The 71,894-nt window shown below is 39.6% G+C and overlaps 5 protein-coding genes across 11 annotated transcripts in view; 1 reads left to right on the forward strand and 4 right to left on the reverse strand.

Moving 5' to 3' along the window:
- Positions 1-8,252: 8,252 nt before the first annotated feature.
- On the reverse strand, positions 8,253-22,323 carry LOC139976816 (cilia- and flagella-associated protein HOATZ-like). Its single transcript, XM_071985622.1, has 6 exons — positions 21,962-22,323; positions 20,553-20,591; positions 14,094-14,164; positions 12,816-12,875; positions 10,582-10,631; positions 8,253-8,672 (listed from the first exon to the last, which is right to left on the reverse strand). Exons 1-6 carry the CDS (start codon positions 22,125-22,127, stop codon positions 8,570-8,572), a joined length of 489 nt encoding a protein of 162 aa, XP_071841723.1. The 5' UTR covers positions 22,128-22,323; the 3' UTR covers positions 8,253-8,569.
- On the reverse strand, positions 15,687-19,405 carry LOC139976810 (zinc finger protein 862-like). 2 transcript variants are annotated; one of them, XM_071985607.1, is made up of 6 exons: positions 18,621-19,405; positions 17,463-17,976; positions 17,088-17,311; positions 16,750-16,964; positions 16,506-16,629; positions 15,687-16,337 (listed from the first exon to the last, which is right to left on the reverse strand). In XM_071985607.1, exons 1-4 carry the CDS (start codon positions 19,295-19,297, stop codon positions 16,895-16,897), a joined length of 1,485 nt encoding a protein of 494 aa, XP_071841708.1. In that variant the 5' UTR covers positions 19,298-19,405; the 3' UTR covers positions 15,687-16,337; positions 16,506-16,629; positions 16,750-16,894. The 2 variants fall into 2 exon arrangements, with proteins under 2 accessions (XP_071841708.1, XP_071841707.1); XM_071985606.1 differs by having other exon boundaries at positions 15,687-16,629.
- A 3,732-nt stretch (positions 22,324-26,055) lies between the features above and the next one.
- LOC139976814 (uncharacterized) lies at positions 26,056-35,847 on the reverse strand. 3 transcript variants are annotated; one of them, XM_071985617.1, is made up of 7 exons: positions 35,608-35,847; positions 32,597-32,743; positions 31,901-32,062; positions 29,554-29,703; positions 28,777-28,914; positions 27,721-27,870; positions 26,056-27,113 (listed from the first exon to the last, which is right to left on the reverse strand). In XM_071985617.1, the coding sequence occupies exons 1-7, from the start codon at positions 35,657-35,659 to the stop codon at positions 26,830-26,832; spliced, it is 1,083 nt and encodes a 360-aa protein (XP_071841718.1). In that variant the 5' UTR covers positions 35,660-35,847; the 3' UTR covers positions 26,056-26,829. The 3 variants fall into 3 exon arrangements, with proteins under 3 accessions (XP_071841718.1, XP_071841720.1, XP_071841721.1); XM_071985619.1 differs by having other exon boundaries at positions 31,901-32,059; positions 35,608-35,843; XM_071985620.1 differs by lacking the exon at positions 35,608-35,847 and adding an exon at positions 35,226-35,260.
- Positions 35,848-41,366: 5,519 nt separating this feature from the next.
- On the forward strand, positions 41,367-57,223 carry LOC139976808 (NXPE family member 3-like). The gene is made up of 4 exons (XM_071985604.1): positions 41,367-42,038; positions 43,331-43,861; positions 54,898-55,070; positions 55,844-57,223. Exons 1-4 carry the CDS (start codon positions 41,868-41,870, stop codon positions 56,667-56,669), a joined length of 1,701 nt encoding a protein of 566 aa, XP_071841705.1. The 5' UTR covers positions 41,367-41,867; the 3' UTR covers positions 56,670-57,223.
- Positions 57,224-63,928: 6,705 nt separating this feature from the next.
- LOC139976807 (uncharacterized) overlaps positions 63,929-71,894 on the reverse strand; it is a 25,206-nt gene continuing 17,240 nt past the window's right edge. For all 4 annotated transcript variants that reach the window (XM_071985602.1, XM_071985601.1, XM_071985599.1 and 1 more), the window contains exons 4-5: positions 67,912-69,637; positions 63,929-67,036 (exon numbers count right to left, since the gene is read on the reverse strand). In XM_071985602.1, the coding sequence (XP_071841703.1) occupies positions 66,944-67,036; positions 67,912-69,637 (1,819 nt within the window). In that variant the 3' untranslated portion in view covers positions 63,929-66,943. The remainder of the gene's footprint in view (positions 67,037-67,911; positions 69,638-71,894) is intronic.

Consider the following 71,894-nt stretch of genomic DNA (forward strand, 5'->3'; position numbering starts at 1 on the left):
GAGAAAAAGACTAATTGACATCCCTGGGGAATGTGATTAACTTTAAATTTCCTGCAATTCTGAGCAATTTCTCAAACTTTTTGACCGATACCGATGTTTGTTACGATCCAAATTAAACATTAACAGCCTAATATTATAGTGAGAGTATGATTTTGTTGGACTTATGCAAATAAATAATTTGTTTTAAGAGGGAAGTCCTGCTAATGTAGAATAAATATACCATAAATTAATTAAAGCTACATTTTGCAATGGATTTCAACTCTGTTCCAAATCTTATCAGTCTGTGTACCAGTTGACAGGGAGGGTGAGGGGGGAGGGTGATAGAGGATTGAATCAGCTGGGGAGGGGGGGGAAGGACTTTGAGGGGCATGACTTTGATTTAAGGGGACAAAATCACCACAACATAATCTCTTAAAGGGTGTAAAGACTTGCGCAAATAGAAACGTCTAATGCCGGTAATCTGACCTAGTTTCGAACGAGGTGTAACAGAAGTGTTAGACACCACCATCGATCCCAGAAAATGCACACACAGCTTGCTACCGTCAGTAATGAGACACTAGTGTACAGTCAGTACATACAGCTGCGGTCAATACACACAGCAGAGTATACAAACGATATAGCGATGGACATCTCAGGTTCAGCTAAAGATAACAAGGTACCACGTTTCATTACTGTCCGCATTTTGTGGCGACACAAACAAAACGTCACTTGCAAGCAACAGAAAGTTAGCTTTTTCAGATGGCCGCACATGGTTTGGGGCGATTCTTCAATGCCTTTAACTAATTCCCAGTTGGCAGAATGAATCTTTTGCTTTATGAGAGCTGTGGATACGGAAGCTTCTTGAACTGATTTGAATGTCTTTCAATAAACTTGGGGCACTTTTGAAATGCAAAATATTGGTTTAATATCCTAACAAAACGGAACGCTTGTTATAAGTAGCGAAATTACCAAAGCACAATCAAAGGGGATTTCTAGTTAACCAATATAAGATATGGGTACTGTTATTCATTAAAACACAGATTGGCACACTTCTAGTTTATGAAATGGGACGTTTTCTTTAAGGATTTAAAAAAAGTGCTGGGCACATACATGCCCTCCAATAATTGTGCCCCCATGTCTACTGTACCTGATGTAAATTACACCCGAGCAGTAGTAGAGTTGTGAAAGAAGGTTTGCAGTCACGTGATTTGGAGGTGGCCATTTTGTATCCTGAATACAAGTGCTTAGTTACCGACATGTGAATGTAGCAGTAAAACTCGGTATAGGCCCGCCTATGATTGGTTGCCACTGTCGTTAAAGATGGCACCTGTTTTGCAAAGGCCGGGTGCATAAATCTCACTGAAAATGAGTCGTGCAGGTACCGCGATTGGCGTCCCTCTGGCAATCATGAAAGAATGAATTCTGATGAGAGCAAAGAAGGGACATAGGGGCGCAGTGGGGGAGCGTCCATACCGTCAGGGGGGCGGATGGCCCCCCCCTGATGGACTCAAATGGACTGCTGGCGCCCTTTTCAGCTTTTCATTTATTCACGCTTATTGACTTTTTTATTGCGCTCTCATCTACCTAATGACATTTGTCACATTTTGTTGGCGATGACACCTATTTATTCTTCGTTTATCTGCAAATTAGCAAGGCCTGGAAAGGGTCATTTCCGGCGATCTAGGGAGTATCTTTACTCAAAACATTTCTGAACGCTCCACGCCAACCTGTGGCGGCACTCCGCTTAGATAGTGTCGAAAGTGCCCCTACTGACCATTTTCGCCCCCCCTGACCAATACCCCTAGCTCCGCCACTGTAGGGGCGGGCTTGGGGTTACAAACTGAGAAACATGCCACGTCCGGTCATCTCCCACCAAGTGACCAATTTATCCTCCTTTGAATACTTTGGCACCCATTTATGACAGTTAAGACACTGCATTACCAATCAATCAACCAGCATGTGTGAGATCTATACCACAACCATCATAATAATACACAAAATCTCACATTGACACTGGATACAAAATGGCAGCCATTTGTGAGCACTGAGTTGTGGAGACATTTTACTCTCTCTCTCTACCTATGGCTCTGAATTATGTACAAGTAGATAAATTAGCAATCAATATTTTATGTAAAATCCCCACAGTATAATGAATATATAATCATCCTATGGGGTTGCATCATAAGGCCTGCTCTGTGGTGTTTTGTAATTGTTATTGACAATTTTATCCCTTGGATATACAGAAAATTCAGTATATATGCTACTAGTACTCCCACACATTGAATATAGTGTGTTATTATACTATTTTTCTACATTATACTTTCAAAGTTATAATCAATGGCTTATTTGATCATTTGTACCAATTTTGACTGAATAACAAAATTTAATACAAAGTCATTGCCATCTTTCCTCTAAACCGTCAAATGTTGCAAAATGCATAAGTTTAATTAATGCATTATCATCATACCTAGGTTAAAAATTATTGCATACTATATATATACATAAATAGATAGCACACATAGTACTGTAGTAAGCCTACACATGCCACACAGTGTAACAGTTACATGTTAACCACTCAATAGGCAGCAGCATCATACAGTACAGTACTAGTACACGACACACTACAGCTCACATAACTGTATATATATATGTACATATATATACACCACTAACACGTACAGTCAGCATGTACAGTGGGCGGACGGCGGGTACTGGGTACACGGCACAGCGCTACAAGGAAGTAATAGCCGAGCAGAAAGTGAAATGGGAATAACAGGACTTGAAGACGACAGTGATTGGTACAGAACGACACAGAGGCGACCATAGATACAGTGTGACCTCAAACATTGGGTATAGTGCTGATCTGAAGGCAAAGAAGATCATGGTGTAGGCTGCTATACAGTGCTGTTAATGGCTGATAATTAAAAGAGGTCTAGATATATGATTGTTCTACTTAGTATATTATTTAATGAATATTATTTGCTAAAGCTGGGGTTGGCATCAAATGGAATGAAGATTATTTTAAACATTTAAGAGTGATGTGTTTTACAGTAGTTCCCCCTTCCTAGCTGCCCCCAAATATAATATTATATAAATATATTATATTGATATATATTTCCAACTCATTATGATTTCAACTATTTAACTTATCTAATGTGAGCATGCATCTGGATGCATACACAAAGTTAAGAAAAAAAAACATTTCCAGAATGTTAGGTAGACTGAAAATGTTGTCATTAATTTATAATGGTAATAGCTGTTCTCATGTAGCTAATCCAAGTTTAGCACAGAAAGAAATTAAAAAAAGCAATAGTATTCTGATATTACAAGGCGATATTCAAATTTTGTTGACATCAAAGTAGGTTTCTCTTATTGTCCCAGAGGCTGGGGGGGGGGGTTCCATCAACTTTAGATCCCCCACCCCATCCAGCTATTGTTTTCCTTTCTTCATATAAAACATGGTAACCCAAACATAATGTCATAGAAACTTTTTAAGTAGTCATATTAATATCCGTGACATTGTGACCCATGCTTGCCGTGAACCTAAACTTTATATCGAGAGTGCAGACTTAGTTACCTTGTGAACCTAATCCTAGGCCTAATACATACACCATGAAACAAAATGGTGGAAGCTGTGATTGTTTTTGTTACTTCTTCATATCAGCCAGCCATTATTGTGGAGGAAACCTTGTCAGCCATTAATACGAAAGGCCAATATAAAGTTGGCTATTCCTCTTTCAGCAGTGTGGGCTAAACTTTGACAGGAAAGCTAAATAGCTAAACACAAGATTGTTTTTGCCCGTTTTACTTTCTAGTCAGATCTGATTTCAAGAGAGGAAAGTTTAAAGTTGCCAGCAATCCTGTATAGTATATCAACCAAGTCATGGTAAAAGATACTTGCTATCTATGATATATATACCACTTATGCATATTCATGAGGCTGGCTATTGTCTTTCATTGTGCTGGGAAACATACCTGGTTCTTAGATTTTTTTTATGACCTTCTGGCCGTTCCTTGTTATTATGTTCTTCTACCATGATCTATCACCAACTGATATTTGAAATGTATATCATTTTAAATGCATATTCATGAGGCAGGCAATATCACCTTTCTTTGAAGGAAACCTACTATGTACAGCCTGTTAGTTTTTCATAGTCTTTTACACTGTTTGACTGTGTGTTCCCTGTATTGTTAACAGCTGTTGAATGAGATACAGAGGTCATGTATATTACAGTGGAGGCATGCTCTGTAATATGAGAGTTAACTTGAAAATGTGTTTTATAACTATCCAAATGTTCAAGGTGTTTAATAATTAGATTTTGTGTAATTGTTTAACCATTTCATGGGTAAACATTTACATAATTAAATGTATAACTGCTTGAAAGTTTACACGTTAAACTGCCAAGCTTAATGAACAACTTTTAGGGTGGAATTTCATCCCCCAAAAAATTCCTTCAACATGAACTCAAACATTCTGCTATGAAGATTAATTATATACTGGTGACCCCTCTTGAGGTTTTATATTAGTGTTTTTCTATTACAAGACATTTCATTTAAAGAATAAAAAAAAATTAAAAAGATAAAAAAAATTAAAAAACAGTTTCCATTCCATTTCACTCTCTTCAATTCTATTCAGTTTGATTAATGGTTGACCATGTACTCAAATTCCATTTCATAACTAAGACACATTTCGAAATTTATCATTAGCTAATTTTTTTTGTATGTGGTTAACAATAAAAGCACCGAGATGGCTTGGCAATGATCTTTGCTAGCACAAGCTAAGTTTTTTTGTTCATACAGTTAAATCCGAACTGCTGTACGAAATGTTTCCTGAAAGAAATGAGGGCAGTATTGAAGAACTTGGCATGCATGGATTATCCGGTTGTGTGAGCTGATTAATTTTACTTTGGCATCGGCTTTGAGTACAACGTTTCTGTATACTGCCGAGTCGGACGAATCCAACCGTAATAGTAATTACCGACTTTGCGATCTGCTTTACACTCATTGCCGTCTTTGTAATCGGCCATCCCTCTCACGGTTTGAAAGGTCGCTAAGCGTGACTCCATAGTTTTTCCCTTTTCATAAAAAGACTTAAGAAGGATTTCTCAGTTTTATCGATTTCAATCCAATTTTCAGTAATACTCGTGATAAGATGTGTAAGGCTCTAAGAGTAGCCATTATGAAATGGTCAAAATCTGCCATAAAAAGTTCCAGCTGTCGTACGGCTTAGCAATCTGAAGGTTCCAGGGTCCGATCCCTGGCCGGATCACAAGTAAGGTGGGGTGTCATCCAAGAGCGATCTACAGTTTTCGTAAAAAATACCTGCCCCATTATTAATATTATTGTTATTATCTTTAAAAGGATATTCTGATAACTCAAGTTGATCACTTAGTAAAATTGCTGAATTTTTTTTTTTTTATCCGTCTGCGAAAATCACATGCTCATAGCATATTGCACTGCGAAGAAACGAATGTTTAAAATTTGGTAATATTTCGTAAATTTATCTGGCAATTTAGTAGCAGAATGGATGATGTCATCAGGACAATTTAGTTGAGAATGTCTTTGTTTTTTCTATGTTGCATTCAATGAACCATATCTTGCGTTAGGGGCAAGATATTGAGACTGGGGTTCATAATTCAACTAGCAGTCTGGAATAATTTTTATATGTCATATTGGAAAAATTTTTATACTTTTGTTTGTCACCAGAATATATCCTTTTTAACTTACAATTTGTGAACATGGGTCGTATCCAATTTCATTCAGGTATGACTTGATATACGAGATTGGTATGGATGAATATTATGCATAGTAAAAGTAAGATCTATGTGTACAGAGAAATCAGAATGAAACAGTAATAAGAACGATCAGAATTTTCAGTAAATTATAAATATTATTACACTATACAGTATAAATACATTATCAAAATATGTACATGTTTCTCTCTTAAATTATTATTACTATTAATTTTTGTGAAATATATTCATATTTTTTAACTGAATGGGGCTGCAATATGTACATTTGGCCCACTTAAATTTTTTATTATTAATTTTTTTATTATTTGTTATATTTTTAATGAAGGGGGCTCACTGTGTACAAGATGCCCTAACCTGCTGCAGAAAAAAAATATTTACTTCATACTCTATAAGGAGTATACACTTTTAAGTTCATGTAATGCCTTTCATTACAAAAAAATACCATAACCACCCAGGGTTGCTCCTGATGATAGCAAATACCATCTTCCTGAAGAAGGCGGCCAACTGTGTACAAAATGAAAATCCATTTGCCTATGTGAGGCAAAACTTCAGGATCAACCATGAATAAAATCCCCCATTGTGCAAATCCCACAGCCTGAATCATTCTGTACAGTACAACTGATAGGAAGTGTACTGTCACAAGGATATCTACAATCAGGCCCTTTCTTCCAATAGTTTGGTGTCATCTATCAATTCAAATTTCCATATTCAAATGTCCCAGGGGTTTGAAAACATAGTTAAGCCACTTATTCTGAGCCGGACTTGTACAGCAAGGTGGGAAATTTTTGTTTATTGCCCCCTTCATCAAGTCCTACTGGTAGCATACGCCCATTAAAAGCCCCATTGACTTACACACTAAATCACAAAAGTAATGTGGTCTCTAAGTCTAGATAGAAGTTTTCACTAGCTTAACGCTACCCATCACCAGATAGCTGACAAGTTGGCCTTTCATGGCACATCAATTTTCCGTACCATGACCGTGAAAATTTTTTGCTATCCGAGCCGGAAGTTTTCGTCACTTGTAAACAAACCTCTTCACTCAGTGGTAAACAAATTTCCTACGCTGCTCCTGGGAAGCCGAAAGGGGTCTAAAATTGCCTCAACTGACCCAATTTTTTCACCACATGTACTTCCATTCATGATCTTCAACATGAAAGCCACAAAAAACTAGATTATGATTGATAACAGGTCACAAAAGATGTTCTCCTGCTGCTTTTTGGCACTTTTCCTGAAGGAGAACAATCGAGCGGATTGATATAGACTCTAATAGGAGTATGCCACCTACTAACTATGAAAATCACTTTTAGAAACAGCCGTTTATAAAACTAAGCATAAGTGAGGGCGCTATTCACTTTCATTTTAACACGTTCTATTTTCCAGCCAATAACAATAAATGCTAACATGGGATGATGATGATGCATTTATTGTAGCTAGGGTAGAAGAGTGGAGGGAAGAGGGGCAAGGGGGGGGTGGGAATTTGGTAAGAAATATTTGTCTCCTTTTTCTTTATAAATTCAATAATGTGATCATCTTCACATTCAAAAGTAATTTTTTTATGTATTAAATCACTGCCGTTACTTAATTTATGTTTCTCTTCTGTTGTAAAGCCCGTCTTATATAATCGCTTGAAACATATTTTCATATGATTGTTTTTATCTCATCGCAGAGCTGCAATTGCAAATTTTACTATCGGTCATCACTGCTGTTTAAATGCTAGTTTTCGACAGTAGTATTGTAATCATCATTTTATAAATGGAACTGAGAGGAAGAATTTGGTGGAAGTATAAATTTGTGAGCATCTTGACTATTTGCACTATGCACAAAACACAGAGGTCAACATTTTACCTGCCATCTTGGAACCGCTGGCCAAGGCCTTTTCAATCTCTTTTGCTGCCAACCCACCCAGACCCTTTCCCCCTACCCCTTCCACCCCGTCATACACTCCTAAATTCCCAGCATTATCACAGCAACAATTAAACACTGCCATCAACATTTTCGTAGTCTTTTCCCCCAATGGTACCAACTGGTGAAGAGAAAGGGGGTCATTAAAATATCACCAATTAAAAACTATTTTTAAATCGATATGGATCCTATTCCCCTTTCGATATCCACAAAGACGTATGAAAAGCAATACTTCTTTCTCTGAGCCGTTACCTAAAAGTACTCCACATTGCAACAATACTAAACAGACCCTTTTGATAGAGAAAGCACTTTACAGTGTATTCTGTTTTTGCCCAACCATCTGTTTGAGTTAATCGGTGATCCAAATATCTCCGTTTCCGAGAAATCCGTCAGTGATTTCGATTTCTGTTTTAACTTGAGACGTATTTTCCTCTTTTGCTGAGTCAGACGATCACATTGTTTCGCGTCAGTTAATTAATAAATGAAAAATGCGAGATCAGCTAGTTTTTGCTTATATAGATAGGAGTAAAAAAGAAACCAAAAAAACAAAACAAAAAAAAATGCTCCAAAAATCAACAATGGATATCTGACTAAGCTCATGCGCATAAATCAAATGAATGAATATTCAATGGCTGTGTTTATTCAGATTAGTATCAAGTACTTACAAACTTTTTGCCATTTTTTGAAAGTTTGATATTAGTAAGGAAAAGAAATTGACATGGTCCAACGACTGAGCTACATTGTCACCAGATTTTATTATCCGATTTCATCAAGAAACTAAAAAAAACCCCCAAAAAATGGCTCTAAAAAAGTTTCTTCAAACGCTATCATATTCCCCCGATCAAAGTTGAATACTATGAAAGACTCACATTCATGGTAATTTGCTCATGAATATTCATAGGGGATGTAAATATGTTTTCTCGTTAGTCCACCATTCAGTCCATATCTATTTCTCCCTTTTCTGCGAGTTTCTCGTCAAACTTGTCCATCTCCAGCATCGCGGCCGCAATCTCCGACTCCTCTTCGCCGTTGTCGTAGCTGAAGGAGAAGCAAATGATCAAGACAGGTCTTTATCATTCCTCAAAATTGAACTCTGTGTGAAATGGATTTTTGGTTTTTTTATGTACTGTAATTTCATGGCTTACTTCCAAGGACTTGTACTGACAGTATGAAAAGTGTGGATTTCTTGTTTCTAGTTAAAGAGGTTACGAACTGTTCATACTGTCAGTACGAGTGCTTTGAAGCATGATAGGATAGGACCAGTGGCGTAGGAAGGTACTTTTGAGTGGGGGGGCTGAAGACTGATGGCCGGCCTGGGGAGGGGTCTAAGGGGAGGGGGTGTCCCATTTCCAGGTAGCCTCAGATGCAATTTGGTGCAATATAGCACACTTCAACACCCACTCCATTTTGTAAACTTAATTTTGTATTTTCACCAGGCCTTAGATGCAATTTGGTGCTCCAAATGAGATTTTTTTTCTCATTTGGAAATGAAAAAGGGGTTTTCTGACTTGCGAAGCGGTGGGGCGGAATGATACTTCCGCCCCTCCACATTTTTCACTGGGGGGGCTGGCGCCCCCCCAGCCCCCCCAGTTCCTACGCCCTTGGATAGGACAGTATAGAGTGGTATTAGCATTAGAATCAGATAAAAAGTTAGTAACTGTTCATACTGTCAGTAGCAGTGCTTTGAAGCATGATACGATAGGACAGTATAGAGTGGTATTAGCATTAGAATCAGATAAAAAGTTAGTAACTGTTCATACTGTCAGTACCAGTGCTTTGAAGCATGATATGAGAGGGTTGCATACAGTGGTACTCACAGGTAGAGGAAGAGGGTTCAGTCTTGACTTGGGGTTCAGGGTTGGGGGGCGGGGGGGGGTGAGGTGGGGAGTCTCTGCAGGAGGCTTTGATTTGTGGAGACAGACCATGACGTTACCTCAAGACTCTCCCTCAGAATGAATCTCTGTGCATTCCATGGCCATAATTCCCAGTATTCAAATGTTGTGGGAACTCTGCAGGGCATCGTTTTATTACAATTGATTAATTTTCATGTAATATTCGCAACAAAACGGCGATGTCGAAGAACAAAAGGACATTGCTTTTTCATTACAACAAGAACCCAATGGACACAATGGGTAGCTTGCTTTAGTGGAATATTAAAGTGTTGTATGTCATCACCCGATATCATAATATTAATGCCCACATGTACTGCATTCCAACTGCATTCCAAGTTTGGATATTATCTGATTTATGGTTGTGGAGTTGTTGCAATTTTAACATTTTTGTACCTCCCAAAGAAATTGGGCCTGAAGAATGTTGCTTGTTTAAGGTCCCAAAATAAGCTGAAAGTAATTCCATTGTAAGCCAGTGCAGTTAATGTTTACGCACACTGTTTTAAGGGGTCATACCATTTATTATTGAGGGGGTCCAACGTTGTAACATCCTCCTTATACTCTGTACACACCAGAACAATCACTTTTGAACATTTACCATTTACCCGGCTATAGTGAAGGTACCTGCTTTTTATTATCGCCCTTTACTCTTCTTTTTCACTTTTCATTCAATGGGTCTTCAAAGAAACCAGCACTTTCCGACTTATTCACAGCGCAACGTAACAAGAGACACCGCCATTTCTCGGACCCAGTGCTGGATAAACACACCCTGGGGCCCTCGGGCTCCATTTTGCCTTCCCCCCCCCAATTCCCCTATTAAATTTTGCAGGCACACAACCCAACCATAGAAAGCTTTGTGTGGCTTTGTATGCTTGCACATGTTCTCTGAGGCCCCTTCACCTTGGTGGGTCCTAGACACAGGTCTCATCTGGGTTATCTGACAATCCGGGATGGGTGGGACCATACGTTTAACGAAATATACCAGTCAAACCCTTTATTCATTGATATTAATTAAACTGGACACAGGCTGATGTTTTATATGTGTTAAGTATATCTACCTATCCTCTTCTGGTACTGGTCTTCTCACGCTCTGAGAAATCGCTTCTTTCTGTTTGAAAACCAAGAAAATACAAAGAAAGTAGGATGCGGTTCGTGTGAATGGAACTATAAAGGTGTTTTTGGTATGATATAATATAATCAGTGAAAATAAAAAAATCTGGAATTGTTGGACAAGTCCAGAACCACCCAGCCAGGAACGGACTGGATGGTAGGCTGTCCAGTTGTGGGAAAAAGGGTGTGAATGGAACAATATAGGACTTTATCAAAAGTGTATGATATAATATGTTCAGTGAAAATAAACAAGTCTGGAATAGTTGGACAAGTCCAGAACAACCAGCTAGGACAGGACTGGATTGGGGGCCGTCCAGATGTAGGAAAAAAGGTATGACTGGAACAATATTGGACTTTTTCAAAAGTGTATCATATAATATGTTCAGTGAAAGTAAACAAATCTGGAATTGTTGGACAAGTCCAGAACCACCCAGCCAGGAACGGACTGGATGGGAGGCAGTCCAGATGTGGGAAAAAAAGTGTGTGACTGGAACAATATAGGACTTTTTCAAAGTGTATGATATAATATGTTCAGTGAAAGTAAACAAATCTGGAATTGTTGGACAAGTCCAGAACCACCCAGCCAGAAACGGACTGGATGGGAGGCAGTCCAGATGTGGGAAAAAAAGGTGTGACTGGAACAATATAGGACTTTTTCAAAGTGTATGATATAATATGTTCAGTGAAAGTAAACAAATCTGGAATTGTTGGACAAGTCCAGAACCACCCAGCCAGGAACGGACTGGATGGTAGGCTGTCCAGTTGTGGGGAAAAGGGTGTGACTGGAACAATATAGGACTTTTTCAAAGTGTATGATTATGATATAATATGTTCAGTGAAAGTAAACAAATCTGGAATTGTTGGACAAGTCCAGAACCACCCAGCCAGGAACGGACTGGATGGGAGGCTGTCCAGTTGTGGGAAAAAGGGTGTGACTGGAACAATATAGGACTTTTTCAAAGTGTATGATATAATATGTTCAGTGAAAGTAAACAAATCTGGAATTGTTGGACAAGTCCAGAACCACCCAGCCAGGAATGGACTGGATGGTAGGCTGTCCAGTTGTGGGAAAAAGGGTGTGACTGGAACAATATAGGACTTTTTCAAAGTGTATGATAAATATGTTCAGTGAAAATAAACAAATCTGGAAAAGCTGTGCAAGGCAAGGCCGCCAGCCTTGATGGGACTGGAAGCCATCCAGATATGCAAAGAAAGGCTGTACAAACCAGTTTACTACACAATAGTGAAGTTGAATGTACTTGTTTGTAGAAAATATTAAATACTGTAGTTAGACTCTAAAATATTGAACTGTGAAAACACTGAACCATACAGTAATATTGTACTGTGAGAACACTGAACAGTACAGTAATATTGTACTGTGAAAACACTTAACAGAAAGTAATATTGTACTGTGAAAGCACTGAACAGTAAAGTAATATTGTACTGCGAAACACTGAACAGTACAGTAATATTGTACTGCAAGGACACTGAACAGTACAGTAATACTGTACTGCAGAAACACTGAACAGTACAGTAATATTGTACCGTGAAAACACTGAACAATACAGTAATATTGTACCGTGAAAGCATTGAACAGTACAGTAATATTGTACTGTGAAAACACTGAACAGTACAGTAATATTGTACCGTGAAAGCATTGAACAGTACAGTAATATTGTACTGTGAAAACACTGAACTGGGTAATACTGTACTGGGAATACTGTAATGGGAAATCCGTAACTAAATCGGTACTAATGGGTAACTAAATCGGTAACTAAATCGTTAACTAAAACGGTAACTAAATCGGAAATCGGTAATACTGCACTGGGAAAGCACTGAACAGTATAGTAATATAGTACTGTGAAAACACTGAACAGTACAGTAATATTGTAGTGTGAAAACACTGAACAGTACAGAAATATTGTAGTGTGAAAACACTGAACAGTACAGTAATATTGTACCGTAAAAACACTGAACAGTACAGAAATATTGAACTGCAAAGACACTGAACAGTACAGTAATATTGTACTGTGAAAACACTGAATAGTACAGTAATACTCATCTGTGTTTGAACAGTGCACTAAAATCATCTTGGAGGAAAGGGGGGAGGGTTTTGGTAGGAGATTGGATTGGGAAAGGGGCTGGATGAGGGACGGGATAGGTGGGGGGGGCCTGATCTTACCTTCTTCCTTTCCTCTTTCTGTTGTTTGAAGGTATAAAGAGTCTCTTGTCTCTGAATTGCCTGCAGCAGGAAAGTACAATAAAAGAAAAATAACAATGTACCATTGTGAGTTTCAAGTCCATAATAAAGACAGTTTGAATACAAATAGGATTTCTGAATGTGACAATTTTGATTTGCTAGCTGAGTATGCTTTCCTTCTAATAGAGCTCTTGAAAAACTAGGCGGTAAAGTGGTGTGCGGTAATAACAGGAACACACTCATATCTCCCACTTTCGCCGGTTCTGCTGAGTACTTCAAGTGCACCAAACCGTGAAATTTGCATATCAATTCCTGAGATGGGAACTTGAGGTGAATTACAAACAAATCTATCATCAGATCATACTGTAGAACAAATTCAGTAACCTAAATACTGGATTAATACCCTCAAATTGGCACCAAATTTATTTTAGCAGATGTTTAATGTTTAAGTTGACGAACCAAACTGCATGGAAAGTGTGGTCGAAAATATCGTGTTAATGAAGAGATGGTGTTATTTTTGGCCTCCATTGTATTAAAAGGGATTGGGGACAATTTGTTCACTAAATTAATATCTATTAATACCCCCAATAACAATGAGAATTAAACCTAGCTATTAAGGCCTGTTTTAGTTCCCTCGTGCTGTGAAATTTTATGACACACTGAAGCATATGCTGCAGCTTATAGACCCCTTTAATAATAACGGCATTTTCTCCGAGCTATGAAATTTTCACTGAATGTAAACAAATATTTTACATCCTTCATAGGTAGCCAATCCGACGAAATGCGGTCTGTTACACTGAAAGAACATTAACGAAACATGGCACCAGTGGTATGAATAAAATTTACGCACACTGATTTGAATTATTCGATGGAAATGGTGAATTGTACTAAAACCACCTGGCGGTCTAAAACTCCCCAGCTTACCATTATCGAGCCGTGGTTTTCCGTTCTGTAGCTAACGGTTGCTTTATATTTTCTTGCTTCCTGATAAGGCTTGTGGTTTTTTAACTCCTTTGATTCGCCCTGTATCGTAAGGTACATTTGCTTTTTCCCATTTCTTTTTTGTAGGGGGGAGAGGGGGGGAGAGGAGGGGGACTACCTTTAAAAGCACAAGCTTTCCCAGGCCACCTCCAATTACTATACTGGTACATATCTACATACAGTACCGTAAAGATAAATGTTAGAGTGAAAATACTAATTAAAATACTGAAAGGCTAAATTAAACCCTGTTTCTGTTCCAATCCCTCGACGTACAATTACCTTTTGTGTGAGCTTAATGCTCTCCTCATACATCATCTCACCGTGGGCTCTCGAGAGGAACTGATCCAGCTCTGTAAACGAGAGAGAAAATATGGATGCGGAACGTTTAACACCGCAACATCAACGATGGAGAAAAGAAAATGTCGTCTCGAAAGTCTGAGGTACCCTGATAAATGCTTCTATACACATTATGACAAAGAGCTGAGGCATTCATATTAAACTGGTTCTTGTGAGGTAACTGGTTTCAATTCCATTCGGGCCAAAGATCACAATGTTTTTTTTGTCAGACTCGCATAAATTTTAGAACTGTTAGTCAGCAGTTACACATGCTTGTAAGTACTGTCAGGCTCAGCCTGTCAGTATCAAATCAGGGCGTGGAGACGTTTGGTGTAAGGGATTGTGGGTAAAATGGTACATGAAACATTTAGAAAGAGCCGTGCAGTATTGTACATTGTGGAAAGGAATGACTACATAAATAATATTCACATGCATTTAAACTTTTTCTGATGGATTATTAGTGCCATGAAGGGTTTTGGTGCAGCTTGTGTGTTGTAATTTAGTTTATGATGTGTATATTAAATGGGTTGGTTAAAATTCTGAGGAACCAAGGGCAATTCCCATACATAGAAGTGATCTATGTAGATCATGGCGACATTTTGATATGTATTATGACATATACATGAGCACATTTATGGCCAAAAGAATAAGACATATTGTATAGAGAGACTTCAGGTGCAGCTTGTGGGTTGTAATATACTGCACTTTATAATATGTATTTTAAATGGATTTGTGAAAAAAATAAAAAGGGCACTTCCCATGTAGTAGAAGTATTCTATGTATATGATGGCGACATTTAGTTATATTTTACAAAGAGACTTCAGGTGCAGTATTGGGTTGTAATATACTGCACTTTATAATATGTATTTTAATTGGGTTTGTAAAAAAAACCATGAACTTCCCATGTAGTAGAAGTAATCTATGTATATGATGGCGACATTTAGTTATATTTTACAAAGAGACTTCAGGTGCAGTTGGTTGTAATTGTAATTGTGGGTTGTAATATACTGCACTTTATAGTATGTATTTTGATTGGGTTTTGTAAAATTCAGAGGAAACAGGGCAATTCCCAGACATAGAAGTGATCTATGTACATTATGGCGACATTTTGTTATATATATTGCATACAAACACACATATCATACAGAGAGACTGCAGGTGCAGCTTGTGGGTTGTAATATACTGCACTTTTATAATATGTATTTGAATGAAACTTGTAAACAAGGCACTTCCCATGACATAGTAGAAGTAATTTACATGATGGCGACATTTTGATATGTACTGTGGCATTTCTGTAGGAAAAAAACCCACACATTCAGTACTGTACAGAGAGACTAATTCCAACTTGTGCTACTGCTAACTTCCTGTTCTGTTGCTAAGGTCAAAGATCATGAAAATCTTGTCAAGTGTACAAAACTTTGTTGTGAAAAATTGGTCCCAAAGGGGAACTGGATGAGTCTCAGCATATTCTTCATATTTAGTTTCATGGTTAATATCAGTTAGCATCGAATATTTAAGTGCAAAATTGAAGCAATCTTACACATGTATACATATACATCATATATCAGTGAATAATTTTAAGCAATTTCAAGAGGTAGTCCGAAGGACAACCAAACAAAGAAAGGTTGGTAGTCCTGCGCAAAACCAGGTAGTCCTTCCAAATTTCGGAGTAGATTTGACAATGACTCGAATAAAGGACTAGACAAGATGTGGGACTAGTCAGTGATGTATTGATTTTCTACAAAACTACAGGTACAGGATCGTCGCCATCATCATCACCACTCTGCACTGTAACCACAGGATTTTCATCATCATCATTCACCATCATCACTCTCTACTATCTCCTTTTCAGCTTCCACAGCGGGGGTCCTCTTCCCATATGGGGGCTGGAAGGGGCGTCTCACACGTTTGGCAACTGAGTTCCAGAAGATAATCGCCGGTAACGGGTCGAACTCTTTAATGCTCGGCCCTTCCATCAGTATCCTCAGGGTACTAGTTAGTGTGGTACTTGTCAGCTGGTTTCTCCAGTCGGTTTTCACGCGTTTCATCTGACTAAATCCCCGCTCACATTCCACAGAGTGAGCAGGGATTGTCAGGATGAGATCCACCAGTGAAAATAGATTTTCAGCATCGACTCTATACTTGACTCCAAGCTGCTCCCATGATGCATTGTACACTGGTTTGTAGCTGTGGAGAAAAATGGAATAAGTTCAAGTTAGCTGACTGAGTTGGTGCTGTTATACTACATCACTAGGAATAGTTCTAAAGAGCTTGGTTTGCATAGATAGGGGGACAGGGTGATATAATTATTATATAAAACAAACAAAACATTTGATTTGTTAATTGAGAACTCACTCTGTGTAAGCACTTTCTTTGACACTTGACCATTCCATCTCGATTGAATTTGTGTTCGTGCCAGCTTTTTCAAGGACTGGGCTGAAGTAATCCACCAGTTCTGCAATCTCAGCATCACCAAAGTCTGAAAGAAAAGAAAAACAAACCTACTGGAGATCTGGAATACTGAACTACATTTGATCAAATGTCAAATTTGTTCATCATACCATGTTACATGATTCAATCATGCACACGAAAAACCCACCTCTTTCTGCCTCAATGGGCCAGGACTTGAAATTGATGACTTTGGCTGCTGCAAGTTGTATGGCATCAATGTCAAATCTAATGTTGATAGCCTCTGTGATGCTGGTGACTGCAAGATCACACTCGGCTTTGTTGATTGGCTCTCCCTAGATCTTGTGGCCATGGAACGTACCGTCAGTGGCTGCCCTCTGGAACTGTCTCAATGCAGGTCCTTGTCTTTAACAGAAAGAAAAGTGAAACTTCAGTAATTTGAGCGTATACATTCAAAATCAAAACCAAACAAGTTCTGATAACTAAGGATAAGAAAGTAGTGGAGGTAATTGTCAGTCACTTAGTTACTGTGATTTCAACTTGTCAAGAGAGGTCACCGTGTCTTTCACAAGTTTGGGCATTTCAGGTAAATTCATGTCCATTCTCTGGAAAGTACGAGAGAGTCGTCCCAGGATGTTGGTTACATCTACCATGAAGTGGAGAAACCCAAGGAATGGCCTGGATAGCAATAACTTGAGGAAGCCAGCACTCTTTCCTTTGGAATCATTGCTTGTCTGGTTGTGTTCTTTGATCTGAGAGTGTTAAATAAATAATTGCATGAAAATACAATAGGCCTAAGTTTGTTGAAGTTATGATAATGATGTTAATATAATAATAATATAATGATAATAATGTGATGTTGTTGGTGACAAGCTTAAGCATTAAGTACAAAGCAATGATTACCTCCAGGAGATGTTGCACTATCGCAGGATAACCAGACAACAAGTTGGTCAGTGCATTCTGTGTGTGACCAATCCATCTTGTTCCACCTGTTCTGGTTGGTATGAACCTGGTAACTCCTAACGCTTCTGCTGTGCGTCTTAGCAGACCTCTATTCAGAGTACTGTTATGGTAGAATAAGAAGATGTTGATCAGGAACTGGTCCATCTTGCACACCATCGGGACATTCTTGGATGCCTGCTTTATTGCTAGCTCAAGACGATGAGCAATGCAGTGTACTGTCTGAAGCTTTGGTTGATGTTCCTTCATGCGTGCTCCCACACCACTCCTCCTTCCAGTCATGACCGATGCCCCATCACTCCCAAATCCGACCAGTTTGCTCCAAAGTTCTGGCTCCTGGATACCACAATACTCGTGAAGTGCAGCTATGATCTCTCCATAACAGTTAGCAGCAGTGGCCCTCTCCAACTTCTGAATGCTGAGGAATCTGGTTGTTACCTTTCCATAGTTTGAATACCTGAAATAACAAATATAACAGAAACATGAGCTACACATCAGTATAATGCTTAGTTTCTTTGGGATCGTGAATGGATAAAATGAAAAACAAACCATCATTTTGAAACCTAACAATAAATTGCAAGAATAAAATTTGATTTGATTTGTTTATGAAAAAATACTGGTATAGGCTCGAAATATGCATAAACTACAGTGTGTTAGGCTATTTAGAATAACCCCGAGATGTATAACCAGTTTAATTAAAAAATTTCGGTATAGGCTCGAAATTCGCATATACTACAGTGTGGTAGGCTATTCTGAGCCCCCCGATCCTGGCATGTAAAATCAGTTTCATGAAAATAACATTCATCTGTAAAAAATTATCGGTATTGGCCCGGAATTTGCAAATTTTACAGAATCTCACACAGCATGTAAACTTATTTAAATTGCAAATCATTAATCTGTTTAAAAAAATTCAGTAGGCCTATACTATAGGCTCCAAATTTAGGACAGGTTGACTTATTCACATTGATATTAGCACTGAAAATGAATTGGGCCTATAGCCTACTGTATGGTTATTGATTAGAACGCAGGTCTGCCAAACATCCAACCACCCCCCCCCCAACACACCACGTCTTTCAGTCACCGCACATGAGAGATGCTTACCGTACAAATAAAATGATCTGCTCCACTACAGCCGCATCCGTGGCTTCATCACACATCACAGAGAAGAATTTGGAGTCTGAAATTTCTTTCTCGAGGTTTTGCCGCTGTATCTCCGAGATCGCGTCAGTGAATTCCCTGCATTTTGGTTCGGTTCTGTAGGTCTGACCAACATCTACCCCCTTTGCCTCATCCAGGTCACACTGCTCCACAAAATCCGCGAATGGGCGTGCCTTTTTAGCCAAGAAATGGCATGTACGAAACATGACTTCCAGTCGGTTGATTACCGTTTGATTCATCTGCCGGAGCAGCTTGTCGGCCGTTGACGTACCGGGAGGGGCCTCGGCAGCGCCTTTCGCGGCCACCGCTCCGGTGTGGGTTTCGCTCTTTGCATGTTTGTGGAGGCTTTCGATTCTCAGTGATGAACACCCTTTCACAAACTCGGTTTTGCCCATGGCTTGGCCTGTTGATGTAGCCCATTGCTCACAGATGTTGCAGAACATCAGCGCTGTTTCCTTATCGTAGCGTAGCCATAACTTGAAATTAGGGTGAGCGAGCCAGGAGTTCTGAAATGAACTCTGACGCTTCGACTGGTCATATTCTTTACCTGCCGCTCTCTTTTCCTCTGCCGATTTGCTCTTCTTCTTTGGCGGCTCTACATTATTCAAAAATCGCCACATTTTCCAATACAGTTATTCACAAATATTTACTTCATACGACGGTGCTTTATTCAACTAGGTGTGTCAATTGTAATAGTAATAACGAACTCCCTAATCCAACAAAAACAAGGCATAAGCTATTCGCAACTTGTGTATTACGAACGCTGGAAAAAAATCCCGCGATTTAAACTTATTCGCGGTTTTTTTTATTTTTTTTAATTTATTATGGATGAATCATGACATTTCTCTCTAGATAGGCTGTATAAGTAGCCTACAACCATACTGTGATGATGTGATCGACCGCAACACGTGCGATCAAATTAAAATTAATAAAAAAAAACTTTCCATTCATAAAAAAGTTTTACTACCAGATTGACAATTACTCCTGTTTCTAAAGTGGTATATGCTAAATGTCATGTTATGTCATTAGTTTGTTAAAGTAACTTTGTGAATTGGATCCCACTACTTTGCATCAACAGGGCAATCTGGATCGCACATAATTAAATCGACTTTAGGCAAGTCGATGGCCTGCTTCACGGCGACCAAGTCAATGGAGATTTAGTGTGTGATTTCTCTCACATACAGTTAAGTCAATACGAGAGTTCCATTGACTCACTGTGTAAAAATAAAAGATCGATCATTCGCCGCGGGCAGCGCGAAGCGAAGAGGATGATAAACTATTACTGATTCAAGGTATAAAACATTTGCTGAAATTAAATAAAACAGTCCCTAAATAATTATGATGAATTAGCAACTGGTGGGGGAAGCAACGAAGGTAAACAAAAAGGCATTAACTTTAAGACAACTGCTTGAATTTTACTGAGCTGCTGTCGGCACCGAAACGTTGCAATGTCTATATACTTGTGTGTGTTAGGCTTGTCGATGCCGATGTACAAAACTTTTTGGTGGAGGGGCCGATGTACGAAACTTTTTGGTGGAGGGGGAGGCATATGGCCTGGGGGTGTGATCGCGGTAGAATATAAAATATTTGAATGCATTCGGCAGTAACTTGGGACATTTTTTTCTTTATTTCAACAGCAGTTGAGTCTGTTGTTGTTTAAATTATGAGGTAGTCCTGCCGGACTACCTGCCTTATTATTTTTAAAAAGTTTGGTAGCCCGACGATGTTTCTGGTCGTCTCGGACGCCCGGACGACCGTTAAAATTATTCACTGTATATACACATGTATACATATACATACATATGCACACATATACATAAATACATTATACCTATATACATACATATATTAAACCAGGGAATATGAAATACTCACTAGGGTCATCATCAGTTTTAGTGTGTGCATAGTTGGGTACTGTAGGGAAGAACAACAGAAACATGGTGAAAATATGTCGAAGGAAAAACCTTTCTAAATGCACATCCATATATAGAGAGTCTATATCAATCTGCCAGAGCAGTAAAAGTGACGAAAATACCGAAGAACATCTTTTTTGATAGATATGCTAATTTGTTTATAAGTTTCTTTCTATTAACTGTTGCTATATAAACTCAATGATGAATATAACTATAACTTTGGATGGTTAAAATACACGAACATAAATGCTGATTATAAATATATATTATGGAGCCCTCTGTTATACGTCTGTAGGCTTCTGGAGACAAACTTCAACTCCCTTATACGTCTTTAGGAGACAAACTTAAACCCCTGATTCTACGATAACAAATTACGACGCCAAGCACAGGGCACGCGCTCTGCCTTTGGACCTGGTTGGTCCAAACTAGCTCTGACCTCTCACCCAACTCTTAACTGGTGAGTGACAACCAAATATATTCAAATGACCACATGCAAATGAGCACTCAAACCAGTTTGGCTGTCTTCCAGCCCCCCAACCGAATCATTTAAAACAAAACATCTGTACAAGCTTCTAATAGCGCATGATACAGAACCTGCCACACCACAGAGCAAACTACCAAACGCGAGCAATGTGTGACTTTATAATAACAAGTAAACAATATGTCAACACAAACTAGAGTACGCTTCACAGACGCATCTTATGTGGATTGTACACACATGTACATAGGCCTATAAACAAATGTATGCATAGGCTACACAAAGAGCAGATGTCAGGATCTGGGTTCCTTAGCAACACAAGTCTTCTTGCTGTTTCTGCATGTAAACAAGCACATACTGGATATCAATTATGACAGTAGATGTTCAGATAGTAGCCAGGGTCCATGTTTAACAAGATTTTCATTAGACAGAAAGTAAATCTAAACAGCGTTAGCATCCAAACCAAAGTAATTAGCCTATTCTCAAACTAACCGGAAAATCCTGTTACTTAGTTATAGCCTTGTGGCTCATCATTTCAAAACTGACAAATGACAAATGGTCAAATTACATGTTTGTAGCAACTGGGAGCACATCACATAACCTTGCATGGTTGGTATGTTTTCTTACTGTGGAGTGAGCATGCTGGGTCATTTTAAATATCGATGCTGAGACTAGCCTAGAGCTGCAAACAAACCTAACTTTAAGCCTAGGCATAGGGCCTAACTGAAAATGGTGTTGAGGACCAATTGTGCGAAAATCGGCTCCGCAGCTTATGCTACTTTTGCCTGGTCTTTGCAAGTGTGACATTACTTACGCTACGCTTTGATGGTACGTGCATAGTATGTGAGGTATACAGTATAGCCTAACTTTAGGCTTAAGTTAGATCATCTTACGTTGTTTTCCTGGACCAGCCTTTGGTAGCCGTTGATGTACGTCCCCAGACACAAGCCTTGACTCTATGGGCGGATGGAGGGTGAGCGATTGCCAAAATAACTTTGCACATGCTTGATCTTCTTTACTAGAACCTGAAAACTCTGTTCTTGGTTCTACTGTTGTCATATTGTAATTTCGAACGGAGGAGGCCTAACGCAAAGCTACCCTTTAGAAATCCATCAAAAGTTTTTTTAAGTAAATAACTTTGGCCTAGTTAGTATGCCGGTTAAATTCATTAGTGACATAGCAACCAAAGAACGCTGTCATCTATGGAACGCCATTGGAGTTTAGTCTCAGTATGGTATTACGCCAATATATTTTTCTACACGGAGTTCTCACGTGTATATACCCATCATAAAAAACAATCTTTTCCTTCATGTATTTTGGATTCATACCTTCCAAATTAGCCTACTTATGAATTCCTTTTATTTGACAGAAAAATTCTGAAATGTAGTAATATTTATACTGTGAGATCGATTACTTTTGAGTTCATCGGCGTATACATTTATTTTAGGCTCGTAAATGTCGTAAATTTCAGTCTCCAGTGACCGTGGCCTTGTCGAGGATTTGCAGAATCTTGAGCTGTATTTTGTACGGGGAGGGGGGTCTTAGAGAGAAGCTCCTGCCCTTTGAGGAAGATTGCTAAACAGATGGTGCATAGTTGCAATTAGTGCTATACTTTGCAACAAAGAAATATTGAAGGATGTTCAACCGTTTAGGTTGTGATGAACATACATGATGTAGATTTATATCATGTAGACAAGGTTTACTTTTGTAATATTCTGTCTGTCAGAGGTTGGGGGAGGGGGAAGGCTGATCCCACTTGATTATATTTTGGGGTCAGAACCCCACCCAGCCGTTCCGAAACCACAGTTGCAACCTGTCAAATCTTACATTCAAAACGAACTGCATGGGTAACGATGTAATGGGACGTTCACATGATCAAGTATGGGTCGTTTCTGATTTCAAAATTAAAATAAAATAGGAATAAAATTACACGGACAAAGACCCGTTCCTTACTTTATATCATCTTATTAATTCGACAAAATTTTCACACCGAATTAACGACACCTTCCATATACCCCGGTATTCAACGTGTGTGTGCTCCCACTCTCTGTTCAGCCAAACATAAATATATTAAATATTCATATATTTGGAAGATTTTTTTCATGCGCTAAAAGCGGAAAGGTGAGAATCGCACGTTCATCTCTGTGACATGTAGATGATAAATACGATCTGAATCCACGAAGCGGCAGGACTAATCTTGATTCTGCTTAGAGTTGACGACGAAGACACGTGATCACAACCGAGTGACCCGTATGTATAAAATCAAAGATTTCAGGTAGCTGTTTTTAAGATCACGTATTTACTGTAATTTGAAAATTCAAGTGAAAACCAGAGTAATCCAGCTTTTGAATTGTTTGTAGACGGAAAGGTCAATAGTTTACAGGGCCGTAGCATGCGGAGGGGTGGGGTGGGGTGGGGGGGGGGGGTTGGAACATCAGGATTTAACCTGTGTGAACAGTGTAGCAGTCTAATGTGAAACTATGGTTCATAAATACATTCATTACTTCTATGAGTTTTATGTAGGCCCATCTGTTTTATTATTAGTCCCTATATCAGTGTCCTATGTATTTTTACTAAGAATATTCAGGCACTGGGAACATATGTATATACCAGGGCCTTTATTAACATTCTAACTAGGAGAGGGTGGCTTCCCAGTCCCCTACACCGCCCACCCAATCAGATCTTTTCTTAAAAAATGGCCCTGGTATATTCGCACATCAAAGCATCAATATTTAATATTTGGACGATCCTTAATGTTTCTCGATGTTCTTCAACTGCATCCTAGAGACTTAACCCACCCAGGCTACGGGCCTGGTTTGTTACTACCCTCGTAGTTGCATAGCAAACCACTGTTCTTCGTCTTCGTCTTCGATACGGTGACACATCCGCAAAAAGGGACAATATCTCACCACACACACGTCAAGAGAATCACTAGTTAAATCTGACCCGAGTACTGATATAAGTGACAGGATTCACAGAACCACTGGAACTACTAATGAGGTCTGAAGGCAGACTATTCCAATCCCTAATTGTATTTGGAAAAAAACTATACTTATAGCAATTGGTACTGGCATACAGTTGGCAGAAATGCATATCATGCATGTTCCGACTCCTACGCAGAGGCTTTCTTAGGCAGTCAATAGGGATCTGAGCCTGACCATAGATGCCCTTAGCAAATAAGATGATTCTACTTTGTCTGCGCCTCTCTGCCAAGGGCACCAGGTTTAGGTCCCGTAACAGAGATGAGACAGAGCCAGGCTCTCTTGAATAATCTGAAGCGATGAAACGGGCTGCACGCCTCTGAATGTTTTCGAGGTTGTGCTGCAAGAAAGCTTGGTGGGGATCCCAGACAGAACTGGCATATTCCAATACTGGCAGGAGGAGACCTTTATATGCAGCCAATTTTGCATCCTTCGAACAGGGGGATAAGTTTCTACGAAGAACTCCCAATATCCTATTTCCTTTGTTACACACATTTTGAATATGCTTTCCCCAGTTGAGATCTGAAGTGATATGAATACCCAGATATTTAACACAATCAACCTTAACCAAGTGAACCCCATTGAGCATGTAATTGAAATTTACAGGTTTCCTCTTTCTAGTAATGGTCATAATGTTACATTTCACCGGCTGGAAACTCATGCCCCAATCTTTAGCCCATTGCCCTAGTATATTAATATCTTCCTGAAGTTGATGACCATCACTGACATCATCGATAACCCGATAACAGACACAGTCATCAGCGAACAGTCGGACACCAGAAGAAACAGCATTACCAATATCATTTATGTAGGCCAGGAAGAGAATGGGTCCCAAAACTGACCCTTGCGGAACACCGGAAGTAACCTTAGAAGGATTAGACCTAGACCCATTGACAACAACCGACTGCTCTCTATCACTCAGAAAAGCATCCACCCAGCAGAGAACCTGATGTGTTGCACAAATGATCTTATCTCAACGCCCTGCTTCAGATATTCCTGCGTTAAAATCTCATACCCCATGCATCGAATCTGTTACCGTGCGATCAAGAAAAGAACATATGTTAGATATGATCTTAGCCAAAACTGAGCCATATCTCACACATTCTTGTATCAACTTGGAGAGAAGGGTTGCACCAGCCTTTCATAAGATGAATTTCGAAATAGCGCTCTCTATTAAGTGCACGTTGGCAAGTTGCAATTATTTTGCGTGCAGACGAAAGTAACATACCACAATGACGAAGTTGGAAAAGATGGAGAGGGACAGGGGAGGGCAAGGTGGAGGGAGAGGGGAGGGAGAATGGGGGAGGGAGAATGGGGGAGGGAGAATGGGGGAGGGAAGAGAGAGTAGAGGGGTGACTTGGGGAAAGTGAGAACGGAGGGACATGAATGGGGAAGTACGTGTATCTCTTCGCTTTGAGGGAACATCCAGTTAAACATTATTATAATTTAGTGTACTTTCATTTCTCGTTTCAAAGTAATTGTAGCGACAGTAAGAGAAGTATGAATTTCCGTTTGATATTAGACGAAATATTAGAAATTAGTCGGAAATGTCCAAATTTCGAGATGGATTGTTTATTTATTTCCGATATATTGTTTTGTAATATCGTGGTTGGGAGCTTGCAAATAAAACATAAACATTCTCACGGTATGGGCTCTTCTTCCAACCCCGCCCCCACCCCTCCGCACAGACTGCTCGGCACACCAACTCCATAGAAGCTTTCTATGCTGGTGATTTAGTGATTCACAGGGAAAGTTAGTTCTTCGTCTTCAAACATTTTGATAGTAGTAACATATACATGCGCAAAGACGGGTCGGGAGGTGGTGGGGAGGGCTGGTTGGTTGGGGGATATCAGGTGTCCACAGTCAATCGTTGAAGAACAATTATACCACTGCAACGGGTATACATCTTTTTAACAACCTCACGTAAAAATTAAATCAAGAGTATTTATTTATTTATAATATGGTCTAAATGTGCATCGTTTGAGGTCTATTTTTTTTTGGGAGGGGGGGGGGAGGGGGGTAAAGTGGACCTTTAGTCTGCCTTAAATGGGAGTCTGCTTCAACAACCACAAAACTTCACCACCTCCGTCATAAAATCGTTAAATCGCCAATGGCTCTGCCGTATTATTATTCAGCCCCTCTCTAAATCTTTCAGGGGAATTTTAAAATCTCCCCCTATCCAACCTTTTGACGCCATATTGTTTTCATATGACCTACGTACTATAAGATACTACTCATCCTATTATCATACAAAACATGAGGGTAGTTTACTATAAAGCATAGGCGAACCTTTGACTAGCCCACTTCAAAATATAAGAACCGGCGGGGCGAACTTTGAGATTACTGTTGTCATAAATTGACGTCATCAATGACTGAATGCACTATTTGGAAAAACAATGAGACGCACATCATACGTAACCTACAAACGAAAAAAAAACGGATTTTGTTTTTTTGCACTCATTTTTACCGCTCTGTAGCGCATGGTTAGTATACCTATGGGACATCATTCTGTGCCTGAGTATCAAGTTAATAGTTGAATTGTACCTTTAATAGCACTGCACTGCAGCTTTGAGATGTCCCTCACCTCACTTCCATTCCACCCCACTCGAACCCATGCCACCTCACCAACCAACCCTGTCTATCCCTTTCCCTCCCTACCTCCCTCCCTCTCCCCCGCCCACTCAATCACACCCCAGCGTTAACTGAAAAAGAAGTGAGTTGATCATGTAATTCAACACGAAAATATAATCTACTAGCAAATAGCAAATAGCAAGTAGTATCTATCGTATTATGGTCACCAAGATGTACAGCACGGTACCGATGAAAGCGCCAGTGGTTAAGCTACTTCGAGCGCTCCCAGAGGTTGAATATATCCGCTCTTGGTTATTGCACTCATCACCGCTGCTACAGAAACAAGCTTTCGCGTTTGTCAGGCCGCTTGCGTCACCAAAGACAGAAAGAGCGTTCAACTGAATTAAACTGTTGGGTAGCGTGACACACCGCTCTTTCAAAATACTCAATTTATCACCGCATCCTCGGATAGTTGCGTACTTGCTTGTACCATCTGAAGAGTAAGATAAAAAACATCAGTATCATCATCATCGTCACCACCATCACAATCACCATGACCCCCACCAGCACCTACACCACCATAACCTTCCATCGCCAACACCACCATCACTATCATCATGACCAGCACCACCACCATGATATGATGTTAATGGTGTAACTGAACAGTGATTTTCCAATGCAAGGGCAGTATTACGTAATGTTATAACTCACATTATCTCAGGCCATAGCCGCCATACTAACAGTCTTATGTTTTTTCTATTGCGTTTTGTGTTGCTAAGGAACATGGCTATATTTGTCTGTGTATTAGACTAAGTAATTCAGCCGCTTTAATCGATAAGCCTTCAAAAGTTTGAGATGTTATGTCTCAAAACTTTTAGTTGGAGTAACAATGCAATCTGGATTGATAGCAGTGTTGTTTAACGTGTTTACAACTTATCAAACTTAAGTTTGTAATTAAAAGTCATCTTTTTTCGAGAAGCCGAAAAGTAATATATGGGTAGGCCATACCGTACGGACATTTTATGACATTGGTTAGGCTATGTGTAGCCTATATTTCTATAATAACGATAATAATATTACTATAATACATAGGTTATTACCTAAGCTCGGTCCCGTGGCATTGATTGTAACGCAGGACGAGTCACACTTCTCTGTGGCGGAGATACCGTCTGCTACGGCACAATTATCTCCTTCACCGAGGATACTTCCAGATCCAAAATGGCGGCATTTCACGCAGGAAAATGGTTCACCTGTATTGTAAGACATTTAGAAAAACATATAGTTAGATAAAGATCAGCGAACTTGTTTCCATACACTCCTTTTATTAACATATGCAAGCCGAAGGACGTGTAATCCACCATTCGGCGATAAATCCCCAGATCTATGAATATGCATTTTTGAATAATTGTTTACCTTTCTTCGATACGGCTTTTGAAGACAATTTCATAGCAATAGAAACATTTTCAGAATAGGTATTACGTTATGAAAAAAGAATGCGGGTGGTTAAGTGTAAATCTCAATTCTCTGCACGGTCAGCACGGAGAAGTCCTCAAATATATGAATATGCAAATTAATCAACTTCACCTTTCTTCTAAAGGGCTTTCGACGTTTGCCGATCAATTTATAGCTAAAGATATAGGTTTCAATAGGCAACTTACATAATGATATAAGAATATCATTATTTTTTTTGACACATCAGAGCTCTGAAAAAGTGTAAATCTCAACTTCTTCTCTAATGAATATGCAGCGAACACAATTCAGAAATTCCCAAATATATGAATATGCATTTTGCATATTTTATTCTTTTGAATCGAAAGAGAGCTTTAAACCTTTGAAAGAACAGCTAAGTTAATTACCACGTTTAACGATGTGTAAGATATATTATGAAACTGGAATGGAAGTATAAAGAGATTTACTTTGGATTTACCAATTCTAATGAAAGAAAATATTGTGTAAAAGTAAGTTGGCCTGACGTTCCGATCCAACAGGATCTTCTTCGAAGGCTAAATGACAAGTAACAGTGACAGAAGGGACAAAAACACGCACAGAATACAGACAGGTTAATGAGCATGGTGAACACAAAGAGATAGATGTAAGGGGATTAGTAGACAAGGGCAGGAGAGAAGAAAGAAAGGGAAAAAAAGGAAAATATATACCTTCCAAGAGACCCAGGGTGATGACAAGATCTCGAAAATATGAGAAATCCTGGAGAGCTGCCCTACAGGTAAATTTGGTACTATTCAGTTTCTTTGCGGCAATTATTCTCAACGTACCATCATTTACTTCGAAATCTCCTGTTGAAAATATGTCGTTTCCAGAAATTTTCAGTTAATTGGAAAGTAACTTTGATTGAAAAAATCTCGATATTTCTTAGTTCTATTGGTTGTTGTTTACTTCGTTTCTTTACAATGGTTAAGACTAGATAACAGAAGCATATTGAATTTCGAATTGACGTCTTCTATTTATCAAATCCCTTCAAACTTCCGCCCTTTGAGCTATAAAGGCTTATTTCAAAATCATCATTTAGCCATATACTGTACGTTTGTGTTTCGATACAACTGTAACAGCCTGCTCCTTAAGGATTTGAATACGCTCTTTTTTATTGGCTATCATGATTTATTATAATATTGTTATTAATGTATTTTTTTGTATTTCGAAAATTATATTTAAAATCGCATTGATTCCATTTCGTTTGGAAATAACAAATTTATCAAATTGAGAATTTTCTATAATTGAATAATCCAGAATTTATGAAAAAGACACTTTCAAAAACAGATATATTTATTAACTTAATCAACAAAAAATATAGAAAGAGAAACCAACAAATTATAATAATTTGGATGGCCTATATTTTATATTTGAACTTGGATATTTGTAAAAATTTATTTAATTAAATTAAAGTAATTTAAAGATTAATTGATGAATTAACTCACTCTCGCTATCTGCAGTTATTTTCCTGTCCCCAACATACCACTCGTATGTGATTTTTGAGGCACTCTTGGCGGTGCATTCCAGTACACCAGATTGTCCCTGTCTTAGGTATTGAACCTTTTCGTCGTTTTCATTCGGAAACTTGATTTCATCTACAGAAAAATGATATGAAAGGATGTCAAATTTGAATTTTGTAATCCAACACTGCTTTGAGTCTATTTTTTTATATTTTATATGCTACTTTTATTTTCTGAGGAACGACCCTCTAAACATATGAGGCTTATTAAAAGTGGCTGGACTACTAAGCCTAACACACACATAGGCGTAGGAGCCCAATTTGATTTCGGGTGTGTCAGTACCAGAATATTCGCCTAGAAATGATAAATAACTAATATTATAGTTTGTAGTCATTTTTGGTGCATCTGAATGCAACTTTTAAGCAGTCCTTGTTTCACAAAAAACATCTCCCCTCCCCCTTCGCCCCCTCGCCCTCCAACACCCACACATGCACACACCCTTCACCTTACCGGTCAAGCCGAAACCAGTGCCTCTTTTAAGAATTCATAATAAAAACACGAACAAGTAATTTGGCAAATGTAGTGGAAAATTTGAAATGAAATATCCAACATTTCCAGATAAAATAGTCGAAATTTCGGTAAAAGGCGAAATTTCGAGAAAATAGTCGAAAGCAGGAAATATGTCGCAAGTTTGACATAAAAATAAAAAAAATCAAGAAGAAACTTGAAATATATTAATAAAACTTCGATACAACAAGTCAATTTTTTCCTAAAATAGTGTATGAAAATTGCTTAATTTTTAAAGTCTATAATTTCAAGAACAACGAGAAATTCGAGATAACACTAGATATTTCTAACGTCTCAACTGGGCCACCGTAACTTCGTGAAGCCCCAAAAGTCCTCAAGAGAGCATTGTCAAATCCCTCCGATTTGCTGCCCTTCACTTGTTGATAGCTTCACATGCCAGTGGCGAATCCAAATTTTAGAAAAGGAGGAGTTTGGCCATGGGAACGTTAAAGGTGATTCAAATGTAGGGTTGTCTCGGAGGATAAACCCTCCCTCCCACCCCGCCCTCCCCCCCAAAAAAAAGGAAAATAATTGAAGAAAAAAGAAGTGAAATTTCAGACGTCAAATAGTGCATTGTTTGCTTTATATATATTTAGACTATGCAATAGGACTATCATTAGGTCTTAACCCAGAGTTGTTCCAATAACTAGCTAATTGTTATTTGTTGTTTAAGCTTGACGTGGTGATGAACCGAGGGGGGGGGGGGGGAGGGGCAGGGTTGGAGGGGGGCTGCCGTCGACTTAAAGATGACTGATATTTCGTTGAATTCTTAAATATATCCCAAAACTGTAATAATTCATATCGTTCTTTTAACCGAGGTCAACATATTCTAAAACACTGTCAAAATCTAAACCCCTGAAAGCAAAACTGAAAATGACGTGACGTTATTAACGTCAGAGATCAAGGTACTTTTCGACTCACCCTTTCGTCTGAACCAACTTGACCTCTTAACTACTTGTTCATTAGTTTCGTTACTTTTGTTTGAATGAAACTTGTCAAATTTTGATTGACAGCAATTATGATATGAAAAAAAATATCATAAAATATCGACCAATATCGACCAGAATGGTGCAATTGTTCTTTTTTTTTTATTGCGAACGTAAAATAATATGACAAGGAGTAAGTGAAAATGTTTATGCTAAAAAGGGCTTCGGCTTTTGTAGTGAAGTCCAGCGTACAATGAGATGACGTAGTCATTATAAGCCTAATAGACTTTATTTATCCGTGTTTGTTCTTACTCCGAATAAAACACATTATTTTTAGATTTGATAACAGAAAGGAGATATGGTAGCGCAAAAAATGAATGGAAGCACCTGGGGAAGGGGTAGGGGGAGGGGTTCGGAACTGCGGGCATCATGGTACATGGTCTTTCGATCTTCAAAGAGCAGCCTAGGAAATATTGTCTATCGGTGAGAAAAGAGGCTTCTTTACACGTGATCAAAGCTTGCAGCTCTCACATCTCAATATAAATATCGATATATCTACATGGTCATGATACGGATAATTGTAATCGCCATGAATGAGCCAACGTTTCAGCAATGCATTAAGTGGTAGCTTTTACCTATTGTAAACTTTCTGCAGAGGACTTAGAAACAATTTCTTTTGTAATTTTTGTTTGTAATTTTTGTTTGTAAGTCAATTAAATGTAGACTGCTTTTTTAAATTCTTCAAAAATAAAAAGTGGGTCGGGTGGAGGGGGGGGGGTGGGTAGCATTTCATCCTTAGTTACAGTATTACATAGTGATGGAAATATACTCTTATTTACCATATACGGCTAATGTAAATCGGCCACATTCTAGCATTTCCTGGCCTGCAGGTTTCTCACATGTGTATTCTCCTGCGTCTGACAAAATTACGTTGAAAATTCGAAGAACCCTTTCCCTAGCAGCCACGCTGCCCTCTGTCGATAACCTGTCCTCTGTCCCTGTTGATGAAATTGAGTTAAGTTGTTGACGATATTGAGTTAAGTTCAATTGTGCTTTTGTATCGTTGTATCGTTATGCCAATGTATCTTACTCATGGAACCGACACACAATCGGAATTTCATCTAAATTAGATTATATTTACGATTTATTTATATATATATATATATATATATATATATATATATATATATATATATATATCTATATATATATATATGTTTATGTTAATGTATATTGTTACTATTTCGTTACTCAATTATCTATGATAACTATTTTTTGTTTTAAGCATTGCAGTGTGGAGATTCGAGACCAGTGTTTAACATATCGCAATACTATATTAAAATCCCACTAAGAAAATAACTTGGTGCGGACATACTGTAATTAAAATCTGGTTTGACATAATTTTAACCGTCATACCTGGAGTATCATTTCTGGAAGTGCCATTTAAGGAATATTAATCATGAATATTACTCATGAATATTAATCATGAATTTTAATTATGAATATTAATTATGAATATTAATCATGAATATTACCTCTGATTGAGGTGCCATCCTTCTTAAACGCTACCGTAGATCCCTCACTGGTGGAGCAATAAACTGAAACCGTTTCTCCAACTTTCATAAACAATTTGTTGACATCCGGTTTCATCGTGCACTGCGCAGTCGCATACAGAGGGGCTTCTGACAGTACAAACAGACGAAAAAGAAAAGAAGAATAGAAAAAATAGTGACTTCATTGATATTTTCTTTATTTTAAGAAAGTAAAGTCTTGAAGAAGACAAAAAAAAAATGTTATATTGTTATCTAATGCTGTTTTCATTTTTGTTTTCATAAAACCTTCAAAATTAAAATTAATTTATAGGCATTTAAATTAAGGGATTTTTTTTTTGTCTGAAAAGTTTACCTAAAGTATCAAGAATCTCTCAAATATGACTGCCACTTATGAGAGATACTTTAGATATTCTCCAAGACTTTTATTGACAAGAATTTAAAAGTTAACGAGCGAGTGACTTTAGCTTCCATTCTCAAAAGTTTCCTAACATATATACTTTTTTAACAAGTCTTCATCACCTGTAAAACGCAAATTGGAAAATTACAAAAGATAATTTCATTTACTCAAATGTTTGATGCACACCTTTGCCGGCCAAACTATCAGTAAATTACATCGTTATGTGTGGGACTCAGTTTGAGGATTAAATTATCCATACGTAAAGTATATGTTCTCTCTAACAAAACTCAATAGCCCTTCATTCACATGCCTCCCTAAGATAGCAAACTTGTTTCGTCAAATAGAACTCAAGGCATATAGGCTTTCATTATAGGAGACAGATGAAGTACACGTAGATGTAAGAATTACAAACTGTAAGCACACAAGAATGATTCCGAACTTTCTTTTTTCACCGTTACCCATGGCGCCCTCCCTCCCTCCCTCCACTACCCCCCCCCCCCCCTCCTCTGGTGTCAATAAATTATCCCCCAGTTTTTCCTCTCTTTGCAAAACGGTTATTATAGACTGTTTGCAAACGTTCCCTTTTTATTTCCTCGTTTCGTAATGTACTATAGCTGTTAGTTAGAAAACCTTTCACACAATATAGTACATCCTATCATGTTATGTGTGTAGTACAAAATGAATCTACCAACAATTTCTGCAAAAGAAAATCTTTCTTGTCGTCGGCAATGACTCCCCCTACCCCTACCTTCCTCCACCCCTACCTTGCCCAGCCACTACCCTCCCCCGACCCCCTTCCTCTACTTTTCGAGAATGAGATCGTTAACCTCTTTATAAATACACGTTCATGTATCATTTCTTATATGTGCTTGTGAGAATATCAGTTTCACCTTACCCGGAACTACGTCACGTACATGCGCAGTTGTGATTATGCAAATATCCTCATGCACACGTCCCCTCTTAACCACTTACACAGCGTGACAGTTACAATACCGCCACTCCCATCTCATTATGTTAGCAATTGAATCGACGCCCATGTTCGTTAGGACTGCTAACATTTTCACATTGACAATGTTACGCCCATGCAACATTAAAAAAAACACCGTACAAATAATATACTCACTGTAACGTAACATGACCATAAATAAATGTCACAATGTATTGGCTTTGTTACAATAATCTAACATACAGTATCTAGTGAGTATATATAGGCTATATCCATTCACTGTCTTTAAAGGTCAACAGTGAAGCTCCCTTCCCCTCCCAATCCCCACCCGATCCACCCCACCCCACCCACCCAAACTATGGAAAGTCAAATAACAGTCAACCCTGATCCAAAATAAACAAGAATTTTTCTCTTACCTACCTAGCATTTTTGCTCTTCTAGCTCACAGGAATACTGAATTGTCTAACTGATAAAAACCCCAAAACCCTCCTCCTTACCTTAGAATAACTTGAAAGGTTACAGTTCCTCCCAGAGATTACTCTTTTGAACCTTTTTCGCAATTTCTAGGGTGCTTAAAGTAGGAGTCCCATAACCTAAATGTTATCATGCTTATCATGTATAACCTTAGTCTGGATATGCTATGATCCGAGACAAGAAATAATGAGGATATGCGGACTGAAGCTAGTCTGGTTTCGCAAGATATTTGTCCTTTAACATATCGCTATAAATCTCTGAAATACTCCTTTAATTTAAGGCTTAATTATATGATGACTTCAGTTCCTCTGTGCAGAGGTAATCTATTGTTGATGTTTTCCCATCGTTTTGACAATTTTTTTCATAACTCAACTCCCCCCCCCCCCCCGCCGTTCCTTTAAAAATATTGTCTTCAAATTAATATGGACAACAGAGCATCCTTGGATGCATTTCAAATACCAATCGTCATTCATCTTGTAGACCGCTAAAAATCACTGCTATACCCTGCAAGCCAGGTTGCATTTTCTGTACAATTTCTAATATTTCAGGAATGTCTTTTTCAAACGTCGGAGGGTTATCGCTAAAAGTGACTGGACTATATTGTCTAGCACACATAAAACAAAATTAGGCCATTTCCTTGAAGCAAAACAAAACTCAATAGGGACACACCATACTTTTATGGCATCAAATAACATATTTTCAATGCATTATACAAGTTTTCCAACCACCCATCCCACAAGAAACAAGAAAACATTGAAATAATGATTTATGATAGTAATGTGATTAATTCTTACGAGTGATGCCGAGGAAAAGGAAAGGTCATTCCCTTATAGAAGCAACACAAAACCCAATAGGGAAACACCATACTTTTATGGCATCTAATCACATGTTATCAAGGCATTATACAATTTTGCCAACCACCGCACCAAGAAAACATTAAAATAATAATGATTTATTATTTTAATGAGATTAATTCTTATGAGTGGTGCCGAGGAAAAAGAAAGATCATTCCCTTATAGGAGCAAAATAAAACTCAATAGGGACACACCATACTTTTATGGCATCAAATAACATGTTTTCAATGCATTGTGCAGTTTAATGTCAACCACCCCCCCCCCCCCACCAGAAAACTTTGAAATAATATTAATTTATGATTTTAATGAGATTAATACTTACGAGTGATGCCGAGGAAAAGGAGAGCAAAAAGTCCGAGAGACGACATTTTCATCTCCAGTTTATGAGAGTATATAGAATGTATGTTTGCTTGCCCAGTAGTATCTGATCACAATGACGTGTCGGTATACTGGTACAGTATAGAGAACACCCGATAGACTTTTCTGAAGGTCAATTGTCTATGTAAAATTTTAACTAGGCGTATCGCCGAAGAAGTACTTTAACACTAATATGCTCTAGACATGAAACTAGTTCAATGTCCATACAGATAATATAGATAAGATCAATAATTGACTAAACCATTATTTCATTTGAAAGAGTTATGAAACTAATAAGAAAACGCCAAAAACAAAATGAAGAGTTGAACTGTAGCCGAAGAAAGGTTAAATGAAAGCTATTTAAAATCATTCAAAGTCTTTCCAAGCAACTTCCGTGAAAGCCCCCCCCCCACTTTCTCCTCCCCCACCACGCCAACCCCCCAAAAATATTAATTATATAGTTAGTTAAATATTTTACAGACAAGTTTCACAAGTTCAAAAAGAGCACAGGAAAAAATGAAATATCATCACACTCAGAAGTTTAATGACTGACGCAAATGGGTTGTATTGTTTTTTCGTACAATGACTTAGTATATCACATTAGTAAACAGTGTGACGTAATAGGTACAACGTCAGAGTCGATAGGTTGTGAACCATTAAAACATCGCTATATGAGCAGTGCAGGTTGTAATTCTTATACCACTTTTATTCCTTTGAGAAGTGATCCGCTCTTTCAAGCATACGAGGCTCATCAAATTAAAAACAAAACAAAAAACGTCTGGACTACTAAGTCTAGGCGTGGACATACAAGGTCTATCACATATAAAACCTATTAGGTCAATCCCTCAGATGCAACATAAAACTTAGCTTTTAGGGGAAATTATATATTATGGCCTCAAATAAACTTTCTACAAATACATTACTAATTTATTAAAGACAAATATTATCGAAATTCATCCTATATATGGTGTTTTGTTGTTCGTATGAAATTGAAACTCAATTTTTGAATTGCTTTATTAGAACTGATAGAATAAAGGATTGATATTTTACATTAAGACCACTACTGAGGAACTGACGTCATCATAACCATAATAATATTAATTATAACAACCAGCAGTTATTTTTTTACGACCAAAAATGTGGGAGAAACCCGTAAGGGCTTATGGATTACAACTAATACGTCGGGTGGGCTTCCAATTCAACATTTTAACTCTAACTTGGAATCTTTTTGTTTGATTTAGAAAGTCATTTCAGATGGGGAAAACCGTAAATTGCTCTTGGATGAAAAAAACCCACCTTACTATGACCCAGCCGGGGATCGAACCCCGAACCTGCCGATTGCTAAAACCTCCTTGCCTTTATCCACCGGGAGTAACAATCTTGAGAGATTTAGCAAATATTTTTGAACGGGTGAATGTCTTGAAACACAGGCTGAATAGCGGAAACAACGTTACTATGTAGCACTCAAGTATTTCTTTTTCACTGGACTATGACACATTAAAGGGGTAGTCTGGTGACATACAAATGTAGAACATATATATTGAAGAGAAAAATGTTCCACTCTGGTAGTAGAAAAACCTTATCTCAATATCTTGCTCCTAACTCGAGATATGATTGGTTGCATGTGACCTATTTTGACTAATGACTAAGCCTTCAACTACCGTCCAGGAAGTTGGATCACAGTAGGGGGTATGTGAAGTCATCGGGGCAAATATACTCGTTGGAAGCTTTACTTTAAGCTATCATATAATCCTATTGTTGATTTATCCTTAGAAATCTGATACATTTGGAATGTTTGCTTAGCTGTCAAAGTTCTCTGTACTAAGAAATTCATCAAAATGTAACTTTTTGTTTTAGAAATATTCTTTTTGTTTTTTTGAATGAATAATTGACAAATTAATTTCATGAAACAAAAAAGACATTTTCAGTTGAAGTGCTCTAATGACAACATCCATCCTACTATTGCCAGATGCATTTTACAAAATATGACTAAATTTTAAAAATTCAAATTAAATACAAAAATGCTTATGAGGATGAGGTTTTCACAGTTATAGATTCAGAAAATTTTCAGCAATTTTGTTCAGCAATCCGAAACTATCACCACCAGAAAATTGCTTTTAAGTTTAAAACCGCGCAAGGTAACGCATTGAAGGTAAGAAATATCGGGCTGGTTGAATGTGATTTTTTTTTGGTCAAAGATATAGGGTAAAGGGTTCTGCACTTGTTGCGTGTAAGGCTTATGTTATAATAGCAAAATTGATCTCGGTGATATGTATTTTGTTGATTGGTTTGTGACTTTGCGAGACCTTTATTTGGCACCAGAATGTATGACGTCATCATGGCAAATGAGCGAAATGTCTTCATAAAACAGGTACTAACAATTTGTCCAAATAAAACTATAACTTTAAAATTTTGCTTTTATTTTTATTTCATTTCGTTTATTGGGTGATTCCGTAATAAAAAGTAGGAATATTATTTTGAAAAAAAACATGGTTTATATCACATATAAGGCATAAGCAATACTATAGTTAAGATATAAAACTAATATCTATTTTAACCGTTACCTTATAGTCTGTAACAAACATTTCCAAAAAAATTCTGATTTGAAAAAGAAAAAAAAAAAAATCGCAGCAAGGAAAATAAGATAACTCGTGGAAAATTTTGGATTCTATATTTTGACAAAATACGCGATATGATAATTTCACAAATTTCTTTCAAGAAATCTTTCAGTCTTTGAAACTAAACCCATGATATATTGATGGATGAAGTCTAGGTACTTGTACAGCTGACAGAATTTTGATTTTAAATGCATATTTCAAGGACAAATCGACAACACAAGTTTTTAAAGAAAACTAAAGGTTCTGAGGACACTTGTTATGGAGATACATAAGAGACTATCTATCTACATTATATCATCCATTTTGTGGAGACCTGAAGGTCTCGCACCACAATTAATTGTTCCATTGACTCACACACTAAACTCGTCACTTTCAAGACCTGCCAAAGCATATATAGAAAAATTTTCAACTGGTATATCCTACCCACCACATGATAGCTGAAATCTTGGCATATCATGGCACTTGCAAACTTCCATATCATGACCGCATAGATATTGAGCTATAGAAGAGGAGCAAGTTTAGCATTCTTAACCCCCACCCTTCCATCTGCTCGCTCGGAGTAATATCCGAACATTTAACCAAAGATTTTCTAAAATGGTTTATATCACCGTTGATCCTCCCTATTTTCACACCAGCAGTACTTTGAATTATGCATCTTTCTTCGATTGACGAAGGGCAGTGTGTGGTATTAACGGAAAGGGCATCATTCCACTGTAGGCTTTTGCCTGTATCTGTCTGTATCTGTCTGTCTGTCTGTCTGTCTGTCTGTCTGTATCTGTCTGTATCGAACAATACTATAGTCCTATGTTGATGACATATGTTGCCTATATTGTTAATGTGTGTGTTATGTGTGTTTCTTATAGCGTGATTCTTCAATTGCGAATACAACACAGCACACTATAAATCGTCAAGCCGTATGTAGCCTCATGATACAGACTTTTTTATAACCGGCAAAGGTAAAAAATTGTAAAACCTGTGAGACTATAGTAGTCACTTGTTGATCAAGTGAGGTAAATCAGCTAGAATCAAATATTTGCTTTAACAGGAGTTTTATCAAGTTTATGGCGTATAGTTGTTATATCACTAGCCCAGTCTATGCCCTCTACATATATATACAGCTCCTGGGAATACTCCAGCGTTATAATGTAGTGTTCGCTAATCCATTAGTTAAGTATTTGATAAGCTTATATGTCTATAGGGTGACACTGGGTTGAATCAGTCTCTCGGTAAAACGGAGTGAGCTATATGATATAGTGCAATAACATGGGTTACCTTAGTGTGCATTCTGTGATATTGACTTGCAGTGCTGTAACATGGTGACTATTATATAATTGACCAAATGATTTAAAACAGTATATAACTAACGAAATGCCATGCTTTCCGCTGTCGAAAATATGAGTACATTAATATTGTGTAAAAGTAAGTTGGCCTGACGTTTCGATCCTAGGAGGATCTTCTTCAAAGGCTAAATGACAAGTAACAGTAACAGAAGGGACAAAAACACGCACAGAATACAGACAGGTTAATGAGCATGGTGAACACAAAGAGATAGATATAAGGGGATTAGTAGACAAGGGATGGAGAGAAGAAAGAAAGAAACCAACAGGGGGAGATGAGGGGTAGGAGATAAACAGTGGAGGGACAAAGAGAGGATTGAGGGAAGGGGGTAGGGAATAAACTGGAGAAGGACAAAGACAGAAAGGTGTGGAAGAAAAGGGTGGAAGAGAGCTATGAGAAGAGGAGTGATGGGGGGGGGGGGAGGGAACAAGGGGTAGGAGGAGGGGGACAGAAGAAGAATTAGTCATGTCCTTCCTGAATGTTGAGCCCATGAGATTGAATGGTGCGAAGGCGTTGCATCCACAGCCTCTCTTTGATGATTCGTACTTCGTCAGGACGGCTACCTATAGGATTCAATCCCCTGTAGGGATATGTCGTTAATGGTATGGTTGGGAAGGTTAAAGTGTTCTCCAACTGGGTTCTCAGTCTTCATGTTGTTGACTGTGGATCTGTGACCATAGAATCGCTTCTTGAGAACGGTGCACGGTTTTGGTTTCACCAACATACTGGATGCCGCAAACTCTACAAGAGATCAGATAAATGACATTAATGGTTGTGCAAGTGATGTAACCCTTAGTCTTGTGTGTGAGTTGCATGCTGTGGCTGGTGATGGAATTGGATTCAACAATGTGGTGGCTGCAGATGATGCATCTCGAATTACGATCACATTTGAAAGTAACATGATAACATGATGAATGGGTGTAGGGTTAGAGGTTAGAGGTGGAACAGCAGCACGCACAAGAAGGTCTCGTAGGTTGCGGGGTCGTCTGTAGGCGATGATGGGTGTTTTACACTAATATTATTATTTTTTTGGATGTAAAGCGAATACTGTAAATGTTTTTCGCATGCAGCTGATATCCACTCTGTGAATGTTAACACAAGTCATCGATCTTAATCCGTGGTTTCAACTGACTGGCTTATATCTAAAACTAAGAAGAACTACAACATGGTTTCTTATATGTTATACCAGGGCATAGTCTCAAATAAACTGGTGAAAAAATGCATCACGTCTCATTCATTAAAAGGGAAATGTTCCCATCCCATGCGTGACTTCAGTCTTGTCCCCCGGGCCCCCTCACACCCCACCCCACCCTCTGCCTCCATTCCGACCGACGCATCATTATTGGTGATATATTTGCAATAATGCTATTCGGATATATTTGCCTAGCGGGAAATGCTTGTTCGATGCAAATGAAATCAACATCATTCTGAACAGTTTTTCAAATAGCACCACCAGGTATGCACCGAAGGACAAAAGCCAAATAAATAATAAGTAGATAAATAAGTAGATAAATAAATCATACAATCAATCAATCAATCAGTCAAAATAAGATTGCTGAACTGGTGTTCTACAAAAAGATGAATAGGCCTACCACCAGTCACTTGATCGAGAAAATTTAATAGCTGTGTTTAATAGCTTATTTTGGAGCTTCTCTGTTATTCTTTGAACATTAATCATTTCCATTACAATGTCCAGAAATTACGGTGGAACATTTACGTTTAACCTCTCTGCAGTTTGGTGGCAACGCTACAATAAACACCCCCGCACACTGCACGGACTGCCAGTGGGGCACACTGCCCGCGAAACGATAGTCGAGTTGAGATGGGTGGTGATCAGTCGTGTGGTGTGAGGCAGGCTTAAGACTTTAACCATATTTACATCCTTTTGTGGTGATTATTTTTCATTCGACGCCTGAGACATTGAAAGTTCCTGTCTTCAAAGTCCTATATTAGGGACTGAATGAAACCAGTGTCGTTTATATTCAGCTTACCGTGTATAGTCCACACAGTTACGTCGCTGAGGTCTACCGGCTTTTAATGTTCTTACATCACAACAATTACCAGTGTGGGTATGCCGGCTTTGGATATTCTCTTCATTAACTACATATTTGTTGGTTGTCAGTGGATAAAATGTTGACAGGTTATCTCTACATTGTTTTTCATTGTCTAAAGAAGCGGGAAAAATCGGGTTGAAATTTGAGATCCGTCTGTCACGCATGCGAATGTGAAAGACAGCCCTGACGTACTCAACTAGGTCTATTATACGAACATGTATAGGCCTCCCCCCCCCCCAAATATGTCTAAATATGCTATTTCATCTGCGTCACTACTCTTCGTTATTTGTTACGCTTGTTCAATCCTCGTCTTTAATATCGAATCTGATGATTTTGGGAACAACAAGAAGAATACGATTCCTTTAATTCCGATTTCATCCACACAGGTAAGAGCTGCTTGCTTTTTTCTGATGTACTTTTGGGAAGACTAATTCAGATGTCTCCAATGTTAAATGCCCATTGTGTAAAATATATATAAGCCTATAGTGGAAGTTCATTTCTCAAACCCTGTTGAAAACTTGCGGTACTACTTGAAGACCTTAGAAACATTATAGTCTAAATGTGGATATTGCTTGAGCTACTATAGCTCATCATTGTGTCTTCATGGCGGGCACGTAGCCGGAGTTAGAATTGTTTGCGCGGGGGAAGCGAGGAGAAGATTTAAGGGTGGATGGACTGAAGGAATGGGGAAAGTCGGCTGATTCTGTCCTGTCAGGGGTCTAAGGGGCCCCCCTACCCTTTGAGAATTTTTTTCTTTCTGTGGGAAGGGGTTTAGATATAAAATGGTGCTATCATATTCATCATTTAAACTACATTTTTGTTGTTACAAGTGTTAAATTAAAATGTGAGTGTGTTGTACAGTATGATCCATCATATGGAAGAAATTATGAAACTGTGGGGGGGGGGGAGGGAGGGAGGACATGCCGCCTTGTCCGCCTTCCATGGCTACATCCATGCTTAACCTCCAGCCACACCTCCCTGGCCTCCAGACCATTCCTCCCCCACTAGCCCACTTCTCCACCTCCAGCCCACTCCTCCCCTTCAGCCCAATCCTCCCCATTGCCCACTCCTCCCCTTCAGCCAACTCCTCCCGTTCAGCCCACTCCTCCTTCCAGCCCACTTCTCCCCTCCAGCCCACTCCACCCCTCCAGCCCACTCCTCCCCTGCAGCCTACTCCTCCCATTCAGCCCACTCCTCCCCTCCAGCCCATTCCAGCCCATTCCAGCCCACTCCTCCCCTCCAGGTCTTTCCTCCAGCTCACTCCTCCCCCTCCAGCCCAATCCTACCCCTCCAGCACACTCCTCACCTTCCAGCACACTCCTCCCCTTCAACCCACCCCTCCCCCTCCAGCCGACTCCTCCCCTTCAGTCCACTTCCCCCTCCAGCACACTCATCCCCTTCAGCCAACTCCTCCCCTCCAGCCCACCACTTCCCTCCAGCCCCATCCTCCCCCTCCAGCACACTCCTCCCCTCCAGCCCACTCCTCCCCGTCCAGCACACTCCTCATCACACTCCACCTCGTTCCACCCTCCCTTCCACTCTTTCCACACACAAAGGATCGGAATATTCCAGATATCTATCCGAAGGCTGTCAAACATGTCACATTTTTTCCGAGTGCTATATATCCATTTTCATACAAACTCCCCTTTTCATTTGATATACTTTCATATCTTTTCAGGCTAACCGAACAACCAACTCAGATCGCTGTCGAATTTCTACCGTTAACGGAAACTTAGTGGACAAAATAGTCAATTTTACTAGTGCTATCAATGAATCATCATGGCGAAATGATATTTCCCATATTACAAGCGGATCAAAGTCCATATTCTATATTTACAATCCAAGAAATATTTATCACGTCCGAGATGAAATTTTGGTTCGTATCCAAGCAAGAGATATGCAGGGAAGAAACAAAACGTTCGGTGGGGATTACTTTAGAGCGCGGATGGTCTCTCCGGCTCGCAATGCATCAGTTAACCCAAACGGCATCGTGGATCGAGGTGATGGTACTTATGATGCACACTTTACGATACGGTGGCCAGGGCGGAGTGATATCAGCGTTATTTTAGTTCACCCAGCTGAAGCGGTGAGTGTTATTCGAAGAGCAATCCAACAGTTACCGAATCGACTCGTCTACTCGGGACTCTTCGTGGCACCCTGGAATCATCAAGTCAAAGAAACAGTGCCATGTGACGTCATACCACCCGAGGTAAGACCTTGTATATCCTAACTTCCAATTGTATCTTGAGTTGAATTTGCTTGAACCTGATAGCACCATTCTCAAGATGTCCAAGTCTTCCTAAGTTCTTCCGCCTTCGTTTTGGAGGTGTTCCTTTTGGACCCACCCATTCTCGGTCAGTACATGGAATTTCCACTAGATCAGGTACCAGTGACAGAGGCGGTATAGTGGGGAGGGGGGGGGGGCAAGTCCATAGAGCATAGGGGCTGTGCCCCACCGTGTAGACTATAATGCCTCCCCAATGCGTACAATCATCACGTGCAAAAAAGTTAAATTGTCGGTGCCCCAACAACTCAGATATCTGGGCTACGGGCCTGTTTCAGGGGCGCTTGCAATGCATATTATTGTTACCCTTAGTTCACAGTTAGAACTGCTTCTGTTTGGTAATAAAAGTACCTTTTCCATATCATAATCATATCATAATAAGTAACTTGAAAACTTTCAAAATGAATTATTGTCAATCGATCCGTCCGTCCGTCCGTCCGTCCGTCCGTCCATCTATCTATTAGAGCATGTTGTTGCTCGAGTTTCACGCCTGTTCGGTGATTATCAGACAACTGAACGTATATGATCGTGTTCCTTTTACGGCTGGGTTGTCTGTTACCACGGCGACAGTTTGAAATGAGCTCAGTTCTTTTGTTATTGCAGTGCGTGTGTGCGCTACAGTATTGGCATTACTGATCAAGTGAATAAATACCTACATGACTTGACGTTGAAACCTAGAGTTTCATATAGTCTCTGCAGGGAGCTGCCACTCTAGCAGCTACCAGAGTCATGGGCGGCGATCCTGGGGGGGGGGGTGGAAGGGGGGGGATATATCCCCCCATGAAAATGGGTGGAGGGGATGTAATACACCATATCCCCCCCCCACCAAATACCAGGGATAAGAATATTTTCATGGCTAAATTTATGCATCATCGTGAATGTACGGCTCTTTTTTAGCTTCATTTCTCGCCTACCATAAACGCAGTGCGATCTTTTCAAATAAACCGTCTTTATAAAGCAAGAATAGTTGACTGTGGGCTTCATTGGCCCTATAACAACAAAATGTATTATTGCGCCCACGGTATTGATATAGTACATATATGCACCCTCATAGTATTCATATAGGCCCTATAGTAGGCCTACACACGTACATGTTCCCTCGAACAGCTGAGAATCTCATGTTACCAGGGTAATGCTTAAGACACGTTTCACCTGGATGCACTAGCAATCGGTACCTAGGAATGTAACTATGTGTAATTGTGTATTGCATGTGTATAGGCCTATAATAGCCCGCATGAGGCCATTTTCTTCATCGAATAAAATAAAGAGCTCTGGAACATTCTAACGTAGTGCCTGAAACAAGATTGACAGGGGCAATTTTCCCAAAATAACACCCGAAATTTAAAAAAAAACTATTTTGGATCCTGATTATGAGATATTTCGGACATGATATCCTTATTTTAAAGTTGGGTATCTGCCGCTTGGAAACCTCGGGAAGTGCCGTTTCCGGCCATCTAGAGGGTTTGTAAATCCCAAAATGTTCTTGTACGCTTCGCGCCAACTCATGGTGGCGCTACGCTTAGATAGTCAACAAGGTCATATCCCCCCCCCCCCCACTCGGAAGTACGGATCGCCGCCCATGACCAGAGTAGCAGCTCCCTGGTTTCTGTATATATGCAGTTTCAACGTTTCAGAGGCTAGCTGCTTAGCCAACTTATTCTGAGCCTAACAAGCGCCCTTACTTTGTAGGAACCTACATGACTATACTTCCTGGTGTGTTGTCCGCCTGTATCCAACCAAACAATAACACCGTTAACAACCGAAAAGTTCCTCTGTAATATTGCAAGCACTCCACGGGTACTACAATACTGCGTATTTGCAGGGATATACATTTCTAGTTTATTCTGTCCAGTTTTATGTACGTAAGATTGTCAACTCGAGAAACAACACGCTGTAAGTTACCATACGTGTACTATATTATGTACTTGCTCTATTTTTCAGTATTAAGCACTTTTTTTCAGCAGGAAAAGGAACAACTGAATCTTTGTTTATATATATATAATTGAAATTGTAGTGAGTTGGAAAATCCAGAACAGTGAAAAAACTTCCAGCCTTCACCGGGATTCGAACCCGGGCACCCCGCTTTATATGTGGACTCCCTTACCACAAGGCTATGGACGCTGATTGTATGTCCAGAGGTTCGAAACCGGTAAGGAAGGTCGTAATTACACTGTAGGCGCTTGTCACCTGTATCGAACAATACTAGTTCTGTTTTTGGTGACATAATTTGCCTTACTCTAGAGATCAAACATGATGCTAACCAACTCGAAAATCATTTGTGATGTATATATATATATATATGTAAACAGGCTCCATTTCCTGTTTATAGTCAGTAAGCTGCTGGCTTCACATTTTATCCTTTTACTTAAAATATTCCATCAGAACAGAAGTTCATTGTCTCTTCTGCAGTTTTTGTACATAAATTTAGTGTCCATTAGCATGTGGGTTGCCTCTTTACTACAGGACTCCCTTGTTCTTAGAAAAGTTGGCACCAGCATTGCTGTGGTCAGAGTTTTTCTGGTAGCAACTCCAATCAGGAGATCTTTTAAGGATGGTTTATAGAAAGTTACTTTACTGATTGGGTACTGTATCTTTACTCCAATTTGGCCCCTCCCTTTAGTTAGACAAAGAAAATGCTGGGTATGCCATGTGGCTTCAGAGCACCTTAACCCCCCAAGCCATGAGGACATAGGATTTAGTATTGTAGGAGAATTAGATACAAAGTTAAAGTTTTTATATCATATATTTGAATCTGTTCCTGCTGAATGAATTTCAATTATATACACTCAAGAAGCCTACTGTAACTGTAAAATACAAATTAATTGCTAATCTCGACGTTTCCTGATACTGGTCACCATTGGAGTCTCCCAGAAGCCTAGCTCTCGGCTATTACAGGAACTATACTATTCACTTTCCATTGCCATCTCGTGGAAGGATCTTTAACCATTCTTTTTGGAGAACACTAACTTTACTTTGCTTTTATTTACGGCCCGCCATTGATGTCCCTTTGGAACTTTGTTTAATATACCGTGCCTGGATTCTATTCCATTTTCCTGGATTCTATTCTATCTCGCCTGGATTCAACTCTACAGTATCTCGCCTGGATTCCACTCTACCTTGACAGCCTGCAGAACAATCTATTTCCCTTCGGTCGACCCTATGGACTTAAATTCATATTACATTCTGTGCCTTTATATTTTCTAAGGATTTGTTGTGTTGTGTGTGTGTGTGTATGCAAAGTGGCCACCGGTGAGCAACCAAACTGTAAGTTAAACCATTCCTTTATTTTCTATTAAACTGGACCCCGCATTTCAATACTCTCCTACCCAAGTAAGAATAACTTTTTCCAATATTCATATTCATATTTCATATATTGGACTCTTCAGTTACATATATGAGTCTCACTGTTATATCTATTGTTTCAATACAATTCTCTCTATAGTATATATACTTAGCCAGCTACACACTGTTTCTTTGTCATTTTTGAAGTGTTCATCTGTCTTCCTACTGATGAGACACTAGTGATTAAACCTCCAGTCAACCCAAAGGGAGTAACATCCCTTACATATTTTTGGTAGCACAGATGGGGTTTTCGAGGTTTTGAGGGTGAATCTAAGTTCAGAATCCTTCTCAGTTCTGCAGTGTGTGGCTGACTAAGTGGTGTATTTGACCTTATAGAATCCAGGGTCAACTAAGTTATTCAAGTTGGTTTCACTGGCGGTATTTTTATTGCTATTCTCAGTAATTTCTTGGAATTTCAGTCTCAGTATATCTTGTGGTATTTCAGGTGTATCATTGACAGGCAGACATTTTAAAGTGTGTATTCATTGTTAGCAGTGTCATTAGAATTACAGTACTTCTCTTCATTACTGCATTATTGTATTAAGCCTGATAGATCTGACAGTTCCAGGTTATACTCCAACCATGTCTCTCCCAAGTAATAATGTGTCTCCTCAACCAGACTCTGCCCAATCAGGTGGCTCTCCATTTCCCCCTATTGCTTATGCATACATCCCCATAGATCATAGAATACCGATATTTGTAGGAACTCCCACCAGTGCTAACGACCCTACAATTAGTGACTGGGCATCAAGTTTACGAGCGGCTCTAAAGGCTTGGAAGACCCCATTAGATCAACAAGTAGAGCTAACTTTAAGATATTTGGGTGGGGTAGCCAAGAGAGAGGTTCTGGTGTTGGAACCAGGCCAAAGGTCTTCAGTAGAACAGATCATTACCTACTTAAAAAATATATATGGGGACAAAACACCACGAGTCACCCTCATGGGACAGTTCTATGCCAGGCAGCAGCGGCATGGAGAAAAAATTAGACAGTATGCCCTACACCTCCAGGAATTACTACAAAGGGTAGAAACAAATTACCCTGGAACGCTGCTTGGCAAGGATAAGGTCTTAAGAGACAGATTTGTGGAGGGCTTGGTGAGCCACGCCCTGAAGACAGACCTGAGGAAGGAATTAAGGAAGAAAGCGGGGTTGACGTTCTCCGAAATCCGGGATGAGGCCCTCGAATTAGAAGGGGAAATGGGGGCAGAGATGAATGCCACAAATGTAGACGTAATAAGGGCTACCAATCAACAGGTCCAAGGACAGCCGTCCGAGCTGCAAAAATGGCAGCAGACAATGGAGGCTGCCTTCCTAACCATGCAAAAACAGATGAGCGAGCTGCAAGCTACCCTCACTCAGCCTCGCTCATGGCAAAACAGGGGTACGACATACGGCCCACGCCCCACCGACCGCTTCACTAATGATGGGAAGCCCATATGCAGAATCTGTCACTTTCCAGGGCATATTGGTCGCAACTGCAGGCAAGGAAGGACAGAAACAGGGAGAGTTCCTCGAGCCCCTGCCAGTGGGCAACATCAAGGTACTGGGTCCCCAAACTAGTCTGGTCCACTGTTGGGAGTCAAACAGTGGATAAGGACCGTATAGACCCAGGCTCAAACCAAAGACTACAAACAGAACAGTCCAGAATAGTAGGTGACTACATGCTCCTTGATATAGCCATTGAAGGTATCCCTGCCACTTCATTAATCGACACTGGCTCGCAAGTCACCACTCTCTCAGAGAAATTTTTCAAACAACATCTGATGGACCAAGGAGTAACTGTGGGCCCCATAACCTGGCTAAAGCTAACTGCAGCTAATGGATTAGATGTACCCTTCTCTGGTTGTGTGGAGGTGAATCTGAATATTTCTGGCATTACCATCCACACCGTAGCACTCTTGGTCCCCAGGGAACCTCTCCCAGGTGTTCCATGTCTCCTGGGAATGAATACCATTCGGCAATGTAATAGAGAGCTGTTTCAAAGCCAAGATCCTGCTTTCCGACAACAGTTTATTCAGAATCCCCATCATGCAGTGCTGCTTCAAGTAATACAGCAAATGAGGGATAGTGTCGACCAAGACCCAGAGGGCAGAGTAGGGAAGGTTGTTGTACCCAGGGGTAGGAGTGTAGTAGTAAAGGCCCGCAGTGAGACTCTAGTGGAGGGGTTTTGTATATTAGATGAAGAAATTACCTGCGACCGAATACTGTTAGAGTCACCTCCAGATCAGCATAACCACTTACCGAAAGGCCTGTGGGTAGCTAAATCTCTGAGTCGTATAGATAACCATACGACCCAGGTCAGGATTATGAATACGGGGACTGAAGATATCTACTTGCGGAAGGGCACCCCGTTGGGATTTCTGTACAAGGTGAATATGCTGCCGTCCGGGCCCACTCTAGACCTACAACAGACGGGACCAAACACTCTCCAGGTGGGAATTATGGAACAGCAGGCTACCCTGTCAGAAGATATCCCCCCTGAAAGTGACTTCTTGTCTAAAGTACATGTTGAAGCAGAAAACCTTACTTCAGACCAGCAGAACAACCTACAGCAGTTTCTGTACAAACACCAGGATGTGTTTTCTAAACATGACAACGACTACGGTTGTACCACTACTGTCACCCATACTATTCCCACAGGAGATGAAGCCCCCTCCCGAGAAAGACACAGAATGATCCCCCCAAAATTATACCAAGAGGTAAAATCACAGCTACAAGCCATGCTGGAGAACGGTGTAGTTCGTGAGAGCTACAGCCCATGGGCAGCACCAATAGTCCTTGTGAAAAAGAAAGATGGATCTCTTCGTTTCTGTGTAGACTATCGCCGCCTCAACGACAAGACTCGAAAAGATGCCTACCCCCTCCCAAGAATTGAGGAATCCCTGAACGCTCTGGGTAAGGCCAAATTATTTTCGACACTTGACCTGGCTAGTGGCTACTGGCAAGTTGCAATGAATCCTGATGACAGATCCAAGACGGCCTTCACCACGCCCATGGGGTTATACGAATTTAACCGCATGCCCTTCGGGTTGTGCAATGCACCGGCAACATTCCAGAGGTTAATGGAGGGTTGTCTTGGGGATCTCAATTACGAATCCGTCTTGTTGTATTTAGATGATATTATAGTATTTTCACCAGATTTCGATTCACACCTTGATCGACTGGGGGTTGTATTAAGAAGGTTACATCAACATGGTTTGAAGGCCAAGCCTTCCAAGTGCCATCTTTTCCAGTCTTCGGTAAATTACTTAGGGCATATTGTCTCAGCAGAGGGGATTGGGACAGACCCTGACAAATGTAAGGCAGTAAAGGAATGGCCCACCCCAACTACAGTCAAGGATGTTAGGTGCTTTCTGGGCCTAGCTGGTTTCTACCATCGGTTTATCAAAGACTTTTCAAAGATAGCAACACCCTTGTATCAATTGACTAGGGTCCCAAAGAAGGGTGCCCCGAAAGCTCCCACACCGCAATTTGAGTGGACATCATCCTGCGAAGCAGCGTTTCAAACTATCAAGGCCCATCTCTTATCGCCACCAATTCTGGCTTATGCCGACCATAACCTGCCCTTCCGATTATATACAGACGCTAGCAATATGGGATTAGGAGCAGTCTTAACCCAACTACAAGAGGGACAAGAAAGAGTTATTGCTTATGCTAGTCGTAGTCTACGGGACTCAGAGAAGAACGACCAGAATTACAGTGCCTTTAAGCTTGAATTCTTGGCCGTAACCTGGGCTGTTACACAGAAGTTTAAAGACTTCCTTTTGGGCTCAGAATTCACAATCTACACAGATCACAACCCTCTGGTATACCTATCTACTGCAAACCTGGGTGCTGTAGAGCAACGCTGGGCAGCTAGATTAGCAAACTATAAATTCACGGTAGTTTACAAGCCTGGAAAGCTGAACACGAATGCTGATGCATTATCCAGAATGCCTGGTCAACCAACAACACCTGCAGACGGAAATTATGACAGTGACGGTGATGTTTATCCATCCTTCCATCTGCAGCAGAATGCCACCACATTGCCTTCCTCCACTGAGCAAGGGAATTGGGGCATGGACACTCTACCAGGCCACTCCATACAGGAGCTGAGGGAACAACAGCATTCCGATCAAGACATCCATGAAATCATTGATTACTTAAAATTACCTGAAAGACCACCCCTGGAAGGAAAGTCCGAAACCTTGAGATTGCTACTAATGCAATGGAATGCACTTAAGATTGTGGATGGCTGTCTGTATAGGGTGATATCAAGTGGGCCCCAGCTGGAATCCTTGAGACAATTTGTTGTACCCAAGAGCATGAGGAGTGAAGTTCTTCAAAACTTGCATGACCAAGCCGGTCACTTTGGGATAGCTCGGACCCTTGCAATGATAAAACAGAGATTTTACTGGCCCAACCTAGAGCGTGATGTGAAGCAACACTGTGAGAATTGTACCCGTTGCAGTTTGGCGAAACCACCCACCAACAATGTCAGAGCCCCACTAAAGAGTATTCGAACCTCCGCCCCTCTCGAGCTTGTTGCAGTAGATTTTCTCAAGTTGGATCGATCATCTGATGGTTATGAAAATGTCCTGGTGATAACTGACCACTTTTCAAAGTTTTCCCAAGCTATACCAACCAGAGACCAAACTGCGGTCACCACTGCAAGGGCCCTATGGCAACACTTTTTCATAAGGTACGGATGTCCTGCCCGAATACTATCAGATCAGGGAGCCAACTTTGAATCCGGTCTCATCTCTGAGCTTTGTCAGTTGTATAATGTTCAAAAGAGCAGAACCACGCCCTACCATCCACAAGGGAATGGTCAGTGTGAGCGGTTTAACCGTACACTCCTCAACATGATAAGGTCGTTAAGTGACGAGCAAAAGAAATATTGGCCAGCCTTCCTGCCTGAACTAACATACCTGTACAACAACACACCCCATTCCTCCACTGGCTACGCTCCTTTTTATCTGATGTTTGGCCGCCATGGCAGACTGCCAATCGATTTAATAGTAAAAACAGATGACCATCAGGAGACAGAAATTTCTACAGACTGGGTACAGAACCACTGGCAAAGACTGCACCAGGCACATAGGCAGGCAGAGGCAGAGTGTCAACGAGCTGCTGACAAGCAGAAGAAATATTATGACCGTAAGGCGAGAACAATGCCCCTGTCCAGAGGAGAAAGAGTTCTCATTAAGAAGAGGAACAGAAGAGGTCTTCGTAAGACTGATGACTTCTGGCAAGCAGTACCCCATATAGTAGTTGACCAACCAAACCCAGATATACCAGTTTACAAAGTGAAACCAGAACATGGTGACGGTAAAGAGAAGATGCTGCATCGTAATGCCCTGAAACCCTGCATGGTTACTGTTGATTACGAAACCTGGGAAGAACCCAACGAACAGTTGGACGATCACGGAACGAGACAGGCAGCCCTTGGTGTCTACCCGGCTGATGTGACCCCAGTGATCCAGCTTCCTGTAATCCAGTCCCAACCCTCGTCATTACAAACTAACCCACCTGCAGTAGAACAAAGTATGCCAGTTTTGCCAAACAGACCTGAGAGAGAACTCGAGAACAGTGCTATTGCCCGAGAGATCACCACGTCAGAACCACCAGTTACCTCTCCCTTGTGTTCTCCTGTCCCAAGTATTGCCCCTCAAACAGAGAGACATTCCCCACCTATTTTAAGACGTTCTATAAGAATTAGAGGGATTCCCCCTGAAGAACCCCAGGGCATTCAAATTATTCAGTGCCCTGAGTTACAGCCAGTTGTTATAACTATGTCATGGTTGGAGGCAGGCCTTGAGACTGCCAGGTCTACAGATTATTTTAGGCATTTACTCAAGAATTCATAAGTTTGAGGAATGTTTATTAGTTTCATTTTCAGTTTATCCACTGTTATAAGTGAAGTGCTAGATGGACTTGATGTCCTATGTACAAGTCTATTATTGTTTTTATATGTTTTTGCCTTGGTTGTCAATAACAAAGTATCTTAGCTATATTCTAAGTACGGACGCACAGTCTATGTATTGGCAATTAGGAAGCTTCAGACAGGAGCAAGGTATCAAGCATATTTCCATTCGTATTTGTATTTTTCGCCTGGACAAGATTTCGAGTTGAAATTCTTTAGATCTGCGTTATGTGTTGTATTGCTGTTGTAATTTTAAGGTTGTTATATGTTTCTTTTCTTTGTTGTTGTATAGTGTATCTCTGTAGTGTCACAAGTTTTTAGTTGGCAGTGTAAGCCAACTCAAAGCAGGGTGGGATGTAAACAGGCTCCATTTCCTGTTTATAGTCAGTAAGCTGCTGGCTTCACATTTTATCCTTTTACTTAAAATATTCCATCAGAACAGAAGTTCATTGTCTCTTCTGCAGTTTTTGTACATAAATTTAGTGTCCATTAGCATGTGGGTTGCCTCTTTACTACAGGACTCCCTTGTTCTTAGAAAAGTTGGCACCAGCATTGCTGTGGTCAGAGTTTTTCTGGTAGCAACTCCAATCAGGAGATCTTTTAAGGATGGTTTATAGAAAGTTACTTTACTGATTGGGTACTGTATCTTTACTCCAATTTGGCCCCTCCCTTTAGTTAGACAAAGAAAATGCTGGGTATGCCATGTGGCTTCAGAGCACCTTAACCCCCCAAGCCATGAGGACATAGGATTTAGTATTGTAGGAGAATTAGATACAAAGTTAAAGTTTTTATATCATATATTTGAATCTGTTCCTGCTGAATGAATTTCAATTATATACACTCAAGAAGCCTACTGTAACTGTAAAATACAAATTAATTGCTAATCTCGACGTTTCCTGATACTGGTCACCATTGGAGTCTCCCAGAAGCCTAGCTCTCGGCTATTACAGGAACTATACTATTCACTTTCCATTGCCATCTCGTGGAAGGATCTTTAACCATTCTTTTTGGAGAACACTAACTTTACTTTGCTTTTATTTACGGCCCGCCATTGATGTCCCTTTGGAACTTTGTTTAATATACCGTGCCTGGATTCTATTCCATTTTCCTGGATTCTATTCTATCTCGCCTGGATTCAACTCTACAGTATCTCGCCTGGATTCCACTCTACCTTGACAGCCTGCAGAACAATCTATTTCCCTTCGGTCGACCCTATGGACTTAAATTCATATTACATTCTGTGCCTTTATATTTTCTAAGGATTTGTTGTGTTGTGTGTGTGTGTATGCAAAGTGGCCACCGGTGAGCAACCAAACTGTAAGTTAAACCATTCCTTTATTTTCTATTAAACTGGACCCCGCATTTCAATACTCTCCTACCCAAGTAAGAATAACTTTTTCCAATATTCATATTCATATTTCATATATTGGACTCTTCAGTTACATATATGAGTCTCACTGTTATATCTATTGTTTCAATACAATTCTCTCTATAGTATATATACTTAGCCAGCTACACACTGTTTCTTTGTCATTTTTGAAGTGTTCATCTGTCTTCCTACTGATGAGACACTAGTGATTAAACCTCCAGTCAACCCAAAGGGAGTAACATCCCTTACATATATATATATATATATATATATATATATATATATATATATATATATATTAATTTATACATTTATACTATATCTATATTTATTTATTTAATGTAGGGAAGGATCTGTAATTACAGTGACGTACGAGTCTATGCGCCATGGTACTGCAGAAAGCCTTCGATAGAAAACCTCCAGTGCAGCCATTTGAATGACATATGCAGCTATGACAGTGAGGCTCGCCGTAAAGTTGAACAAATTACTACAAAGGACGAAAGGGAACTTTTAACACAGTAAGTTAAATATATTTCATAGCCAAAGGTTTTAACAACTGATGAGGCCTCCAAAATATAGTCTTCGGTCTACTCATTTTTCTAGGTATTAAGTTTTTTTGAATGGTCATCAGTATTTGCCACAAACTTAAAAGTTGTGAGAGGATTTATGACGTAAGTATAGAAGCTCTGATACGTGAAATTATTTGCATCCATTGAGGTTTTTTGCAAATAGAAAATTACATACCTAAATGAATGTGGGCCTAAGAACCTTTACAGTCGCAGCAAAATACTAATGACAATTTCAAAATTGTTGACAATTGTCTGACTTACTTTCTAGCATATTTTGTGGGCAATTATGATCATTGTTTTAATTCGATTAAATGTTTGATTTATGGGACAAATTTCGAAACTGGTTTAAAGAATATGCTGTCGTCTGACATAATGGTACCATGCATTAGTAGGGAAGACAAATGTCACAAATGATATAACGATGAAAATCCCATCTCAATATATTGTACCTAATAAATATATAAATATAAATATACATATATATATATATATATATATTGATATATATATTGATATATATATAGATAAAGATATATATATATATATAGATATATATATATCTATATATAGATATATATATATATATACATATATATATATATATATATATATATAGATGTATTATAATTATATTTTTTTTAATATTCAAATTCAATCCTCAAATTACTCTTCTCCGGTTTTATTGCTATTGTATCAATCTCTCCATTTACTTTATTCCTCAGGATGAAAATCCCTTTGTGGTCATCTACGTCATTGACTGCGTCAGAACGCGTCGACACATGTGAACCAAATTTATCCCTCTGTAATCTGCGGCATGTACCACGTGATATGTATGCACACGGGTATTTCCTACAGGATAAATGGCATCCATTTGACTGTAAATCCAAACATTTTGAAAGGAACGAGATTTCGAAATGTTTGACGAACAAACGGTTCTACATATATGGCGATTCTACCGGACGGCAATTTATGGAATACCTCCTGAAATATTTAACTGGTTTTAAAACGATAGAAGATGAAAATGAAAACCTTGGTCCGCATAAACATTACCACCCACAGCATAACATCACCCTGTTTCATGTATTCCATGGCATGCCGTTTAGGACAGGAAAATGTTCGTCGTTTAGAGAAGTACGTTACGTGTCTAACGAGCTCGATCAATTAGAGGGCGGTCCAGATCTGGTAATTCTACTGAGTCTCTGGGCACATTTTCAAAAGACATCCTTATTTTTATATGAACAAAGAATTTTGGGTATTTTAGATGCAGCTGACCGCCTGTTAAAAAGGTCACCGGGAACGTCCATTATTTTCAAGGGAGCTAACACTCGTCAAGTCGGTGACTTTTTCTGGACCGTGAGCTCAACTGACTGGATAGCATATCAGTTTGAACTTAAACTGAGACAAATAATATCGAGGTCTTCGGTAAATGTCGGTTTCATAGATGCGTGGGATCTGTCCAGTGCTCACTACTCCGAAGATGACATACACCCCAATGACGTCATATTAGGGACAATGATAGATCAATTGTTGACACACGTCTGTATGTAGTGTTCACTAGCCGACTATAAGTGTCTTAGTTGTGTTTTGTTCTGAGGATGAAATATACCCCCAATGACGTCATAGTAGGGACAATGATAGATCAATTGTTGACTCATGTCTGCATGTAGTGTTCACTAGCCGACTATAACTGTCATGCTTGTGTTTTGCAGTCTGAAGATGAAATACACCCCCAATGACGTCATATTAGGGACAATGATAGATCAATTGTTGACACATGTCTGTATGTAGTGTTCATTTGCCGACTAGAAGTGTCATGCTTATGTATTGTTCTGAAGATGAAATGCACCCCCAATGACGTCATATTAGGAACAATGATAGATCAATTGTTGACTCATGTCTGTATGAAGTGTTCAATTGCCGACTATAAGAGTCATAGTTGTGTTTTGTTCTGAAGATGAAATACACCCCCAAATGACGTCATATTAGGGACAATGATAGATCAATTGTTGACACATGTCTGTATGTAGTGTTCACTAGCCGACTATAAGTGTCATGCTTGTGTTTTGTTCTGAAGATGAAAAACACCCCATATGACGTCATAGTAAGGAAGTTGATAGAGAAAGCGTTGGCACATGTCTGTATGTAGTGTTCACTAACCGACTATAAGTGTCATGTTTGTGTTTTGTTCTGAAGATGAAATGCACCCCTATGACGTCATAGTAGGGACAATGATCGATCAACTGTTGACGCACATCTGTATGTAGTGCACGTGTTCACTGGCCGACTATAAGTGCCATGCCTGTGTATTGTTCTGAAGATGAAATACACCCCTATGACGTCATAGTAGGGACAATGATAGATCAACTGTTGACGCACGTCTGTATGTAGTGTTCAATATCCGACTATAAGTGTCATGCTTGTGTTTTGCAGTCTGAGTATTAAATACACCCACATGACGTCATAGTAGGGAAGTTGATAGATAAGCGTTGACACATGTGTGTATGTAGTGTTCAGTGGCCGACTATAAGTGTCATGCTTGTGTTTTGTTATGAGGTAGAAATACACCCCCAATGACGACATAGTATAGGAAAGTTGATAGAGAAAGCGTTGGCACATGCTTGTAAGTAGTGTATACTTACCCAGTTGTACATAACATGCGTCAGGTGCGTGGTTTGTTCTTTGGATGGCATGCGTCTAATGACATCATATGGTAGCATACGCCCATTAGAAGGCCCCATTGACTTACACACTAAATCATAAAAGTAATGTGGTCTCTAAGTCTAGATAGAAGTTTTCACTAGCTAAACGCTACCCATCACCGGTTAGCTGAAAAGTTGGCCTTTCATGGCACCATCAATTTTCCGTATCATGACCATGTAGATTTTTTGCTATCAGAGCCGGAAGTTTTCGTCAATTGTAAACAAACATCTTAATTCAGTAGTAAACAAATTTTCTACGCTGCTCCTGGGAGGCCTAAAGGGGTCACCACATGTACTTCCATTCATGCTCTTCAACATGCAAGCCACAAAAAAACTAGATCATGATTGATAACAGGTCAAAAAAGATGTTCTCCTGCTGCTTTTTGGCACTTTTCCTGAAGGAAAACAATCGAGCGGATGGATATAGACTCTAATAGGAGTATGCCACCTTAAAAGTAGAGACTTTGATGGGTATGTTGTTGATATATTCTTGTAACGTAGTGTTTATTTATTAAAATCAATTGTATATAGAATAGCACCGGTTATTCATGAATTTGTCGTCGCCTGAGGAGCCTTTATGTTTTGTTTCTCCTTATATTACTCTAAAACTACAAGAAGCTGCTCAACATCTTTTCCACGACTGGACATCATGTATATGCTATTACTGCTTTCATGAATTTGTGTAAAGACGGTTTCTCGTGGGAGAAATCGGTGGCGCTTCTCGGCCTTTGGATAAGATCATGTGTAGTATCTGTTACCTTTCGAGGGGAATGGTGATGCACACCCGACGAGGATCACATCAGTCGTTCGGTAGTTTGGTTTTCGTGCCCAGGTTCTTTCCTGGGCGACTTTTTCTTAAAAAAGTATCTCACATTTCTAAAAGTTTACCGATATAAGCAAACAGTTATAGCGCCATCTAACCAGCTTTGTTTGCAAAAGTTTTGTCAGAACCTTTGAACCTGTGGATATGGGGGCCCTTCTGATTCAATACTTTTCAACATATCGTTGTGCGACCGCTACAGCGTGTACAAAGCTTCCTGTGCATGTATATGCGCACGTGTGCTCAATGTAATAAGACGCTGCTGAAAATTACGCCGGGCGATTTGCTGACCATCAAGATCATTTTATTTGCGGAACCAAGCTTGTCCTTACAATGTCAGCCACGCCATCAGAAACTGAATTATCGAGTGAGAGATTTACAACTACAATCATATGCAGAGTTATTTTTAAATATAGCATACGGTGACCACACTCAAGTCCTGAAAATACTAGTCAATCAGGGGCGTATCCAGGATTTTCCAATAGGGGGGGGGGGGGCGCCAGGCATGAATGATCGCCGTCCTGGGGGATGGGTCTAAGGGGAGGGGTGTACAATTTTTGCTTTCAAAGAAGGGCTGAAATGCAAAATGGTGTCATATGCATGGGCGGCGATCCGTACTTCCGAGTGGGGGGGGGGGGGGATATGACCTTGTTGACTATCTAAGCGTAGCGCCACCATGAGTTGGCGCGAAGCGTCCAAGAAAATTTTGGGATTAACAAACCCTCTAGATGGCCGGAAACGGCACTTCCCGAGGTTTCCAAGCGGCATATACCCAACTTTAAAATAGGGATGTCATGTCCGAAATATCTCATAATCAGGATCCAAAATACTTTTTTTTTTAATTTCGGGTGTTATTTTGGGAAAATTGCTCCTGTCAATCTTGTTTCAGGCGCAACGTTAGAATGTTCGAGAGCTCTGTTATATTATTCGATGAAGAAAATGGCCTCATGCAGGCTATTATAGGCCTATACACATGCAATACACAATTACACATAGTTACATTCCTAGGTACCGATTGCTAGGGCATCCAGGTGAAACGTGTATTAAGCATTACCCTGGTTACATGAGATTCTCAGCTGTTCGTGTGTAGGCCTACTATAGGGCCTATATGAATACTATGAGGGTGCATATATGTACTATATCAATACCGTGGGCGCAATAATACATTTTGTTGTTATAGGGCCAATGAAGCCTACAGTCAACTATTTTTGCTTTATAAAGACGCTTTATTTGAAAAGATCGCACTGCGTTTATGGTAGGCGAGAAATGAAGCTAAAAAAGAGCCGTACATTAACGAAGATGCATAAATGTAGGCATGAAAATATTCTTATCCCTGGCATTTGGTGGGGGGGGGGGGGATATGGTGCATTACATCCCCTCCACCCATTTTCATGGGGGGATATATCCCCCCTCCACCCAGGATCGCCGCCCATGGCCATATGTGATCCATTTTTCGACCTTAATAATAAGCAACATTTCCAGTAAATATGGACACAAAATGCACAATTTAGTATGGCTGGCATGTCATTTAGTGTTTATAGTGATAATACAAACACAATTACCATCTATGTTTCTAAAACTATTATGCCGCCGAACTTCGCCAGAACCTTTTTTTGGCAAACAAAAAATAAAGCATACGGGAGGGGGGGGGGGGTGGTTGAGCGATCACCGACATCTCACATAAAGGTCGTCATCAATTTTTTTTTTTTTTTTTTTGCTAAACTTTTTTTTTTTTTGGTGACGGCCAAAAGGGGGGGGGCGCGCGCCTGTTGCGCCCCCCCCTGGATACGCCCCTGAGTCAATAGCATACGCAAGTGACACATTCAAGTAGGAATCGATCACTTCGACATGCATGTCCCACTTTAATGCAATGACATTAACAACACTGGGATCACATTTATTTCTTTATCATGCATACATCTGGTTTAAATCTGCGGCAAAGCCAACTGCTGAAATAATGCGGAATCACTTTTCTTTAGGGGAGACTTTGTGCTGCAATTGCAACTAAACTGGGGTAAGTTGAAGTAATGATATGAAACCTTGCATTTTTGTATTATCAATTTTCAAAACGTCCACCTATACCTAATTACCACGTCAACAAGGTCATCCTCTATCCCTAATTTTCAATTGCGTAAAGAAGAAAAAGTTTATGGTTCGTAATTGCTCTCGATTAACACGTGCTTATATTTATCGACATCTTCAAAATTATCGAAATCTTCAAATTTCAGCAAGATGGCTGAATAATAAACTTTACTTTTCCTGAAACTTCACCGAGGTCATAATGTTATGTTAAAATATTCACGTCATGTCATCTATGGCAATCGGCGCCACAAATCTTGGCAAACTTTCGGCGGCGCGTAGGACTGATTTACTGCGAGGGTATTCTTGGAAAAAAAATTGTCTTGCGGAGAGATATTCGTAGTTACGGACTGATTCTCTCGAGAGATTCTTCAGCAAAATATGTCCACAGGAGAGCGGACTGAGAGCATTAAGTATTGTGTACAACTAGCACCATCGTGAACCAGCAATAAAATGCTCGCACATAACACACAGTACAATTACACAGTAGGCCTATAGGATACGCAGAACTGAGATACGGATTGGAATTTCACCTGAGAACTTTGCGGTAAACAGTGCCCAGATCCATAACCTGTTTATAGCTAAGGATGAGAATGCCACAATAAAGGAATGAATCTGTTGCCGTTAGATCAGAGGGCGGCATTGCTTTATTTTTAAATCGGGGAATACGTTGAGACAAGATTAGCTGAGAGAATACCTTTAAGTACTATTGTCAGCATTGGTCGCATTATCGGTGCTACATTGCACTTTACAATTTTGTGAATGTCGCCCTCATTTCATGATGATGCCACGTCTGCAGTATCGAATATTTACATATGCGTAAATATACTTATACCATTGGCGGCGGAACCGGGGGGGGGGCTTTGGGGGGGGGGGGCTCAGCCCCCAATGAAAAAGTTGAGGGGGCAAATGCATGATAAGCCCCCCCAATATTTACCAAGGCTCCGAAACGTGCATCTGCCCATTTTTCAATGCATACTTGTCGATCTGTCCGATGCACACGTATACTATATAGGTGTAATAATTTTAGTAAATGCTGGGGGGACCCTCGGCCCGTCCCCTGGCTATAGACCACATTGATTGTCTGTATCATGCCTCATCGAATATTAGTGTTTTAAATAAGAGTGTAATAAGCTAAACGCTACACTCATCAAAATTTGCGTTTACACTACAAGTACACGCAAGGCATGGAACATGGCTCTATGTTTAAACGCAATCAATTATTAATTAAACGAACAAAAACACAATATTAGCATTGCACCTGTACTGTATAGGGTACATGCATTCGTGACATTGCTTGGTTCATAGAAATTTGTTGGCAACTGCACATGGTTTTGGAATTACCCATTTGTTGACATTAAGAAATGCTTTCTGTTTTTTCTTATGACATTTATTTAATTATTGCATTTAATTGCAAGTAGTAATTTATACTACACTCAAAAACGTCTTTGCGAGTACACTACGAGTAATAGCTACTCTCTTAAAACACCATCGAATATACAAATTACAATGTTTTTACAGATTTTTACGTGCAATCTGAGAAATTGCAGGCTTGAGCCCTATATTTTAGGGCTAGGTATTCGCAGCAAAAAACACTCGGGAAGTGCCGTTTCCGGCCATCTAGGGGTTTGAAAAACCCAAAATTTTCTTGTACGCTCCGCGCCAACCGATGGTGGCGCTCCGCTTAGATAGTCTCCACACATTAGCCCCCCCCCCAATAATTTTCCCGTTCCGCCGCGCCTGACTTATACAAGTAAATAAACAGCGGAACCTGATAGGGACATTGTAAACGTTCATGTCAATAAAGTCTTAAAAACGAATATTGATATAGCTACCCACTATACATCCAGATTAGAAAGTGAGTTGAAGTAACCACCCCCCCCCCACACCCGGCCTGCCTCTTACTCTGATGCCAGGTTGGAGTACATGGCATAGGAAGTGTTGAATAAATAACAATATTCACCCAATTATAATCCGTCCATGAGGAAGCAATGTTGTTCACATTTGAGAACGATAGGAGCATCATGGTCCCGTTTCTTTCCCGGAGAGGTAGTAAAACTGAACCCGGAAGAATCCACTTTTTTTTAGAACGCAAGATGGATCAACGAGGAACAGAGAACAGAACGCAACTGTTTACAATTCACTGCATGTGAAAGGCTTTGTTCTTATATAAACATGTTCATATATTACTTTTGTACCAGTTTTATACGAAATGACGAGGTCAAATAACCGGAAAAATTTCAAATATCATGTTTTATCATTGATATTTTGTCATAAAGTTGGTCCATTTTTCACAATAGGAACGGATTATCATATCATAAAAGTTTCGAATTTCATATCTGAATGCTCGCTTTGAATTCTCGGAGATCATAAGAGTATTCTCTTAAAATCAGGAGAGGCTTAAAATTCCATACAAAGCTACTCTTAATTTCAAGAGAATACTCTAATGATCTCCGAGAATCCAAAACGAGCATTCAGATATGAAATTCAAAACTTTGATTTTTGGTCAAGTATTCTGTAATGGTTATACCCTTTTGATATTTTCAAACTTAAGTCAAATTGGTGACTATTTTATTTTTTCCCAAAATCATGCGTGGGATCTGTGACACCCTTCTGATTACTGGTCTATAAAAGAGAAACCTAAGCTATTCCATCTATATGTGGTGAAACCACATATGGTTATACATATGGTTATTTCTAGATATTGCTGGTTGACGGTGTCACATGCAATTCGTACCAACGTGAAACGAAACTTGTAGCTGGTCAAGTAAGTGAGATGTCATGGATGCTCATTGCCAAACAATGTTTCAAATTGTTTCACTTCTTAATTCATAAATCGCTCGCTCAGTCTGAAGTTGGATTAGCCCGCACGGTTTCAATATTCCTTATAGAGAAGGAGTTGTTAGGCAATACCATAGAGAAATGAGGGTAGTCATCATATTACATTGGTTCATCCAAGTTTCCCCAAATAATGAATAAATTAATTAAGAACGTCTTTGCCATCATACTTGTTTGCTTCAAGTTTTAATTTGGGTAAAAAACGTATAAACTTCTCTTGATGATATCTTGAAAAACAAAACTGCGTCAAATTTAATAAATAACATCAGCATGCTTATATATTATATTCCTGCCTTGTATATCAAAATCTTCTATTATTGTTTATATTTTTGCAAAAACTAAACAAATAAAGATATTGAGAGACCAAAAAATTAGACTGTTGTTACATATTGTAATTTAATATTTCCTTGTCTTTTTTTGTTCATTTTTTTGTACATTTTATATTTACATATCACACCGCTTTGTAAACAATATACAACAATTTAATGTTACCTCTGTAAACAATATACAACAATTTAAACTTACCTTGTACATTTAAAATGAACAAGGTCCACTATGTAGCCCTTCCGCATAATATATATTATACTACAAAATATATTTCTAAATTTAAACTTCTTATTTGGAAGATACATAAAAAATAAACAAAATTAACAAAATAATTGCACTAATATTTCGTAGATCACCACACGCTGCTGCGATACGCCACATAATTTTGGAGGGAAAATGAAGTTCTCTTCCCCCCTGGCTTCTCTGTCGGATGTATTAAGATTAAAGGTATTGAAGACTCGCCCCAAAACGTGTGCCGCCCTCCGAAAAAGTTAACTTTCCGTTGCTTGCATGTGAAGTTTTCTTCTTGTCGCTACAAACTGCAGACAGTAATGAAACGTGATACCTTGGTATCTTTTATCTAGACCTGAGATGTCCATCGCTGCTATTTATTCACTGTGTTGTGGGTATTGACCGTAGCTGTATATATTGACTGTACACTAGTGTTTAATTACCAACGGTAGCAAGCTGTGTGTGTATTTTCTGGGATCGATGGTGGTGTCTAACACTTCTGTTACACCTCATTTGAAATTAGGTCAGACTACCGGCATGAGACGTTTCTTTGTGCGCGAGTCTTCACATCCTTTAAAACCACACCCGGCTAAATAGTAGGATTGTTTATATGCTACGGTGGGTTGTGATGTTCCAATCAGGCAATTATATTTCGTAGATAATCTCTAGCCTGCAGTGAATTACGACATACGTTTTAAATAAGTCATTGCTTTCTTAGATTACGCCCTCTAAGATTAAAGTTACAACATGGCTACATTATTTAAAGGCTACACTGAATCGATGTGCTTCGAGAAGGCACTACTCAATCCTTACCATTTCCCTACTTCGACCAGAGGCGTTCATAAAGGGCGAGGGTCGGCCAGGAGTAGAGGTGGGGGGGGGGGATGAAGTGAAACGACCATCCATCGCTGGCCGGGGGCAAATGGTAAGTCGAGGGATTTTTTTCTTTCGTTCAGTCAGGAAAGTATAAGACCATTCCTTTCTGTAAATACTCCCCTTCTTCAACCTCACTTTAAAAAATAATTCAGTGTGTTTGATAGCAGAGCCTTGCGTTTAAATCTAATTTGCTTCTGAAAAATATGCCGCAGAATGCGACAGTTTGACGTCTGAAGGTCTATTTGTTCTGACCATCTAAGGTGGGAGTCTGCTTCCACGGCCCCAGGTTCTGGTCCTATCATAAAGATTCAAGGCCCTATCTGAATAAGTCGGGATAAATTCCTAAATGGGTCGGGATAAATAATACCCACCACCCCATTGAACTCTCGTGCACGCCACTGGCTGTGGCCGTCAGAATAATACATAACATTAGCCCGTTACAGAATAGAGAAGTGATTTTGAAAAGCTGTTCACCTGATCAATTTCAACTATAGTTGAATATAGCTATAATTTTTTTCAACTATAGTTGTAATTGGGGGTTATCTTGGTTAATCTTGACTTCCAAAAATATCTATCTCATATGACAGCTCCTTGAATTTACTCGTTATTAAACCGACAACCTGCTAAGTTCCATGGCGAGTTTAGCCAGTAATTGAATACATCAGCGATGCTCTTTACATACAAGCCTTGCGTCAAAAATGTATAGACTTCACTAAACAGTCGTTGTCTCTCATTTCTGAAAGTATCATTAAATGTTTACAGAAAACTAAACAGAAACTCATTATGACCTTTGAAGATGATCCCTGCAAAGCATAAAAACCAGACATAGAAGTAGACCGCTGTCAAAGTGACCCAATTTTCGTTTCAGCTCCTTTAAATGTTGTCTTGAATTGTACTGGCTATATTCCAAAGTACAGACTAAGAAGGTGCTTCATTAACAGTAAATTAAGTCTCCTCCAATCTCTCGGCATACCATCTACACCCTTCTGTTTTAACAAGAAAGTTTGTCTGTTTTAGTTCAGTTACTTTTTAAGTTCCTTTCTAAGAGAAATCTGTATTACGACGAATCCAACGATTAGTGTAAATTAGCCCTCCCTCGATACGGCAATTGCGAGTCATTGCCCACTTGAAAGACTTTGATGCTGGGGTTATCCGGTAACAAACTGAATGATGTTCGCATCCACCCGATACTCATAGCTAGTACAGCCTAACTACTGTTCATGTTCCACAACCGTGCATTAGTAACTACCGCGCTGTGTTCGTAACACGGTTACATGTGTAACAGGTGGCACAGTAATTACTGCAAAGCTGTTACACGTTCCCATGTAAGACAAATAACTGCGCATCTAGACAAGGAGTCTTTAAGTATGACAATGGGGTACTAGTAATAGTACTGTAGTAGCACTGCCGAGTCATTATGCTGGTAAACTATTACTATATTAAGGCCTAATTTAGACGTGGAACTACCCATAAGGCTAATCTAGGTTCCCCCTCCCCCACCTTAGGTCCCATTTTGTGTATCTGTTTTGTATCTGTTTGAGACTTGCACATGCACACTCACCTGTCTGTGAAGAATATTCAATCAAATGGATTTACTAATACGATAGAGATAAGTAAGGCTACCATCTGAATCTCGCATGCAGTATAAAATAACCGCTGCAGTGTGTCGGCTACGTGTTGTGCCAGCGCCGAACATGCATCTTGTATTGTACGGCTTGGGAGTAGTCTTCGTTAGCCCAGCCGCCGCGCATTTTCACCTTGCGGACTCTTAGTTGTGTAACAGCTTTGCAGTAATTATAATGCTGTAACACATGTAACCGTGTTGCGAACACAGCGCAGTAGTTACTGATGCACGGTTGTGGAATATGAACAGTAGTTACGGTACTTGCTATGAGTATCGGGTGTCGCATGAATGTCGAAATTGAATGGCTGTTGTTATGCTGTGGACGACTTCACAGGGGTTTCCACATACTCATAACACGTAGAGTTTTGGAAAGGTTGATGTTGGCTACCGCTTTGACCATGGCGTCCTCAATTTTGGAAGGCTACAATGAAGACAAGAAAATTTGTGTTAAAAGTTAAACGAATCTGTAATGGAAAAGCAGTCAGCCAGTAATTGAAAAACGGATGGGGCCACACATAGGCATATATTTGCATTTTATAATTACAACAAGTTGCTTACCATCAAATATTTGGCAAATTTGGCGATCCTTGTTAAAGTAGTTGATTGCGTCTTTGTAACCAATATTCTACTTTTCTGCACCGGAGGCACTCGAATTTACTATGCGTTATGTTCTGTAACCAGTTAATGAAGGGTTTTTGTTTTGGATATAAAACCATGTAATTAGCCGGAGGCTTAAAACTCGTCCAAAAAAGGACTTATAACGAGTTCAGCCCAGAATGTAAAGTATGCTAGAATATATTACATTGGATATGAACGTGAAGCAGGCCCATCTTTAAGGGTTGGTGTTTCTCTTCAGAAACAACAGTTATTCTAAGATATAAAGAATGGTTATTCGTTCGCAATTGATGACAAGAGAATGTATGTTGTAAAGGCAACCGGTTGTGCTTCAGTGATAATGCATGAGGCTGTTCGAACTGTGGACATTGAACGGCGTTACGAGTAATTGCTAAGACAGGGACTTCGAGCGCCAGATCGGGTCCTTGGGACAATTCTATCATCTGGCCTCGAGTTGGAATCTAAGACCATTCCTTTAGTCTACTGTGAAAATGAGAATCCGTATCCTTTAATTGATACTTCTCACCGTTCCGTGATTAAGCCCGGGTCCTCGAGGGTGTACTCCCCATGCCCCTCCCATTCCCCTTGTCAGTCCTGTGTATATATTGTCTCAGTGAAAATCACTTAAGTAAATGTGGTTGCACAAGATAAACGAAGTATAGTCATGGTAATGTTACTTACTGTTCTGTGCAAATAGAATTCCCCCTCCTCCGTAGCGAGGATGAGCTGCTCCGACCCATTCTGTATCAGCGCAAAGCTCAAAAACCGCACGTTACAGTCAGCATCCAGTGACGACAGCGGCACCCCCAATAGGGAGTACCTGGTCACCGTTATGACGCCCGATGATCTCAACCACATGACGTACACCATGTCTAAGGAATCACTACATATTCGCCATGCTCTTTTCTCTGCACCATTCCTATGGAAGGTTGTCTTTACCGTCCCTTTCTCCCCATCCAGAACAAACGCCCTGTTCTCGTAAGTACAAACGAAGACATTATCCCCACTTGCCGCCAATGACAAAGGCGCCCGACTGGTGTTTTGCATGGTAATCGTTCGGAGTTGTGTTAACGTTTCGTTAAAAACACGAAGTTCGTTGGTACCCAAAATGCCGACCAGTATCTCGCTGGTACTTTTGTTATAACAGATATTCCAGGCCTCTTCTCCCCTGTTGAGCTTACAGGATACCTCTATGGTGCCATTATCAATACTCATGAGATTAACGTCATTCTCGCAACATGTCGCGACGCGATAGGGGGAGACGGCACAGACGAAACGAAACGCATCGGTATTTCTAGTGGACACCTTGTGTGACGTCAGCTGCTCACCTTTCTGCGTGATGATATCCAGATACGTTTCCTTACTCCCTTTCTTACGGCTGACAAGAGCGATGAGTTGATTGGATAAACCAGAAATGTTTTCAATATACCATCCTTTCTGATATGAGCGGCCCCCAGAGAACTGAGAGGGCCTTTCTTCCCCAGTGTACAACTCGAAATGACCAATGTCACCAGAGTCTTTCGAAGCTTTGTAATAGACCTGGGGGATCTCCAAAACAAACGAATCGTTCGATACGCTGTTTGTGTTGGCTTCAGATCCTTCGATTAGCTTCGAGAGGTCTTGCATCAGTTCGCCTGATTTGGATCCGTTATCGATGCCGTCGACTTTAGAAGCAATCTCCTGATAAGTTTCAAGAAACGATGTTATTGTTACTCGACAATTGGTCGCGTGAGATTCACTGACAAGTTTCAGTTCCTTGAATACCTTTTGAAATATCTCGTCGTTACGGGCTAGTCTATCAGTCGTGCCTTGGATATCCCGCCTCCTTTCTTCCAACTCATTCTTCAAGATCGCCATCTGCTCTGAGGCGACCTCATCTCTCTTTCTTAACTTGGTAGTGAGCTTAGCTTGGGCTGCTTCCTTCTCTTGTTCTAAAACTCTGATTTTCTCCTCGATGCTTCTCACCTCTTCTATTTCTTCAACCTCATATAGCCTTTGGTCAGCTTCTTTCGAGTAAGTGATAGTCTTGGTTTCGTCTTCTTCATATTTGATCAGGTCCGACTCCTCCTTCTGCAGTCGTCTCTTCTGTTCTTCTTGTGCGGTATTGTAGTCCATCTGCAACTTCTGGAAGAGAGAGGTTATCTGAGTCTCTTCGTTTTGATTCTCGTCGCTTGACATGAGACATCGTTCATTGATCTTATCCATGTTTCTCTTCGCAGTTTGTAGACGATTACGTAATGTTTTGATCCTCACAGCAATATCCTCTACGGTATGTCCCATGTGCTTCTCTGTATAACAACTATCACAGATTGGTTGATTGCTGCAAGACTTGCAGCTCTTCGTAAGGTTCTTATCCGGATGGTCTTTACAATGTGAGTCCTGTTTCGGCGTCATCTTGTCGATTAATCTACAAAGTAAAGATGACATAACAGGTACTTTTAGTCACTTTTTGAGCAATAGAAAGTTAATTTTCTAGTATGGCATGTTACAAACGAGCTCTCGAGCCTCTCTAACCTCTGAAAGAGCTCTCCAATCCATCAAACTACTGATAAAAAACATAGGTTTTTACTCTCTCTCTCTTTCAACCGTAAATAAGTGCAACCATCATTAAAAGACAAGTTATTATCAGGAAGCACTTACAAATAAATGCTGTTGTAAATCCAGGGTTTTGAAAAACACAAGTGGGTAAAGTTATGTATTTGTTGTTCACTGTGGACTGCTAACAAGGCCAGAAGACATTCATTTAGCCTTTTTCCCCCTCCGTTTCTAATCAAGGATATTTTTAGCTATAGTCGTTTGACAGCTAATGTGAGACTTAATTGTGATAATTTATTGTTGTTTCTTGTCTGTTTGCTTTCACACGTCTCCCCAATATTTCCCCTGCCACAAAAACAAAACATAAAAACATAGGCTATGTACTCATATCGATACAGGAAATTTCTTATATTTTTTACGAGTGCCCATGTTTTGTGTAGCAGGTTTGAAGGCTCTAAATTGTGGCTCTTGTGAAGAATACTATATAGTTCCTATGTACTTGCATAATATTTTCACCATTGTGGGTAGCTCTGTGCTATGCTTTGCCGAAAAAAAAATGATTGACCTTCATTATATTACAACAATAATGATAGAATTTTGCATCGCCATTTTTGGAGACTCAAAAACTTGTGCTACCTATTTCAATTGCGTTTAAATTTCCGCACCAATGCTACTACACTATTTTATTAACAGATAAACAACCTATTCACCTTATCATGAAAGAAAATAAATTGCATTATAGTTTTTGTCTTCAATACATAATGCAAGTGCTTCCAGTCACTTTATTACGTAGCAAGTCATAATATATTGTTTTGATTATTTATCCTTTCTTTCTTTAAGGATACCGGATGCTACGGTACCCGTCGTATGGCTACGGATATTAGTTGAAACGTATAGAATAATACAGTAATAAATACAAACAATAATACTTCTATAATACAAATAATCCAACAGCAAGAACTCAACACTGCCTTCATTGTTGCAACGAACTAAACGGCTGTGGCGATGGATCTCCAATTACTTTAAAGACAGACATATAATTTTGACGTGTTTCCTCTTAGATAAAGTACAGTGATTCGAAATGAACCAGGAAGTTGCTAGAATCGAGTAACAATTTTGTTTTGCCAGTAGGGCACGCTTGCTATTCTGGAAAAATAGTGGGGGGGGGGGCAGTGCCCCCTAGTGACCTCACGGCTCCTACCCCTAGAACTACGGCATCTTATGAAGGAGCAATTTACGATTTCTCTGACGTAAGGGTAAGAAACTCCTAAAAATTGTTTTAGAAATAGCATTAAGGATAAATATGATTTGCTTCAGTGACTTTTAACTTTGAAGTTTCATAAAACGTATCTTGTATATCTAGTGTCATCTGATGTAGCAAATAAAAGAGCCTTTGTAGTCACTTTAAAGGCATTGAAGACTCGCCCCAAACAGCGTGCCGCTATCTTTAAAAAGTTAACTTTCCGTTGCTTGCAAATGAAGTTTTTCTCTTGTCGCTACAAAATGCAGACGTGATACCTTGTTATCTTTAGCTGGACCTGAGATGTCCATTACTGTATCGTTTGTACACTGTGCTGTGTGTATTGACTGCAGCTATATGTACTGACTGTATACACTAGTGTCTAATAACCGGCGGTAGCAAGCAGTGTGTGTATTTTCTGGGATCGATGGTGGTGTAAGACACTTATGTTACACCTCATTCGAAACTAGGTCAGATTACCGGCATTAGACGTTTTCTTTTTCGCGAGTCTTCACACCCTTTAAATCTCTTGATGTCATTCAGAAGCAGTGATTGAGAAGTCTCGTCGACTTCTCCAAGTTAAAAATCTACATGTTGATAATATGGAAATTGGAGTAGCCGTGAATATAACTAACATGTGAGCTTTATAACCAGTGTGTGGTAGCCTCTACCAAGTGCCAGAATAAAAGAAAAACTTTTCACCACGCCTCAGAGACAACCTTATTTTGAAGTTCTAGTGTGCTAATGCAATAATAAGGATATCGGTATATAGTTCTATAAGACCGATAAACGTTTGCGGGAACTCTATATAATCAAAATCAAGAGGTCGACATTCAAGTATGTAGAGGGTACAGCAACTTTAACAGAAAACGGCCCACAAATGTCTTTG

Source organism: Apostichopus japonicus, chromosome 12 (assembly GCF_037975245.1).
Source record: "Apostichopus japonicus isolate 1M-3 chromosome 12, ASM3797524v1, whole genome shotgun sequence".
Classification (NCBI taxonomy): domain Eukaryota; kingdom Metazoa; phylum Echinodermata; class Holothuroidea; order Aspidochirotida; family Stichopodidae; genus Apostichopus; species Apostichopus japonicus.

What these genes read in the sequence shown, in the direction of transcription:
- LOC139976810 (XM_071985607.1), bottom strand. Translation starts at nt 19,297, where the DNA reads ATGTGGCGATTTTTGAATAATGTAGAGCCGCCAAAGAAGAAGAGCAAA. An exon ending in TAGTGCAACATCTCCTGGAG is followed by an intron (nt 17,312 to 17,462) that starts GTAATCATTGCT and finishes TAACACTCTCAG; the next exon opens with ATCAAAGAACACAACCAGAC. An exon ending in CTTGACAAGTTGAAATCACA is followed by an intron (nt 16,965 to 17,087) that starts GTAACTAAGTGA and finishes TTTCTGTTAAAG; the next exon opens with ACAAGGACCTGCATTGAGAC.
- LOC139976816 (XM_071985622.1), bottom strand. Translation starts at nt 22,127, where the DNA reads ATGACAACAGTAGAACCAAGAACAGAGTTTTCAGGTTCTAGTAAAGAA. An exon ending in TAAAACTGATGATGACCCTA is followed by an intron (nt 14,165 to 20,552) that starts GTGAGTATTTCA and finishes TCTCGTTTACAG; the next exon opens with AGCTGGATCAGTTCCTCTCG. An exon ending in CCAGTACCAGAAGAGGATAG is followed by an intron (nt 8,673 to 10,581) that starts GTAGATATACTT and finishes CTTCTCCTTCAG; the next exon opens with CTACGACAACGGCGAAGAGG.
- LOC139976814 (XM_071985617.1), bottom strand. Translation starts at nt 35,659, where the DNA reads ATGAAAATGTCGTCTCTCGGACTTTTTGCTCTCCTTTTCCTCGGCATC. An exon ending in CCTTTTCCTCGGCATCACTC is followed by an intron (nt 32,744 to 35,607) that starts GTAAGTATTAAT and finishes TTGTACTGTCAG; the next exon opens with AAGCCCCTCTGTATGCGACT. An exon ending in ATTTACATTAGCCGTATATG is followed by an intron (nt 29,704 to 31,900) that starts GTAAATAAGAGT and finishes ATTTTTCTGTAG; the next exon opens with ATGAAATCAAGTTTCCGAAT.
- LOC139976808 (XM_071985604.1), top strand. Translation starts at nt 41,868, where the DNA reads ATGTATAGGCCTCCCCCCCCCCCAAATATGTCTAAATATGCTATTTCA. An exon ending in GTGACGTCATACCACCCGAG is followed by an intron (nt 43,862 to 54,897) that starts GTAAGACCTTGT and finishes TATTTAATGTAG; the next exon opens with GGAAGGATCTGTAATTACAG. An exon ending in GAAAGGGAACTTTTAACACA is followed by an intron (nt 55,071 to 55,843) that starts GTAAGTTAAATA and finishes TTTATTCCTCAG; the next exon opens with GATGAAAATCCCTTTGTGGT.